Genomic DNA, 72,089 nt, shown 5'->3' on the forward strand with positions numbered 1-72,089 from the left:
CTACTGCAATTGCCCCTTGTGGGATAGCTACCGCAGGCAAATCTAGGGCCTTGGGCAGCATCCACGTCTTCCTGACCTTCATTAGGTACTGGATTTGCCCTAAACTTCGACATTGTTTGTCACTGTTGTGAAATTAAACCACTATTAAAACCCTCCAAGTAAGCTAGCCTGGCGTTGGCGTAAAATAACGTCATCATGCAAGGTTGGAAATGGCACCAAAATGAATACAAATTCCCCCAGAATTCAAGATATTTGCCCCTGCCTGTATGAGTTCTTGTTTTATGTAAATAAATGTTTTATGTACATATTGTTTATAAAATAATATAGTTAAGCAATATTACACAAGAAAGTGCTGTTTTTCGAAAAGTGCTCGAATATTAGATATAATATAATATTTTTATAATATTAATACAGTGTATTTTTTTTCTTGATATACCACGAAAGAATAAAAAGTGAAATGTGACAACATGCCCCATAGGTGGGTACATTGTAACATGTGAGGGGCACATTGTAACATGACCATATGACAGCTTAAAATGTTATCTGATCTAATAAAAAATATATATACAAGACAAACTAAAATATTTTCTTAATATAAAATAATGGCATTTTTTAATAATTAAATATAAACGAATTTTTGAGTTTTGACTACGAACACAGGAAAACACAGCTATACAACATAGTTCAAAACAATGAACAATCATTTCTGAACATTGGCTCTCAGTCTTTATTCACCTTTTTCTCATGTTTTCTCAATAGAATGAATAAAAGTATAGAATATAATAGCATATTTATAATAGGGGCACATTGTAACGCACTGTGACAACATGCCCCACCTGCACAACTGGGATTTAAACCCGGCTAGTGTATTCTGCTAGTTAGCGAATCATTAAAGAACTATCTCAACTGTTAAATAACATATTGGAGATTAAAATAATATCAGATGTGTCTAATTTTAAATAAACACAAAAAACAGAGATGAAAAATTAACTTAAGAAACTTACTTTTGCTATGGTTTAATAAATGTCTATGGATATCTTCCAAAAAAAATTTAATTTAGCACCATTTTTTCTCTATATAGTGTTGATATGGCAACTTGTAAATACACCAAGTTTCATCATGCTAGCATGTGTGGAAGTATTTAAAACAAGTGTGTTACAACTAGCCCCGCGTTACGTTGTGCCCCGCGCTCCCCTAGGTTAAGAATCCTAAATCAACTTAAAATTTGCTTCTGTAATACGAATTTGTGAAAAATCCTTAATTAACTTGTCAGATTTTAACTTAAGACTTAAGATAGAAAGTTTCTGTAATGTTATATTTGACAGCAACTTTATTTGACTACAAAGTATCGCTACTGACCTATAAGGCCCTAAATGGTTTAGCTCCTGAATATTTAACCGATCTTCTATCGCCCTACAATCCATCACGCTCTTTAAAGTCACAAAACTCTGGACTTGTCTTTAGGTTGTATCTAGAATATCTAAGTCCATTACAGGAGAGAGAACGTTTTCATATTTGGCTCCTAAACTCTGGAATAGCCTTCTTGATAATGTTCCTTCTTGATAATGATAAAATATAGAAATTTTTTGCCATAGTGGCACAGTACGTAGGCTAAATGTTCTGTCCACCCCTGGATCTAAAATATTTATCTAAGTTTACACAAATGCTGTGTTAAAAATCACCTCCTATACCCTCATTCACTCATTCACTATTCCCTACATTACTCCACTAATATAGTCCAGTTGAAGGAGTGAATGAAAACGAGTGAGTTGAATTCGGACACTGAGTGCACCGGAAGGGCTGCCGCTTTTGCATAGTTTGTGCTTATTGTAGTGGTGGAGAGGAGCCTACGTACTGTGCCACTATGACAACATTTCTATATTGTATCCTTTCCATAATGCACTACTACATGTGTCAGTTTCACACATAAATATTGTGGCTCTTGTGCGGTTGTGGAATGTTGACTTTTGTGAATGACAGGAATATGCAGCCAATAGGAATACAGCACCTCAGACCACTTGTCTACTTGTAAGTCTACTTGTAATCCGATTGACCAAAACGCATCTTAATGACGTTTTAAGTAACAAAGTTCGGGAGAAGCACATTCAGGTAATCAACCAATCAGCACAAGATAAAGCCGGTATAAATATAGCCTTCCCTCACCTCTGTCCCATGACAGTTTCACAGCTTCCCTCCACCACCACATCGCCTCACTCTGGACTGGTTTTCTTTCCCAGTCAAGGAGGGGAGTACTCTGGGTTCGGGCCAAATGTCTGAGCTCGAAACCCTCCCCCGGACAGAATGCCAAAATAATCATAACTTAAAATATCAGATTTTTTTTATGTAATCTGAACTCGTGAAATACCAGGTGTGAAGAAGGCTTCACTCTGTGCCAGCTGTCCTGTACTAGCTTGGACGTCCTGTGATTTAGCTAAATTTAAGAACACCCTGGTCCTGTATCAAAATCTAAGTCATGTCACAACCACACACACACCCCTTTCCCCACAGCCAGGGCCATATTTAAGAGGCAAAGCGACTGAGGGATCCCAAACAGGAAAACTTGTTCCTATACAGAAGAGCTCACATTTGCAGTTGACTATGGCTGGCAGACAGGCAGTGAAAGCGTACTTAGATCTCGTGTCTCAGGCCTCCAGGGCTGTGCTAATATTCCTCAAAGACAACTAAATCCCACATACGGTGGAAAACATTGCGATACGAAAAGGTAAGCAGCATTATTGTGAGTGTGTTGTTCAGTAGAGGAGTTAGAGTTGTCTTGGATGCATTTGTCGACTTCAGATGGAATGAATCCAAACCTGTACAAATGTTTTGCTGCATATACAGTAATCTATTCATATTCAAACTTAATTTCATTAAGTTTTACCTTCACAACTTTGATGTCCTTGAACTTGAACCTCTAGGACAGCATAAGACACCTGAGTTCACAAAACTCAACCCCATGCAGAAACTGCCAGTGCTGGAGGACAATGGATTTGTTCTCACTGAGAGGTAAAGAGATAGTGAAGCTAGAAAAACAGATGAAACCTTTGGTTAAAAGAGCAAATGAAAGTCAGGAGAGAAAGCTGCAGAGATTAGGCATTTACAACCATGAGGACAAGTGAACTCCTGTACAGCTGTATTATCAGTAGTATTTCCTAAATGTTTTATTATTGGTATTCGCTATTATTACTAGTAGTATTTTTTTACTCTTATTAAAATTTGTATTATTATTATTATTAGGGTTGTAACGATACCCTCATGTCACGATTCGATACATATCACGATACGATGTTATTGCGATATTCCAAGACATGGTAAAAGGTTAACAAAAAAAATTACTGTTAATTAAAATGCTAAATTTGGTATTACATAGGGGATGGAAATGAAGAGGCTTGGACTTGGTGCTGGTAATCCAATGCACAGGACAATGGTGACACCAGAATAAAAATATTCATGATTCTGAAGCTGAAAACAGAATTATTTTAGACGATTATGCTTGCACTCTGTCACTGACTATACTAAAAATAATACTTTTTACTGGTAACATAAGACATTTGGCATTAACAGGACCCACAAATATTCCCCCATTTCATTATTATACATTATATTTAACATTATATATAGTAGTTGAATGTATACTGTCACTAAAACTCTGAAAACTTGAATTTGTATTCGCACAATAATTTTTATTTTGGGTGAACTATCCATGATACATTGTCACCATCCACGATACATATTGATGCATTTTTGTATTGCGATATTGTGACACGATATATTGTTAACTTACACCCCTAATTATTATTAATTTCTCCCTTCTGTCACTGGCACTGCTGGGAAGTGTGGTAAGAGCTGGTGAAGTCTGTTTTGCATGTTATTTATTTGTATATGCATTTGTTCTGTTCGGTCTGTTTAACAAAAACAATCATCATTTACTCAGAGTCAGAATGACACAAGGCTCAATAAATGATGACAAAATTGTAATAATTTGGTGAAATATTCCTCCAAGGCAAGCTCTTGTTTTCTGTCACAGTGACGCCATATTGAAGTATCTGGCGACAGCCTATAATGTCCCTGATCACTGGTACCCCAAACTGCCAGAGAAGAGAGCGCGGGTGGATGAATACACAGCCTGGAATCATGCGAACACACACACGCACATTTCCTCAGTCTTCTTGCATGAGGTGTAGGGTTTGATATGTGGCTAGTTGACATGATATCAAAGCGGTGACACTATTCTTCATCTAAAACTATTTGAAACAACGTTTACCTGTTTCATTCTGGCAGACTTCATAGGTTTTGTATTACTGCACAGGTTTTACTGCCACGCATGGGGCTACCAAATCCAGAGATGCTTGAAAAGGCGCTGTCAGACCTGGACGGCACGCTAGACAAGCTGGAAAACATGTTTCTGAAGAGACAGGCCTTCCTGTGCGGTGATGACATCTCATTGGCTGACTTGTTAGCAGTTTGTTAGCTCATGCAGGTAAATAGCGTTGCTAAACATACTGTGAATGTTCACAAGGACCTTTTTAATAAATTACTACCTTAGTTCACATGGTGTTGAAATGTTTGGCTATAGGGCTAAAGATCTTTAAAATACGTTCACTTGTCTCTTTCAGCCCCTGTGCGGCGGCGGGAGGGACATTCTGAAGAACAGACCCAAACTGCTGAGCTGGAGGAGTCGAGTCCAGTCCTCTCTCTCTGACTCCTTTGATGAAGCTCACGACATTGTCTACCGTATGAAATTCTAAACACCCATAAACTGTCTCCCTATTTAAAATAATACAATCTGTAAAGATATTTTTCACAGCTATTAATAATTAACATGGCAAAGTGTTTACCTTATGGGATCAATTATGTATTTTTGCCTTTTGAAAAATGTAGGCTACACAAGTCATTTTGTTAGGAAGGTTTTCTAAATGAATAAGTGCTATGCTTTGCAATGATACATTTTCTCTCAAAACCAAAGTATAACATGTAAATATACTAATGTTGGCAAAAAAAAATACAAATATTTATAAAGTGGTACAGTGTCAGACATTCTGGATGAAAATGCATTGTAAGATTTTCCCTCTTTGGTCTGTATATCCTATAAATAGTATACTAGACGAGTTATACTAGTTTCACCTTTATACCTTATGATATAAATAGCAAAAAAAGTCTAATGTTAGAGTTGCCAAAGTTTTGCAACGTTATTTTAAAATGATCACCATGACAACTGTATCGGCATACAGTACTTAATTGCTCATAAAACATATTTAAAACACACACACACAAGTAATGCGGTACAATATTGCATTACTCCTTAAAAAAATTATTAATTACTGTACATTACTTAGTTACTTTTAATGGAAAGTAATGTTAAATTACTTGTGCGTTGCTTTTTCTCACCAGAGATTTGTTGTTTTTTAATAATAATAAAAACTGGCAAACGTAAAAGCCCTTTCACACTAAAAGTGAAATGAATAATCCTCAGACTGAAGAAAAAGCAAATTCATGCCTTACTATAGTGGGAGCAGCTCAAACAAACCTTTCAGCTGTGCTGCCATTCTGGTTTGCAGAAGAATAGGACGAAGGAGAAGAAAGTTCAACACTCTTACTTCAGCAATAAAATGAATGTTTATCTAAAGTCATTTTTGCTTATGGGTTTGGTTGAATTGGATCATCAAAGGTCAGCAGCAAAGACGATGGTAAATAATGTGACATTTATTCTAGAACTACAATCCCCATCAAGTTCACACAGCACACACAACACCTCTGCATTTACTCCCGATTTCTCTCAACATGGGAACAGGTGAGCTGTCAGTCAATAAATGGGAAAACAAAGTCTTGCGTTACTTATTTGAAAAAGTAAATCAGATTCACAGAATTTAACATTTTAAAAGTAATGCATTACTTCACTAGTTACTTGAAAAAAGTAATCTGATTACATTACTTGTGTTACTTGTAATGCGTTACCCCAACACTGTGTATATATATATATATATATATATATATATATATATATATATATATATAGGATATACTACATGATACAACCATATTTGACCACTTTTAAAGTTTTAAAACATTTTAAATCCACACTGAATCGTCCCAACCTGCACAGAATGGTGGAGCCAAAGCACAATGTGTCTTCATGTCAGTGTCTGAAATCAAAAACCTATTCTACTGTATTAAAAAAGAAAATTAAAACATACTAAACCGGTTCAAGATTTTTGAGGGATGTTGTTCATCCATTTTTATTGATGGCAAAAGTAACATTTTATTTTTTTGTTTCTTTGGAAAAAAATATTTCAGCTATTCCATTTAAAAGTCATTGCTTATAATTCAAGAAACATTACAAAGTTTTGTAGATGCTGCTTTCATTCCATGTTGTAACTGCCACAAATAAATCTCTGTATGCTTTCTAATCGCTCTCGCTGTACTTTGATGCCATACAATGATCGTTCTGCACAGCGTTGCTTCAAGTCAAACACACCTTAAATCTGCAGTGGTCAGGTGGTACAGCGGACATCATGTGGTACAAGTCAGCTCTCGGAAAATTACAAGTTTACACGTAAGTTCAACAAGCACACAAATGCTTTTTACAGTTCAGAATCGTTACAGAAATTACGACACGGCGTGAACGCACCTACAGTTTGTGTAGGTTTATTAACTGATACAGTTTTAATTAGACATTTTCATTACAGAAAGGTAAGGCACAAGAGTGAGAAGAAAACTCATCATTCAAGAGCAAACCTGGGTCCTGATGTTCACAAACATTCATTCTTGTAAATACATATTTGTACCATTTCCCGTCAACAATAAAATGTTTTTACAATTTCTTCTCCTTAGATGATTCTCCTTAAAATTTATTTAAATCATCACAAACCATTACATTTATTAATTTAGCAAATCAGGCTACCATTTTGTTATATCCAAGCTTGTGGATAATATATTCCTCACTTCAAACCCTTTATTAATCAAACATAATATTGAGCAAACTGCATATCCATGTCCTTAATCCCATTAAGCATATGGCAGAAAGTTGAAACACCTTGCCATGCTAGTCATACTGAATTAATAGTATGTGAAACATCAACTGTATAGAATTAATTGCTGTGAATAGAAAGACTTGATTTTTCACAGTTTAGCTGTGAACTTATCTCTTAAACGGTAGACAACGGCATGAGCTTCATCAAAAGAGTCAGAGAGCGCTGACTGGACTCGACTCCTCCAGCTCAGCAGATTGGGTCTGTTCTTCAGGACGTCCCTCCCGCTACCGAGGGGCTGAAAGAGACAATCAAATGATATCAAAGATGCAAAGGCTTTGTAGGCACATGGTCTATTTATGTTTTTACATGTACAATTGTGGATGAATATTAAATTTCGCCTTAATGAATGCCACATTACTATGGAGGACCACAAGCGTCTCGGAAATAGTAAATATTGAGTATTTTATTTTGTTTTTGTTTTTAATTTGAACTGTTTATTGATGGATGTATACATTTTTTATAACCCATTAAAATATCAAATAATAAATTTAAAGAAAATGTAGTTTTCATTTATTTATTTATTTATAAATTAATACATTCATTTGGAACACATTTATTATGGCTATATTGTACTTTATTGTACAATTAGTTATTAATTAATGCTTTATTACTTATTAACTAATGCTTTATTTAAATGCTTTATTACTATATCAGAGACACTTGTGGTCCATACATAAAGTCACCATGAAATCAAAATTGGCAATTCTTGTTTTTTTTATGGAATATAGCAGTATTTATTATAAATAATTTATCTGTGCACATCTTTTTCTTTTTATTCATGTGCCTTCATAATCTGTAATCAAAATATTTTCCTTTCCATCTTGCATCTCTTCTCTGATGGCAACCGGTCACTCACATGAGATCAACCAATAGTAAACTACAACCATCAAACAATCCAATAAATTCCCAATGGGTAAAATCAAGTTGAATGAATTCACGTAGTGTAAGCACTTCTGTGTTGTACTTTACCACGTAGGCTCACTATTGGCCGACGCTGGTCATGTGTGTGATGCGTGTGACGTACAACCCAGAAGCGCTGCACTGTTACACTTCGTGAATTCACTCAGGCCCACACAGACGAAAATGAATATTTGAGTAAAGTCGTTATTTTTGTTGTTTTTTGCGCACAAAAAGTATTCTCGTCGCTTGATAAACTTGTGGTTGAGCCACTGGAGTCACTTGGACTATTTTAACGATGTCTTTAATAACTTTTCTAGGCCGGCAAGTTTCGATCCCTTAGAAGCCTGTGGAGGAGTGAGCCAGCTCTCAGATTTCATCAAAAATATCTTAATTTGTGTTCCGAAGAACGAAAAGCCTTACGGGGTTGGAACAACATGAGGGTGAGTGATTACTGACAGAATTTTTGGGTGAACTAACCCTTTAAGTATTTACCTGCATGAGCTCACAAACTGCAAACAAGTCGGCCAATGAGATGTCATCACTGCACAGGAAGGGCTTTCTCTTCAGAAACATGTTTTCCAGCTTGTCTAGCGTGCCGTCCAGGTCTGACAGCGCCTTTTCGAGCTTTGCAGGATTTGTTGGCTGCCCCGTCATGAGAGGCAGTAAAACCTGTACAGGAATACAAAACCTATGAAGTCTGCCAGAATTAAATGTTTTAAAGTTTAAAATGTTAAAATATTAAATGTATTTTCTCACGGAGAATTTCTGTCATGACAACTCTTGGAGTGTTTGGCATGGTAATGGTGGATATGTCAGTGTTGATATGTTTGCTCTAGGTGGAATAGATCTGCTACGCTGCTGCTGTTGATTATTGCTGCTGCTGCAAAGCAAGTACGGTACTTGCTACTGCCGAAACATTCATGACACGCTGCTGTGAGCAAGCAAGACATGCTGCTACTATACAATATAGAGTACATGAATTACCCGTAGCAGATCTATACAGGTGGAGCTGGGGAAGGTGGAGGGTTTCTGAAAGTGTGCTGCGACTGCTACAGCAAATAGCGAGCTCATTGGCTACTGATACAGCAGGAACCAATCAGCTGTGCCCTATAGAGAATGATGTGATTGCAAGTAGATTGAGTTAAGGACCTAAGGATCAACCTGCGCCATCCAGTTTCATGACAGAAACTTGTATGTATAATAATGTTGTTTTTGATGACATATAGCATGTCACATGGCTGTCGCTGCTTTAAATATCATGTCAACTAGCCATATATCCAACCCCATACCTCAAGCCAGAAGACTGTGGCAGAATGTAAACGTGTGTTTGCATGATGCCAGGCTGTGTATTCATCCACCCGCGCTCTCTTCTCTGGCAGTTTGGGGTACCAGTGATCAGGGACATTATAGGTTGTCGCCAGATACTTCAATATGGCGTCACTTTGACAAAAGACGGTAAATATTAGAATAGGTTAACAATAGAAACAATAATTCAAACTACAGCAACTAATAATAATTTTAATTTTAAACTTCTAAATGCTCTTTTTTTTTTTCTAACTACACTTTACCTCTCAGTAAGAACAAATCCATTGTCCTCCAGCACTGGAACTTTCTGCATGGGGTTGAGTTTGGTGAACTCAGGTGTCTTCTGCTGCCCTACAGTTGCATGTTTAAGGGTATTAAAGTTGTGAATGGTTGATGTAGAATAAAGTTCAGTAAATTAAGTTTTAGTATACAAAGTTTTGAAATAAATACAGGACTATATAAATCGGCAGGATGACCTTTGTACTGGCTTGGATTCAAGCCAGCTGGACTTTACAAATGCATTGCGCAGCCTCCACTGAACAAATACAACACAATAATGCTGCTCACCTTTTCGTAACGCAATGTGTTCCACCGTATGTGGGATTTTGTTGTCTTTGAGGAATATTAGCACAGCCCTGCATGGCTGCGACATGAGATCTAAATAGACTTTCAATGCCTGTCTTCCAGCCATAGTCAACTGCAAGTGTCTCCCGCTGTATTGACAGAAATAACATGTATTCCTGCTTTGTCCAGCGTCACTGGTCGATAGTCCAATCACCAGCTTAAAAAATATATGCTGTCTTCCTGCAAGGGGCTGATGGTGGCTACCAAACAGAGAACGTTCTCTTATTTGAGACATTTATACATTAAATAGTACATTGTTTTAAATATATTAAGTTCAATGATTAAAATTGGCATTCTCCTCCTGTAATCTCTATACAATTATATTTTTTAAAAACTCAAGTAATTGTAAACGACAGTGATTGGTCGATTCTTATCAGTGTTGAGAAAAGTAACAGATACCACGTGTTTCCACGTGGTGTAACACTGCGAGACTAAAGGAAATTATTATTGTAAAAATAAAAAACGTTACATAATTTAAGACTAAAACATCCCTGATTCTGAAAAATGCAAACCTTTTTGCACACGTGAAAACATTTTGTTTAATGTCAGTTTTCTATCAATTTTTTTTGTTGACATTAAAATGAAGTAAATTCAAGTATGATTCATGCAGTGATTTTTAAAGTTTGTAAAATATCTGAAACCTTTTAAGAATGTTGAGAATAAAAGATAACTGACTGTGAAAAAAATACAGAGCATTATGTGTTGTGAAAAAAAAAAAATCCTTTATTTTCAAAATGTTTGTTGACATTAAAATAATTTCAAGCATGTTTAATGCAGTGATTTCATGACTTGTATCTTTCTCGCTTAAGGTCACAATATGAATCCATTTTACAGAATTAGACCAGAAACCTGTATTAAGTACACAGATTCTAAAAAGTATTGCTCCATAGAGTTTTATTCATTTCTTTAAAACACATCCGAGATGTAATACTAGTATTGAAGGTCCCTCATTGTGTGACTCTCTTTGATATAAAAGACAGTATTCATTTTGAAGGCACATGATTTTGTGCAGTCTGTATGTGAATAACTGATCACACGCTTACAAATCACTATATAGTACACTATTGTTCAACATAAGTATCTTTAATTCAGATATTTGCTGATCTCACATTTCCATGTATTTTTGGCATATTTTATGCATGCCCTTTCAAATATTAAAATACAGTACTTTGTGAATGTATTATGTGTTTTACAATGGTGTGGACAGTAGAGGGCCCTCAGTACCATTGGCAGCGGTGAGCTTCTTTCTAGAGCGAAACTCACTCTGAATCTCCAGAAATGTCTTGTTCTTGGTCTCTGGGACCACAAAGAAGATGTACGTGGCCACCAAGCAACAGATAACGAGAAAAACAAGGAAGCAGTACTGCTTTAGGCCATTCTGGGAGAGATAAAGAAAAAATGTACATTGTTAAAAACAAAGCCTTTAAATTCATGTTTTTAAATAACTAGCATTAAAAAGTCATTAACTCTCATTTTACAAAATATGCATGATAAATAATATTGTCCAGTGTCTTGGACAAACACAGTTGCTTTGTGAAATTGTTAATAATACAAATTTTGGATAACCCATTCTGTACATAATACACAGTGTAGCACCAAATGTTTGTGTAAACCAGCCCCACTCATCAAAATGCAGTTCTCTAAAAAGAGGGGAAAAGGCATTTGTATATACCACAATAAATGGGAAGATCATGCCGATTAGGAAGAAAGAGGTCCAATTGATAGAGCCAGAAAGCATGTATGCAGCAGGCCGATCGGTTTGGGTAAACATCTCTGTTGTTAAAATGTTTGTCACACCACCTGCAACACAAAGCACAATAATATCACTGATCAAACTAGTGTGTGTTTACACCAGTGTGTGCCAATGCACACAACAATAGTGTGGACAGAATACAGTTTGTGTTATTGTTAAAAGATTACTGAGTTATGTAATTTTCTGTCTTTGCTTTCTTTCTTTTTTGCTCATTCATTCACCTGGTCCAAGGCCAAAACTGAGGATGAAGGCAAAAACACAGGTCATACTAAGGTAAGGAACCCAAGTGCTGGACTCCTGTGAGGGAGAAACAACAAACACATCAATAAATTGCAAGAAATCAATAACTCTGTACAATAAACTTGAATTGAATTGAAAACATTAAATTAAATCTGCATACATATAAATGTTTGAAACAAATATTAAGATCACAAACGTTATGCCATTTTTCAATGTATCATACAGTATGACTGCAGTTTATTGAGACAATTGACACTCTTAAAAATAAAGGTTCCTATTGGAATTGGTTCCACATTATAGATTGTAGTATTGGGCAGCAAATAAAATATATAGCTAAAATTGATAGTTCACCCAAAACAAATGTTGCTCACCCTCATGTCGTTAAAAAAACCTGTAAGACTTTCATTCATCTTCGAAACAAATGAAGATCTTTCTGATATAATATGAGAGCTTTCTGTCCTAATCCATATGAATTGAGCGGTTTAATCCCAATTTACTGAAGAGACTCGATTGCTTTATATGATGAACAGATTTAATTTAAGCTTTTATTCACATTTAAACATTGATCAGCGAACATAAACAGAAGCTCAACCGAACCTGCTTGACGCGCGACAACAAACCTCATTGGTTCCTGCTGAAGCTCAAACGTGTTGCGTAACACGAGCATGAACCTCATTGGTTCTTGCTGAAGCTCAAACGTGTTGCGTAACACAAGAATGAACCTCATTGGTTCTTGCAGAAGCTCAAGTGTGCTGCGTAACACAACGATGAACCTCATTGGTTCTCACACGTCAAGTAAACATGCTTGAGCTTCCGTTTACCACAACTGATGTGTGAGTTTATGAATGTTTATATGTGAATAAAAGACTAAATTCAATCTGTTCATTATATAAAGTGATTTTGTCTCTTCAGAATATTTGGACTAAACCGCTCAATTCATATGAATTAGTTCCACAATCTGAACAACTTTTTAAAGCATCAAAGTGGTAGTTGCGTAGCTGTCAATGGAGGGACAGAAAGCTCTCAGATTTCATCAAAAATATATTCATTTGTGTTCCGAAGATGAACAAAAGTCTTGCAGGTTTGGAACGACATGAGGGTGAGTAATGATGGCAGAATAAAAAATTTTGGGTGAACTGACCCTTTAACATCCATGGAACCTTTGTACTACACAAACGGTTCCTTATGGGAAAAGGTTCTGTATGTAACAGAGACCAGATAGTAAGAGCTGTGCAAGTAAACCTCACTCCCCTGGCCTCAAGAGTATCACACTGATGCTAAAGGTTGCGATCTTTACACTCTCAAAATAAATCTACAAAAATTGTACCTTTAGGTGTATAACAGCTTGTCACTGGGGTAGTACCCTTAAAAGGGTCATCTTTGTGCTTATTTACCCCCTAAAATGTTCACAGTAGTACCTTAAGGGTACATATTACTAATATGAACCCCTAGGGGATAGATATGGTACAGATTTGTCCTTTTATGGGTACTGCCCTATTGACAAACTGTTTTGCATGTTTTTTTCTGACAGTGTAGTGTCCTTGTTAGTGCTCCCGCCTCCTCTGCCGGTAACACTGAATCCCACTCGTCGTGTTACATTTAGATTATTAAAATGTTCTTTACACTGAGAACAAAAAATAGGTCTTTTAGAACTTTTCTCTGAAAGGTTCTTTGGGGAACCTAAAATTGTTCTTCTATGGCATTGCAGCAAAATCCCCTTTTAGAGCCTTTATTTTTAAGAGTGTAATAACATATTGACACGGTGCACAAAATAAATGTATTGAGATAAACAGCAAATATACAGTAGTATAGTATAGTATTAGCATATAGAATTTCTTATAGGTCTCTGTTAACCTGAAAAGTCAGTGCGACGGTGAAACAGACACAACACAGGCTCATGAGAGAGTATCCACCGATAATCAGAGCCCTTCTTCCCAAAGACTCGATCAGAAGACCCTGAAACACACACACACACAACCTTTCAACGTCGGGTTTATAAAGTATAATTTTCTAAAATCTCCATGCAACTACTACTAAAAGCTGAAGCACAAAGCACGAAGCACCATTTGTCAGATCAGCACTGTGTGATTTGTGGGACATGTCTCTGGATCAACAGGAACATGCCAAACGATTTTATGCCAAAAATGCTTTCTGAGATTAACGACTTTGAGCTGGTACACAAATCCCAGACTTACACACGTCAGTGCAGTGATGCACTCGCAAGCTCCGGTTCCCACTGTAGCGTAAGGAATCTTGTCAGCTGGAATCCCAGCCTGGGTGAACACGTAGTCTGCATAAAAATAAATCTGAAGGGAGAGAAATCTCAGTCAACTGGGGTCACAAAGACACATGTACATTAGATGTAAAATTGTGTGACAGTTGCTTTGAAAAATGACAATAAAAATGTAAAGGGAAAAATCCAGTAGGGAATTAGGAAAAAGTTCCTCACGTTCCCCCCTGATTTTTCTTTAAATTAAAGAATGTGTCTTATATTGTCTACTTTTAAAAGGTCACGTAAACAGCATACATTTTCATGTAGATATAGTCTTAATTTTGAACAGTATATCTAATTTTGAACACTTAAACCTAACAAAACCGTGTCTGAAATGTGTGTTTGTGCCCTCTCTCTTGGTTTGATGTTTTATCCAATGCAGTGACATTCATATATTTACTTTTCAATAGTGCTTAAATTGTCTATATAATGTTTGGGCCTACAGTACATGGTTCAGCATTGGCTTTGCTTCACTTTCACTTTTCACTTTACTTTTTATATGAGCTGAGATAAATGTCACAAAGATACTTTTTTTCCCCCTCTTTTATAATCATTTGCCTTGAGAAAAGATCACGGTTTAATTCACAGCATGCCGGTCACATGCCATTTTGGAGGGAGGGTGTGTTTTTTGGGGTTTTAATAGTGCACATGTCAGCAGTCAAGGCTAATCATTTTATATTCCAAGCCATTAATGTGAAGTTATTGTCTCCGGGTGTCTGAGCGAGATACACACCGCATTGATGCCGTTGAGTTGCTGGGACATGTGAATCACGAAGAGGGTCAGAAGCTGCCAGCGAAGACTGCTGTCTTTAAAAAGCTCCCAGGGCTTCTTGGGTTTAATGCCGATCGCACAGTCCCTCTCTCTCTCTATGTCCTCCTTCTCTCCATGGTACTTATCCGGGCCATGGAACCACGTTAGAGCTGAAAGAAAGTGGCAAAGGGCATAACATTCCTTTACTCACGAGATGCTCTTCTCCTCGCTTCAGTTGTTGGTTACGGCTCAACTGATTTATCTTCCTTGCAGACAGTGTTCACATCACGACAGCCATTCATGGCAATGAGATTTTTCGCTTCAGTATTTAAATGTTTTGATTTTCTGGTTATACACAGCTGAGATGAGAACATCATCTTCACATCAATGGAATCATGAGTTTAAATGTGTCTTATGACCTTACTTGCCAGCAAAACATGAAAAACAGATCAAAATAAGCAGGAACCAGATACAGTTTTTTTTTGACCAGTCATTTCCTGACCTGAAAACTTACATGCTGATTTTGTGGTTTGTTTTACTGGTTATTGATTTAACTGCTAATATTAATCTTACCTGGCAGTATTTTTTAATTCTCACATGAAGCACATTGGTAAAGATTGTAGAAATATGTGCAGAACTTTTACATGGACAGTTGATATTTCATTCATATAAACAGTATTTCCGTAAACTGCTTAATTTGCCATATCACTCCTTATTTAGTGAGATTTATTGCAGAAACTGGTACATTGGTTCAGCTCGGATGCATTTAATTGATCAAGAGCGACAGTAAAGACATGAATAAAGTTACAAAAGATTCAAGTAAATGTTATTATTTTGAACTTTCTATTCATCACAAAATCTGATTAAGAGAAAGTTCCACAAAATTATTAAGCTGGCGATTTCAACATTGATAGTAATAAGATCAAATCAGCATATTAGAATGATTTCTGAAGGAACATGTGACACTGAAGACTGGAGTAATAAATTACATTTTACAATATATTCAAATAGAAAATAGTTATTTTAAATTGTAATAATTTATCACAATGTTACTGCTTTTACTTGAGTTTTTATCAAATAAATGCAGTCTTGGTGAGAATAAGAGACTTCTTTTTTTTTTAAACCAGACTTTTCCATCAACTGATTCCACAAAAAGTATAAATAATTTGAACAGCAGAGTACAGATCTGAGCTTTATCACTACCTTTAACAACAAGTCAAAATTGATATTAACGGGTATATATAAATTGGCACTAGCACCGTCTTTATTTAAACAATATTGTGCACAGTTATTGAACCAGTCCATACCTTTTGTGCAGGCAACATCATCTCCACGGTCGATGAGCAGGTAGCGAGGGCTCTCGGGGAACCAGGGCAGAATCAGCAGCTGCAGTATGGCTGGAATACAGGTGGTGGACAAGAGTATGGGCCAGTACTCCTCCTTACCTAACAACTCTCTGACAGAGAGAGAGAGAGAGAGACAGAGAGAGAGAGAGAGAGAGAGAGAGAGAGAGAGAGAGAGAGAGAGAGAGAGAGAGCCCTTTACTGGCATGTTGATTTAGTAAATTTAATTTAGTTGGTTACAATAAGAGGAATCTTTTGTATGCTACACTACCGGTTAAAGATTTGTTAATTTAATCAAAAATGCCGTAAAAGCAGCAATATTGTGTAATATTAGGCTATTTACAGTATATAACTGTTTTGGAAAAGCTGAATTTTCCTCCAGTCTTCAGTGTACATAAGGCTGTTTTTCTGTAACTCTGCCATTATCAGACATTTTGAGTTGAGGAATAAATAAATAAAAATTGGTAATTTTTCTAATAAATAGGGTATTTTCTGTAAATGAAAACTTCATCCACTTTGACTTGTGACAGTATAAAGTCAAAGATTGTTGTATGGGTCAGCAAATAAATAAATCATTTCTGAATGAACTACCCCTTTAAAGTGAGTAAATTGCAGGGGGGGAAATCAACAGGAGACATATTTAAGACCAATTTTGACCTTCCTCTTATGCTTTCTGTGGTGTTAATGCCTTTGTTTCGTACTTGAGGCCAATCACTTGTCCTGTTAAGATCCCCCCGGTGATGAAGATGGAGGTTCCCATGGACATGGCTCCACGCAGAGCCCTAGGTGCGATCTCACCAATATACAGAGGCTGCGCACAGATTGCGATACCTGTCATTCAAATGAGATGTCAGTTATGGGACCATAAACAAATGCTCATATAATGTTGTGCAACTTATTTAATTAAATAAGCTTCTCATTCATGTTTAGTCATTTAACAGATTTATCATAAAGACAACAACAAATTCTATCCAGCAAATCACTTACAGAAATTCAAAAACATGCAATGAATGCATTTTAACCACTTGCATTTATTTTGGGATTGCTTTGTCTCAGGTAGGCCTACAGCTTTTTCACTGGGAAAACATACTTTTTAGCTTTGCTGATTATTCAAAAGAAGATATTCTGACTAAATGTCATATTCATGAATGCAAATGTACTAATTAAAAAAAACTATTTATGATTTTATGGAGTAAAGCAAGGCTGTACATTTGATAATATTAGAAACTCTCTGAATGAAAAAATCTATTAAGACTTTGAATATTTGTGAACCTTATAAGGAATGTATTTAAATTTAAAAAAAATGTATTTTGTTTTATATATTTTGACCTTCCCCTTATACTTTTATAGATTGCTGTATAATGTTTAATATTTGTATTCATTAAAAAAAATACACTACCAGTCAGAAGTTTAGGATCAGTAATTTTTAAAAATGTTTATTCTCCAAGACGGCATTTATTTATTTAACAAACAACAATATTGTGAAACATAACAATTTAAAATAACTATTTTCTATTTGAATATATTTTAAAATGTAATTTATTCCTGTGATCAAAGCTGAATTTTCAGCATCATTACTCCAGTCTTCAGTGTCACATGATCCTTCAGAAATCATTCTAATATGCTGATTTGCTGCTTATGACACAATTCCAATTATTATCTATGTTGAAAACAGTTGTGCTGCTTAACATTTTAAACCATTACATGTTTTTTTTTTTTTCAGGATTCTTTGATCTTTTTTCAGGATTCTAGAAAAATCAAAAGAACAACATTTATTTGAAATAGAAATTTTTTGTAACATAAATGTCATGACTGTCAAATTTGATCAATTTAATGCTATATGTATACATTTATAGTATATATATTTCTATTATATATTTCTTCAAAAAAAAAGTTTTAACTATAGTGTATAATGTTAATGTTGATTGAATAAAAAAAAAAGATCAACCTTCACTAATTTTAGCTATGTGCTTTAAACCTTGAGATGTGTACCTGCGTTTACTCCTGTCAGGAAGCGTCCAATGATTAAAAGCTCAAAAGTGCCAGAAGGATAACTCAAGCCCATGAAGAAAGCAGCCAACAGAGCAAATGTGTTGTTAAACAACAGTGTCCCTTTCCTGGAAAAAAGATGGGAAAATTAATCTCAAGACTGTAACATCCCTAAAAACTTAACTGCATTCTTCAAACACAGTATTTTGTCTTCTGTTCACCTTCCAAATCTAATGGCCAGAGTTCCCCCAACGGACGCTCCCACAAGTCCACCAAGAGTGAATATGGACACTATGGTGGACCAGAGGAGAGTGAGCATCTGTGTGGAGATTTCCGTGTTGTAGCGCTCTGTCCATGTCTGATTAATGAAGTTCTGCACAGACTGATAGAAAACACACAAGCAAATGGAATAAATACTGTCAAAGGAAATAGTTCATTTAAAGTTGCAGTAAGCGATTTCTGAGATAGTATATAATAGTAATAATGCATTACAATATTGCTTCACCCCCTAAAAAGTAAGGCGCGTTTCCTTTACAGATTTGCGCAAAACTTTTGCGATTTTTCCTAAATGTTGACAAAAAAACTATTGCGAAATGACGGCGTTTCCATTAACCGGTGTTATGCGACTAAAACTTTATTTTTTCCTCTCGCGATAAGTAAAGTCATTCAAAAAACCATGGCAACAGACATTGGTAGGTTTATGCATAGATATCATATAATAAAGGCTAGATGTCTCGCGCTGGCCAATGGAGGTCAACGTCCGCACACGGCGGCCATCTTACCACAGGGTGCTCGCTCACTCGTAACATGGTGCATGTACTTTTAAATAACCATAACGTGCTCAATTTTCTACCGATTTTCAAACGGTTTGGTTTGTTATAAACGTCAGAGATGTAGTTATGACACTGCATACATATGAATAATTATAACAATGGACTTCCATATGAAAGAATTATAGCCACGTTAATAACGTTTGTAAGAAACCAACCAGCTTGTAAATCCGTCAAGATTTCAGCGAGATAAGAGGATTTGTGTGCGTGCTGATAACTCACCTTAATTCACAGCTTCCCTGTGGCAAGATGGCTGCCGGTGATGCCGGAAGTGACTCCGTCTTAAGACAAGACATCTAGCCTTTATATGGATATCTATGGGTTTATGTCCCAGCCACTGCACTAGCCATTATTATTAATCGAAGGAGATGTATGTGTGTTTTCCAAGCATTAATGGTTGGTTGAAACTCTTCAACCAACCAGCAGAAATGAGGGAGAAACACCCAGAAACACCTCATATGTGCCGCTCACAAGTTTAATAAGGGTCGTTCCTTAATGGTAAGGAACGACCCTTATTAAACTTGTGAGCGGCACATATGAGGTGTTTCTGGGTGTTTCTCCCTCATTTCTGCTTCGAGGTCTTGACTGTGGCATTTATTTGAGGTTTAGAATCCATTATTCCTGTAATTCTTTTGTCTTATATGAATTTAATAAAGAACTCTGTCTCGTATTCTTTCCAAACATACCGCGTCGTCTACGTCTGGTGACCTGTAAATGCGCAAAAACTGTTTCCATTGCAGTTTTGCGAAATATTTATTTTTCAAATTGCCTGAAAAACCACCTCATGCAAGCTTAAAAACTTTTTTGCAATAAATGGGAGTTTTTGCGAAATTGACGTGTTTCTATTGGCCGTATTTTCAATTCGCAATTTCAATTTGCACAATTTGAAGGGTAATGGAAACGCGGCTACTGCTGATTTTTTATATCGACAACCAAAACAGGTCCCTCCCTTCGTTGCTCCGCCCAAAAAATGACAAACAGGATATGCATTCAGGCAAGAAAAGTTGCCATTTCAGACAGCTCACAGCAGCGTTAGTTTTGTGAAACAGCAAATCCAATGTTACTCACATATCGAGAAAAAACAAAGCAACCTCAGCGTCCGTTTTCAGGCCTTCCCGCTCTCTAACGTCCCTCCAGTGCTGGGAGGCTTTTCTAATACTTAATGTATAGGGTAGGCAATCGTTTTTTAAACACTTTTTGTTATATTGGTTGAAACTCTTCACATCCTGAAAGCCATCAATAATAGAAGTGGTATATATCTTCAGTGGAAGTCTCAGGACCAAAAAATTTTCATCCAATCATTGCATGCAGTTCGAATGCAATGATAAGATGTCCCACCTGCCTCGTAGTCGTAATTACCTTCTACCCCGAGCTGTTCCTGAATTTCTGCGTTTCTATGTCAACACTATCAACACCGAAATGAATCTGCAGCAGTCAGGTGGTACAACTAGAGCTCTGTAAGTTGTTTATGTTTATTTATATTGTAATTTTATGTGCTTTCAGACATGTAGCAATTTAATGCCTTCTCTCGTGACTCTGCAGACTCTGCTGTGTGCGCTCATGTGTTTTGAAGGAGGCGTGGCTTTGGAGACGCTATGAAGGGAGGGTGGGATCTCATGCTTTCAAAGCTAGCTTGCTATTGCTAGCCTGTTCGAATGCCTACGCCTACCTTACCTTTAACGTGGGTCCTAAAATAGCTCTTGCTTCATCTGACCTTTTCCTCTTTGATAATATCTCAGCCATCTCTCTTTCTACGGTCTTTCAAATGTCCCGGCTGCTCACTCGTCATCATCATGAGTGTATGGTGATCGCTCTGATCCACTTTGTTTTTTCTCCTATGCAAGGACTATGTAACAAACATATATTTTTTTCAGCACACACAGATATCTAGCAAATATTCACAAATTTGTTTGTTTGGGTGTTGATTTCAATTTTCGTTCGCTTTTCTCAGAAACCACCAACTGCACCTTTAACTTGTAATAATAGTATTGTAAACATGAACAATATTTTGTCAAACAGAACATCTTAGAATATCATTGCTAATCTAGGGCAATGTGTGGACATTGTGAAACATGGTTAAAATTGACCCCGAGTTAACAATTAATTAAAGTGCAAAAAGCCCAAATGTGGGTTTTGGATTCAGTAGACTATACATTTAGTCAAATTTTTAGCAAAAATGTGACAGGGACCAAAATTCTCATTACATATTAACTAACTACAGATTTCATGTGACTTTTAATCTGATGAGCGACTGCAATAATAACTTATACATCACACACACATACACATAACCTAAGTAAAGTATTTTGACTTAACTCCTCTTAATATGACTGTATAATGCATATTATACAAAGTATGCTTTATATGTAAACACAAACAGGCTTAAGTAAAGTGATGAATAATCGGGTAAAGGCTTGATGATGCACATTTCTTACCTTGGTCGGTGCATTTATGATAGAAATATTGTACCCATACTGAAAGGTTCCACCAATGCCAGCGGCCCAGACAGCCAGAAGAAGAGACTTACTGGGAACCTGTAGTTAACACAGTACAAAAGGCATGTTCAGACGTGATCTAAACTTGCTGTTAACAGCTAATATTTATACTGGTTAGGAGTAGAGTAGAGTAGAGTAGAGTAAAGTGAGGAAAACTGAAGTATTGCACGCAACAGCAGCTGAAGAGCAACAAAAATATACAATAAATATGGTAACACTTTACAATAAGGTCTCATTTGTTAACATTAAAGAGCAATATTTTGAAAGCATTAATTAATCTTTGTTAAAATTGTCCATTGTTTGTTCATGTTAGTTCACAGTGCATGATGTTAACATATATGAATTAGTAAATGTTGAAATGAACATTAAGATTAATAAATGCTTTAGAAGTATTGTTTATTGTTAGTTCATGTAGACTGTTAATTAATCTACATGTAGTTCATGTAGACTGTTGATTAATCTTAACAAATTGAACCTAGTTGCAAAGTGTTACCAAATATATGCATATGCAAAAATACAACAAATATACAATAATCTAAAAAGAATGAATGTAATATGCAAGACACATAAACATAGCAAGTGCTTTTACAGCTTCACGTCCTGTCCATCACAACTAGTGCAGCTAACAATTTTTGGTTCCCTTAACGTTAGTTTTTGGTACCCAGAACATTCTCAGAATGTTAGTTTATGGTTCCCAGAACGTTATTTTTTATGGTAACCACCCAGCAACGTTCTGGGAACGTTATTTTATTGTTACATAAAAATAAAACCAAAAAAGAACGTTCCCCTAACGTAAGTATTTGGTTCCCAAAAAAATAACCAAAAAATAACATTAGGGGAACGTTCTGTGTTAACTGGGCGAGTAGTATACTAGTTATAACCTGCTAGTGCTGAGTATTTTTAATTATAATACATTTGTTATATGTATTTCAAAAATAATATAACAAGAATAATTTCAAGCATACCTTTATTTGTCGAACGGGTTCTTTGAAGTCTTTAAGTAAAGGCTGATATTCCTTTAGCTCTCCATTGTCTTTGCCCATTTTTGTAACTCGTCCAAAATATTTTAACATTTCACTTAATATTCCAAACGTCTCTTAATCACGGATTCAGAGTGTCTCTGAATATGAACTCATCCTAGGACAGAACTGCTCTTAGAGCTCTAGATGAGGTGGATAACAGATATACTAGCAGAAATACAATCATGCTGTTGTTCAGAGCATGAACAGTGAAAAATGCATTGGTTCAGAGTTGATTCGGAATGAATTTCCCTTTAAAGCCACAGAGAAGCTCTGTAGGACGTCTTTGGGATATTTTTGTCCTTCAACACATGCATATCAATTGCTTTTCCACACTCAGTCCTGTGGATAATGCACGGAGAGCCTTGTGGTGAACCATGAATTCAAAATTCAAATGAAAGCTTACCTTTCTTCTTAAAGTCGTAGACTCTTCCGGGTCGTTCATTTTGAGTTCATTCATTTTTAGCAACTTTAGAATGCTAAAGAAAGGAGTTTATTCCATCATGCCGTATTGCTCTCACAGGAAAGATTAACTTTGAAGGGGCGGTAGGTCTGTGTGCAGTCATTAGTGTAATCATAAGCTCAGATGACCACCACTGGACCAACCTGAGGAGCAAATTCTGAATTCTGCATGTGAGATTACAGCTGGATTGTCCTCTAATGGTTATTTAATGATGACTAATAAATACTTCATGCTAGCTGTCTCTTAAATGTGAGAAGAAACACTTATTGACCTATATTAAGCATTGTGTTGTTTGCATTGATTACAAAGAACACATTGTTGCTGTTTCAGTCAAGTGACCGTAGAGCCCATAAGCCTCTTTCTGATTCATAAAACTCAAGCAGTTTGGAAGGCTCTGATCACACCAGTATCATCATTTGCGTTTAAAGTCTAGGCCTGTATTTCATATAAAAAAGCATTGTTATAAATGATTATCTAAAATGCTTGTGACAGAAGGAAATGTTGTGTTGCCTCACCAAACTCAAATCTTCGGTACAAGCTCCTAATGCATAACCGCTCGCCTGGTGTAGACTAGTCTAAACTGTTCAGTGAAAGTAGCCATATCTAATACTTGCTTCAAAGTTTCAAATAAAATCGTTGTTAAATACCACATAATTGGCATAATACCAAAATACCAACATATTGCACACTGCCGTTATGGAATATAACATTTAAAAAATATATATTCTTGCTGAATTCCCTATTCATGATGAGGCAAAATTAGTCTGATTTACATTTTACGTGACATTTACAGATATTATGTGCCTAAACATTTTTTTTGCCCATTCAGAGCATAATATTTTGAGCTTAATTTGAATTAATTACAATTTTTCTCAGTTGCTGAAACCTTGCTCCATTTTCTGAAAACATTAAACACAAAACCTCATCTTCAAGCACTATTCACAAAACCTCTGACTCCTCTTGCAAAATGAAACTTTCGCCTCAAAACAGTTGTACCTGTGTTCAAAATCAAACAAAGTGATCAAAATGATACACTATCAAGCAGTCAGTAAGCAATACACCAAAAAATAGAAAACACGTTGTTCAAAACATATAGTACTCAGGGAGAAGTACATTTTTACAGTTTTTCTCGATTGCTTAAACACATTTCTTGAAACTATGCCTCGTATTCTCAAAACAGTAAACACAAATCCATAAAGTCTCCCCCAATTCCTCAAACATCCTATTTTCAGATCAAAATGAAGCTCTACACTCAAAACCATTCACTCTTGCTGAAAAACCAAACTTTGTCCTCAGGCATCACACACTAGCCATCACAAACACACACACTACAACACAAACTGGTGCAATAAATTCAAAACAACATTTCCAAAACTGGTAAGTTATGTTGCTTGTGCCCCCACCCACCACCCCCCCCCCTCCCCCCCCTCCCCCCCTCCTTAATGTACTGTACAGTACAATACAATACACCAAACAAACAAACAAAAAATAATCTGCCCCAGCATCCCCTCTTTTGTCTGGGTCAGGCCAGAGAATCTCGTCCACATCACAGGCTAAAATCCTCGGGGGTAAAAGCAGCGGGGGTAAAATCCTCTTGCGTGCCTGTTCCCCGCTGGCACGCATCAACTGAAATATTTGGCAGTCTTCTTCTATTTCAGCGTCTCTGTGTCCTAGAAAAATAGAAGTACTGATTACTGTAAGTGTAACACATCCTTTTTACAAAATGAAAGCATTCAGAAAACTATCTGTATGTGAGGCAATTTGATGCATTTCTTTTTATTACAGTAGTATAGGGCAACAGCTACAGTAGGCTACATGTATGTGTTGTAACAGCACGCTGTACTGCACTCAAAAGTTACAGTAGAGAGCAGTCTGAAGTACATCTAGTGTACCTGTTTTTCTCCCTGTAGGTTCTTATGATCGAAGCGACCTCATTGTTATACCAGCCTCCCTCATTGTTATACCATGGACAAAGACATACTAGAGTGGCAATGCTTGTCTCTTTGGCCTTGCCCTTCCCCTTCATCTTCCTCATCCTCTTCCTCCACTCCCTACTGCTCTTCCTCCACCTCCACCTCCTACTTTTCCTCTTCCTTCACCTCCACTCCAGTGTCCTCCTCAACCTCCTCCTTCATGTCTTCCTGGATCAATTGTTCAAAAACCCACTGAACTGACTCTGGCCCTTTCATCTATCTATTGAAGGATCTGATTGGTGTGTGATCAATTTTGACTCCACCTGGGTAATTGTGTGCTAACTGAGCTGAAGCTGTGCTGACTTTAGTGAATGATATTGAATGCTAGTGTTTTCTAAATGACAACATGGTGTAGGCAATGAGAAATGAAGGGATTTGTCTGTAGAGTTTTGCAGTGACAGTTCAACAAATCTGATTTATGTGTGAAAACAGGGGAATAGTGTTTATAGTTTAGGGAAATGGGTGTGCATTTTGATAAATGGCGTTATGGTTTTGAAATTTTTGTTCAAAAGCCTGGTAATAGTGTTTAAGCAATCAAGAAAAACTGTAATCTCAAAACAAATTGCATATTTTTCCGTCATTGTCTTTTGACGAACGAAAACATGTTCTATCATAGTAGCTCAAAATTGATCAGAAATTACTACTCTGCTTTGCTCTTTGCAATTTTTTTTTTTTGTTCTTCCTCCTCCTTGTACCCCTATTTTTACAGTACTGTACCCTGCATCTCACAAACTTATCCTTTGTCTCTGTGATACTGTAATTCTTGTTCTTTGTTGATATGAACCTGCAACCAGTCAAATTGAGCAGTCAGTACTGTTAACAAATGGAAAGCACAATGTTCAGGGCCATACAATTTGTTCATTGTAGAGCATACAGCCTACAATGCACTGTACTACAGTATACAATACTAACAGGGACAAAATCCAAAGGAGAAAACATGTGATCAATGTGCTTCTTCTTGTCTTTAGGCTGGGTCAGGCCAGGCCAGAGCACTTCGTCCACATCACAAGCAATATTGTCCCTCCTCCTTTGTTACCCTCCTCCCCCTCTTCCTCTTTCTTTGGTAACAGCCCTATTGTGTCTTATTATTATAATTAAATTTTATTAAGTGTATAAAATTGACACAAAAGATGATGCATGCATATAATTAGGTTTAAAAATACATTTATAAAAGTAAAAATGCCAATGAAGGTAAAAATCTACAAATTGTAACTGTTTCCCGTGTTGAAAAATGTAATATAATAATAACAATTTGGAATAATATAATGTAATTTTTTTTAGTTTCGTTTTCTGTTTATTTTATTGCTTGTTTTGTTGTATATAAATGAATAGTAGTAATTCTTTTATCCAGACAGTCCATGTGACCTGAAGCCCCGTCCCCTGTGTGCTCACGTGATCTCGTGCGCCTGGTAACAGCGAAAGCGTCGCTCACGCTATGGAGATAGAGAAGCTGAAGTCGAGGAGCCGCGGAAGATTTACTGCCGAAACGGATCACGATGCGCGATAAATCCTTCGTTCACGTAATTTCAAATATCTCCGACATCACACACACACACGCACATGCGAGGCATTCACAATAACACCGGCACACTGATTGGGAAACCCGGATAATCGTCTTACGGCACGGGACGGTAAGTTTAGTTTTGTCCTCGCGAACTTCACTGAATTTAAATTGCGTCTTCGTGTGTCTAATGTAGTTTAATAGTAGATGCATGGGTTAAAAGGCAGCGATGTTGCATGTATGTCATGCAGTGCTTGCTGGTTTGCCTTCAAATGAGCAATGCATTGTGCACTGGCACCGATATAATATAGATATATACCTATATGTAAATATTTGCATATTGCTGTTTAATTTCATATGAAGGTTTATTGCAGAAGATGTCTACTGGGGATATTGGTTTGTCCAAATATTGCCATATTGCATCTTTCTTGTTACCTAATGCGATGAGGAACTAATGCACTTAATAGGATTCAGGTCGCCCTCCCTGTCTTCCTGTAGCTCTCACATGCAAGCTGTGCCCATACATAACTGAGTCCAATACATAACTGATTACCAGCTTATGCTAGAGACAACATCAGCATCTGTTCTTGGCAGCTAATAGCTCCCTTGTGAGGTTGCCAGGGACTGATGTCTTCATCAACATGTAAAAAACTGCAATTCTCTCAGATCCCCAAAGAGTCTGTAGATGGCTTGCGACGTGGGGAGATGAGAGAGTCCTCCTGATATCAGGCGATCGGACACCCATACAAACATGGGGAAACTACAGAGCAAGTTCCGGCGGCGCTCAGACCTTTACAAGTGAGATATGATGAGCTATAATGATTTGACAGATGCTTGTGATGAGTTTGTGGTCATTGAGGCTCTGTTGTTGTTATCACCTTGACAGGGTCAAAGAGGGGGAGACTGCACTTGTCCCACAGGTAGTGCAGTATGAACCCGCTCACACAGATGCCATCAACTGTGTCGTCAGCCTGACCTCTGACCTCTGCGCGTCAGGGGGTCATGACCAGGTGAGCTGGAGAAGCATTGAATAGGAGGGAGGGTTTGAGATTAACGAGTGTAGCGGTGTTGGATGTCAAAGGTGAAGTTATTGCTTCATATCCCGTTGGAAATGCAAAAACAATTGACCTTTCACTGCTTTGCCATGTTGGTTTTACTGTTGCTGACTGATAATAAAGCAGTTACAACTGAATGAAATTCATTTCAAAGCATTTTATCTTTTAGTGTTATAAAACTGCGGCAAAGTGAACCATTAGTGTAATTAAAATTAATATATAAAAAAAAACTTGTATTTGTACAAAGTATTTGTTAGCTGAAATAAAATATTAGATGACAATTTAAAACAAACTAGGTTGAATTACTTAAAACTGAAATAAAAATTATAATAGAAGAGAATAATATAAATATTTACAAAAGTGCATAGTGAAATCACTAAACCTTACACTGAAAATGAATGAAATAATAATAATGTATGATTAATAATAAAATAACACTGGTGTAAATGAACTAACCCTTACTAATGTACTGTAAACTCTTTAGTTACTATCAAAACATAAATTAAATGACGTAAAAAAATGTAAGTTCTCAATGTATGTTTGTAAAGCATCATTAGTGGTGCTTTATTGCTCATAGTAACTTGAACAAACCTTTAAATCTTGATAATTACAGCTCTGTGGAATACGTGATTCTGATTGGTCAAAGGCAGCATGCATGGTCTGTGGTCAGATGTATTTGTATATTGACATTGTGACTGTCATCATAACTATTTTTGACTGTTGTTCCTGACGTTTAAGTTTCCTACACTGTGCTATAGCTTCATGTCTCCCATGACTCCACATTCTTTGTTCTCACATAATAAAAGAATGTGTCAAATCAATCTTTCATTGAAATACACTACTAATAAAAAAGGGTGGGTTCAGTAAGATTTTTTTTTTTGAACACATTAAATTGATCAAAAGTGACAGTAAAGGCATTTATAATGTTACAATAGATTTCTGTTTTTAAAATGCTGTTCTTTTGAACTTTCTATTCATCAAAGAATCATAAAAAAATGCTACTGTATCCACACAGAAAAAAAAATTAAGTAGCACAAGTTGCACAACTGTTTTAAACATTGATAATAATCAGAAATGTTGATCGAGGAGCAAATCATCATATTAGAATGATTTCAAAAATTCAGTTTTACATCACAGGAATAAATTACATTTTAAATTATATACAATTTTCAGAAAATACACCTCTTTGGGTTTATACATGATCTGTATCATCCTGTCTTATTACCTAGCAATCACCTGGAACGCCATAGCAACATGCTTAAACCACTCTGAACATCATAGCAACGTCAGAACACATTAAGCTTGTAAAAATGTAGCTACATTTGCAGTTCAGGTTGGTGCCACTAGGAATTACACGCTCCACATTTAAGGCTTTACACAAACTGGCAATAATCGTCATAATATTTTGTTCAAAGTTTGATTGAAATATGCATTTTAATATGATTTGTGTTGTTGTTTTTTGGTCAGGCTGTTGTTGTCTATGACTGGAAGGCTGGAAAACTGTGTAAATCGTTCCCGGGCCATAGCAGAGAGATTACAAAGGTAATAAAACTACAGTAAATCTTTCTAATTAGATTCAGTGAGCAATGTCGGGTCCTGCTTTTGCTTGTTTTGGAACCATTTTCAATGGTGGAATAAGAATAAACAAAACAGATTTTGTTTAAAGGTACACTATGTAACTTTTGGCCCTCTAGCGGTTAAAAAAGAAAACCGCATGCATTTGGCAGAAGAACATTGTTTTGGTTGTGCTTCGGCTCTGCCTGACTGTGCAGATAAACATTACATAAAACATTCAGAGATTTAACCAGTTTAGATGGAAATGATCTCAAGCTGACTAGCTGAAGACATTACTGTAGCTTTACCCGTTAATAGACACGTTACTTCCTTGAGAATAAATTCCAGCACAGTGCTACAACAACCATAATGAAATGAACCTTCACAATAGATAGGCTAATGCTTTACAATAAACTCTGTTAGAGAGCTACATATGGCCATTTATCTGTAAATACATTACCTGTTGAGTAATTAAAATGGCATCTCCGAAAAGCCAAGCCAGTGTTGGTTCTTGTTTTATTACGAGCTCTGTCATGTTCTCTTTTTGCCAGCAGACTCTCCTCTGTTCTGCACTTTTCGGCAACCTTTTTTGTGTGTTGTGAAACTGATGCCACTACCACACCATACACACGTCAAAGTAGGAGTAACTTTTCTTTATTTACAGATATGACGAGACACACATGAGTGACGTATGTACGCAATTTCCCACAAAAACCATCCGACAGGTCTAAAATAAACACTTATAATTGGCTTACCAAAGTGAATAATGGTAAGACAAAAACACATTTTGGAAGAAGGATTGTTGATGTATTGACTCATTATGTTTTATTAAATAATAATGTATGATTAAAATTTTGTTAATTTTGAACAAAAAAAGTTACATAGTGTACCTTTATATATTTTGCACACATAGAGATGAAGCAATGAATAAGTGTGTTTTTTATATATTAACAGTATAAATCTCTCTGTTTTCCTTTAGTTGTGTTGTCTCAAAGGAAGTTCCTTAATCTTCAGTGCGTCCCGGGATAAGATGGTGCTGATGTGGGATTTGGGTCGAGATACAGAACCCATCCAGGAGTTTTGTGGCCATGAACTCGTAGTTAACGGTGTAGCGGTCAGCCCAGGTGAACAAATGCTCAAATGATAACATGCAACGTGCACAAATTAAACACGATCCTGTAATGTGTGTTTTTTTTTTTTCTTGTAGATGGCACAAAGCTATGCACGGGCTCTCGTGATAACTCCATGTGCCTCTGGGACATTGAGTCGGGAGAATGTCTGCAGAGAAACACCATCTCACGCAACCTGGTTAGAAAAGCCAGTCTTCAAAAATTGACTAATATCTATTTTCTAATATTCTTGTGCATGTATTATCAATTAGTTACACTATGGGACTGTTGAATGCTTAATTCTGATTGGTTGACGAACGTTCTAAGGTGTGCATTTATTTGTTAGTAAACGCACAGCTAAAGTAGTTCCAGGCAGGTTTGATCACATAACAGTTCCATATCACTTCGCCAAATGATTTCAGCATTTTAAAAGGTCCTTACAGCCTATAAAAGCAAATTAATCAAAACCCACAAAGACCACTGACCAAGCAAATAAATATAACAAACAATAGGATATAAAAATGAAAAACTATTTCTCATGTTTTTTCCAACAGAATTATGTTTCATTATCTATGGACACGCTCTCTTTCTCACGCTCTCTCCAATACAAATGCTCACATTCAGCACAGACGGAAACATTCACGCACACAAAAACTTGTTGTTAGCGCTGCCCTGCAACTTAATCAGTAAAATAGATCAGCATCTGCAAAACTACATGAGATTTCTCAGTAGCAAGGTAGTAACGTCGCTGTTTTTGAAGCAGTTAAACTTACAGCTTCGCTATTAGTAGAGACGCTGCTGCCGAATACCATTGAGAGACACACAGATGTCTCTCTCCAATAACTGCATTAGTCAGCATATCAATGGCTCAAGCCTCTGTTACTAGCTCTAAAATTACATTTTGGTATTAGCAATGGAGGTTTGGGATGAGATGTGTAAGAAATTAGTCCTGCACACAAGAGCATTTTTAGGACAAAACTCTGACAAATGTCTTGAAATAAAACTTCTGAACAAGTCTTGAGACATGGTAACCACTTCGCGAACGCATTACCACATGTGCATTGTTTGTCTAATAATTGTTAGCCACTGAATATGAATGTGTGTTGCCCTCTGTTCAGGTGACACATGTGTGCTGGGTACCAGGAAGCACATCTATTGTCCAAACCTCAGAAGACAAAACTATCAGGTCAGAAGATCATGATATGTCATATGATCCAATTCAACAGTCATTGTTTGCAGAGATGTGTTTCTCTGGAAATATTTGCTAAAAAATTAACAAGCTGTGTGATTCTTTTATATCATCACAAAATGTAAACTATACAATCACAAAGCTCTAAATATAAAGCTGGACGTATAGTATATCAGTAACACTTTACAAAAAGTTTCCTTTAGTTAACATAAAATTAACTAATAATGAGCAATTCATTTGTTACAGCATTTTTTAATCTTTAGTTAATGTTAATTATTAAAATTGAATTGTTCATTACAAAATACATCTGTTCAATTACAATAAGGTTCCATTAGTTAACTTTAGGTAATGCATTAACTAAAATGTACTAACAATGAGTAATTCATTAGAGACAGTATTTTTAATCTTTGTTAATTAGTAAATTAGTTCATGTCCATTAAATATCAACAGATACGTTTGATTTGACATGAATCGTGTATTAGCAAATGTTGAAATTAACATTAAAAAATAAAATAAATGCTTTAGAATTATTTTCATTATACTCATGTAAAGTGATATATACACTCACCTAAAGGATTATTAGGAACACTTGTTCAATTTCTCATTAATGCAATTATCTAATCAACCAATCACATGGCTAGTTGCTTCAATGCATTTAGGGGTGTGGTCCTGGTCAAGACAATCTCCTGAACTCCAAACTGAATGTCAGAATGGGAAAGAAAGGTGATTTAAGCAATTTTGAGCGTGGCATGGTTGTTGGTGCCAGACGGGCCGGTCTGAGTATTTCACAATCTGCTCAGTTACTGGGATTTTCACACACAACCATTTCTAGGGTTTACAAAGAATGGTGTGAAAAGGGAAAAACATCCAGTATGCGGCAGTCCTGTGGGCGAAAATGCCTTGTTTGATGCTAGAGGTCAGAGGAGAATGGGCCGACTGATTCAAGCTGATAGAAGAGCAACTTTGACTGAAATAACCACTCGTTACAACCGAGGTATGCAGCAAAGCATTTGTGAAGCCACAACACGCACGAACCTTGAGGCGGATGGGCTACAACAGCAGAAGACCCCACCGGGTACCACTCATCTCCACTACAAATAGGAAAAAGAGGCTACAATTTGCACGAGCTCACCAAAATTGGACAGTTGAAGACTGGAAAAATGTTGCCTGGTCTGATGAGTCTCGATTTCTATTGAGACATTCAGATGGTAGAGTCAGAATTTGGCGTAAACAGAATGAGAACATGGATCCATCATGCCTTGTTACCACTGTGCAGGCTGGTGGTGGTGGTGTAATGGTGTGGGGGATGTTTTCTTGGCACACTTTAGGCCCCTTAGTGCCAATTGGGCATCGTTTAAATGCCACGGCCTACCTGAGCATTGTTTCTGACCATGTCCATCCCTTTATGACCACCATGTACCCATCCTCTGATGGCTACTTCCAGCAGGATAATGCACCATGTCACAAAGCTCGAATCATTTCAAATTGGTTTCTTGAACATGACAATGAGTTCACTGTACTAAAATGGCCCCCACAGTCACCAGATCTCAACCCAATAGAGCATCTTTGGGATGTGGTGAAACGGGAGCTTCGTGCCCTGGATGTGCATCCCACAAATCTCCATCAACTGCAAGATGCTATCCTATCAATATGGGCCAACATTTCTAAAGAATGCTTTCAGCACCTTGTTGAATCAATGCCACGTAGAATTAAGGCAGTTCTGAAGGCAAAAGGGGGTCAAACACAATATTAGTATGGTGTTCCTAATAATCCTTTAGGTGAGTGTATTTACTATATAGCAAATCTCAGCTTGATTTCTTGTATCATCGCAAAATGTAAACTGTATTGGGTAACACATTATTTCAATGATCCACTTTAGACATTCTTCTAACTATAAGTAACTTTTTTCAACTACATATCATCTGACTCTCGTTAGAGTATTAGTAGACTGTCTGCTTTAAATCTGCTAACTTTATTTTAATGCTCCCTTAACAGACTATAAATAACTTTGCAACTACATGTCAACTTATCCTTCTAATCCTAACTCTAACCTAACAGTCTGCTTATACTCTAATGAGAGTTAGTTGACATGAAGTCGCAAAGTTACTTATAGTTAGTAGAATGTCTAAAGTGGACCATCGAAATAAAGTGTAACCATATATTGTTGCACAGCTCTAATCTCCTAAAGATTAGATCTCCTAAACGACTGTAATTACAAACATCATGATTTTGATGTAAAGCTTCTTTGAAAAAATGTGTGTGTGAAAATATATGCTATATGACTCAAATTGACTTGAGTTTGTTCGTGTGTTGATGTGTGTTGTCCGTCTCAGGGTGTGGGATAGTCGTACCTGGCATGTGACTAACACGTTTCCAGCAAAGCAGTACATTCAGACACACTGTGACATCAGCTCCAACTGTTACCACCTGCTGTCGTCCAGCAACGGCTTCGGTGGGCAGGGTTGCGAGGCCACGGTGAGTGTGTGTGCGGATACTGCCAGGGAACAGCTGTGCATGTTCTTAAGTTTATCTGTTATTGTGTTTATGCTTGTGTGTAGCTGTGGGACCTCAGACAGCCCGGCTGTAAGGTGGCCGAATACAGAGGACACCTGCAGACCACAGCGTGCTGCGTGTTTGTGCCTCCCCGTCCCGGGTGTCCTGCCCTCGTGGCGTCCTCATCGTATGACAGCTCAGTCAAAATATGGGATCAGAACACTGCAGGTAACACACACACACACACACACACACACACACACACACACATGCTCTATTCTGTTTTTTAAACAAACAAGAGGATTAGCCAGTGGGTTAAGCCAGCTTCCTGTTTTTGGAAGTCAAGTCAAAAAACTGTGTAAGATGTTTAGGTAAATGAAAAAGAAACTGTACGAGGAAACAAACTCAGCTGGGGAAGCCCGTCACCTTTGGCTGGCATATATTTAAATGAATATAAATATTTTAATAAATTCCACAGATTAGTAATCAAAATAAAAATAATGCATTGATGTTCCCTGGTAATTCTATTCTATTTGTATATGTACACGTCATGTACATACAAATTTGTCTTTTTTGGTTTTGTATATATATATATATATACACATTTGTTTATCTAATTCACATATTTCATTATTTTTTATTTTACTATTTGTGTACTGTTATTGTCTCTGTGTACAGGAAGCTTCTTCTGTCACCAAAACAAGCATACTTGGCAATAAAGTTCTTTCTAAGTATAAAGTCTTAGAATAATTAAATTTATTTATATATTTTTAAAGAAATTCACAGTTTTATTCAGAAAGGATGCATTAAATTGATCAAAAGTTACAGTAAAGATATTTAAAATATGTATCTATTTCAAATAAATGCTGTTTTGAACTTTTTGAACTTCAGGTTTTTCATGACTTTAATGAAATGCAAATGGTTCCCTGTTTCCCATATATACTTTTTTTTTAAAACAACACTAGCTATGTTTCCATCTGTAGTTGCGAATGTAACTTATGCATAGAATTGGAATAACATATAAATCGTTTGCGAATAAAGCAGCGTTTCAAAATCATCACTTTCAGGGAAACTGGTGCAAAATATCTGTAATAAAATGTGAGTTGCTGCAATCGGGGAAACCACTGTGGCTCTTTTTTTGCGTCTCACAGAGAGCGCAGACGAAACGCAATAAACGCTGTCGTGTTATCTTGCGTTCGGATGCTTATGTTTGGGAACGCAACCATGTGAGACGCTTCTGGAAGGGGATTAAAAAAATAATTTTGATGACAGACTTTGGCTCAGGCATTTCAGAATGACCAAACCAATGTTAGACATGCTGTGTGATGAAATCGGTCCACTGGTTGGTCCGCTGTTGAGGCAAAATCACACTAGTCTTTTGTTGAGCTTTGAGGGATTTCAGTAAATGTGGTTCCATCATAGTCTATTCTTATAAAATAAAACATTTATCCGCCTCACTTGAGTGCATACGTTTTTTTAATGTACATTTTTAGAGTTTATGCGCATCTTTGCATTGCCATTTTTATTTTTTTATATATATATATATCCCAAATGTGCGCACAAACAGGTGGTTGGTAACATAGCTACTGTCAAAGGCAACAGTTAACACATTACATTTAGTGTATGTCATGCTTTTTTCGGCAACAAATAGCTTTTACTAAAAATGTCTGCTGGAATAATCACAAAAAAATGCCACATGGTTTGATTCTTGTCTCCTCCATACTCTCTCCTCAGCATGTTTGTACACATTAACGCTGGACGGTTCAGGGCCGTTGGTGTCTCTGGCTCCGTGTGACTCCAGCAGTCTCCTGTGTGCCAGTTTTAACACAGGACTGCACCAGCTGCATCTGGATCAGGCAACAGTGCCCAGCCTCGCTGAAGTGGCTCGCTTCTGACTTCCATCTGGACCTCCTGGAAGATAAAACCAACAACTTTAATAACTGGAACTCCTGGAAATCAAAATGTACACTGCGTTGACAAAAGTATGTGGACACCCTATTCTAAACAGCTTGGACATTTCAGCCACATCTGTTACTAACAGGAGCATAAAATCAATCTGCAATCTGCTCGTGTCTAAATGGGAGCAAATCCCTGCATCCATGTTCAAACATTGTCCGCATGTTTTTGGCCATGTAGTGTATGATCACTTGACTGCATGAACCATTAAAGGATATAAAAAAGTAATCAGCTTCCCTAAAGGAAAGAGACTGGGTCGCTGTAAAACACCCTACCGGCAGGGATGATTTACCGTATGGGAATTTTTCTCCATTTCCAAATACAACTATGAGATAAGATAGGTGCTGTTTTGTCTGTTTTGTGTGTGTGTGTGTGTGTGTGTGTGTGTGTGTGTGTGTGTGTGAGTGATTGTGTAAACAAATATAGGCAATGAAATGCCACTCCACTTCTGCTTGGTTGCTGAATATGCTTGAATATGTTATTGGAGTCCTGGGGTGTAAATTACCGGAGTAATTGTACTTCATTATATGCTAAAGTGTTATTTAGAGTTTGGCTTATATCACAATCTCAAACCTCGCAATCTAGGTAGCACAGTTCTATACTTATTAATTACAATAACTGGGTACTAACCCGAAACCTAACCTTAACCCATGTAGTTACCTTATATTACCCAGTACTTTCTTAGGTAAGTACACTATAAGTACACATACTGTGCAACCGTGATCTTATATAGACGCTGGGCCAGACCTTGAGTACAATTTCTCTGTACTTTTACACCCCTGTTGGAGACCTTTTATTTGCACTAGGTAATGGCTCAAAATGGTTCACTGCTAAAGTCATGCAGAAAGTAGCATATAAGGATATAAAATCTCATGCTCTCTCTCTTTCTCATACACACATATTCACAGTTACATATACACAGACTCAGGGTTTGGCATGAGCCAGAAACTGAGCCATTTTTCACAGAGAAGCTACTAGAGTTTACATACACACACATTTAAACATTTCTGTAAACATTCAGCTCTTGTATTTCCTGAAGCCGGTTATGAGATGATGTGACCATTTAGAGAATTAAATACAAAAACGGCAGATCTCAATATTCTTCCAGAGACAAGTGGCCAGACAATGGAGAATGTGAAGTCAATGAAAATCAGTGATTTTTTTTGTTGTTGTTGTTGTTGTTTTTAATATTTTTCCTTTAATATTACTATTATAGTTCTAGAATAAAAATACTATTGCAGCTTCTTCCAGCGAATACTGTCTTGCCAACACCGGCAGTGTTGATTCCATCTGGATTTAAAAATGTCCTTGTTTTGAAGTTTTTTTTTACAAACATGTCAACCAAAGAGTTTTTGTTTTATGTATTCTTTTATTTCTATGCACAGTGGTCCCAGAGTATTTTTACACTTAAATCACACTTAAAACTGCCTGAATGTCATTGCCTTAGATGCAAAATATGTTGCTACACTCTTAAAAATAAAGGTTCTTTATTGGCAAATATGGTTCCATAAAGAACCTTTGGCATCCATGAAAATTGCAAAAAAGGTTCAGATTTTCAAACGAAAATATGGTCTGTATATCTTTTATTGTAAAAAAAATTATTCTGTGGTAAAGTAAATACTACAGAAAAAAACAAATGTTATAAGTTAATATGCGTGTATAAGTTAGTTCCGGCAAGATTTTACCCCCCAAAAAAATTCATTCTATATTAGTACACAATTTAAGCTTATATTATATTTTTATATTATAAAACTAAGTGAAACCTACTCAACTTTCTGACATGAATAATAATGTTGCATTTTTCTCTGTTTTCCAGCTGTATTTACACTGTTTTATCGTTGCTTTTGTTAGGCAACTTGCTGTTTTGTGACATCTGAAGTAAATTTTCCACTCAATCATATATTCATACTCAAAAATTATCCAACGAATGTTACCGTTATTGTGTTGTGTAGCCTACTAAGTAAGCATTGCGATCTCTGCGTTCGGGTGGGTTCCACATTACTTCTAATATGTAGATATGTTGTCATATCTACTGTATTGTTTACTTTGATGTTCTAAGTAAATAATACACTTCAAAAGCATGTCTTAATTCAGTGTGATAATGCTTGAATAAAATGTACTAAACTTCAACAAAGTAGAAATTACTCAATTAAAACAAAATGTAACTGGCCAAGTTAAAGTAACTTATTTTCTTTGTTGATTTTACTTAACTTAGTTAAGTACAGTAGATTTTTCTTAATTCCATAATGTGAAATTTACTTAAAAGATACCCGTGCAAAATCTTAAATGAAGTAAATTTTACTCATTGTTTTCTCAGTGCTAAAAGGTTCTTTGAGGAACCCAGAATGGTTCTTCTGTGGCATTGCTGTGAAAACCCTTTATTTTTAAGAGTAGAGCTTTTCTCAAAACAAACTGCATTTCTGAGGCTTTTTTTAGCTGGTATTTTATTTATGTAGTGTAAAATAACAGGTTGTAGCTCATCACATTATCGTTTGTTGTCTAATGAAATTTCAAGACATTCATGCATTTTAAAGTGTCCAAATACTTTTTTCAACCACTATATAACATTAGCAGTATACCGATGAGCAAACAGCGGAAAGGACTGTCCATACTGTGTCATGTTGTTTTAATGATACAGAAGGATGTGGATGTGAAGGTTACACTGATGTGTTTATTTGACTATTATGTAAATTCTGTGGTGTCGAGATATCAATTTGAAGGAAATGTTAATGTATTTGCACGTTATGTGATAAATTATTTCAGCTCAATGAGAAGAGTCCTTTTTTTGGCTCTTTGTTTGCATACAGACACAACAGGACATGGAATATGTGTAGCTTGATCTTTGCTGTTGATAAAATATGTAATACGAAAATTTTTACATTTACAAAACCATATCAAAAGATAGTAGCCTACCATGATATATTAACAGCTCTTATTACATGGCTTGGTTGAATTCCAATGTAGAATGCGGCCGGTCTGTTATGTAAGGGTTAATGCCCGACGAGGTGTCCATTGTCAGGTATTAATGGACGACGGCGAGGCGTGCGCGTCGGACGGTTGCCTCCGCCGAAGTCCATTAATACCTGACAACACCTCGAAGGGCATTAACCCGCTTATGCCATTGTCACTTGCTATTAAATAACACTTTTAAAAAACATTAGTTTATATTTTAATTAGTTTTACAATCGAAATCTAAAGTTTTTACAAACAATAACTTGGTTTCCCTGGCTACGCCTGTTTATTTACTAGGTGTCCTCTATCACTTTTTAATGGACACCCTGCAGCCAATCAGAATCGAGTATTCACCCAGACCATGGTATAATTCTTGATAACAGACCGCTGCAAAGTATAACACACCATTGCCACGAAAAACAGAGCATTGCTATGGACGCAGGATTCTAACCGTAGAGGCGGAACGGACTATTTTCTTTGGCGGAAGCAATAAAATCGTTTTTAAATCAATAAACTCCTTTTTAAATCAATATTTTGTGTCAAATTATTGATTTATTTGGTAGGTAGCCATGTAATAAGCGGGATAATGTAGAGCGAGGCGGTTGTTATAGCGAATACAACCCCTTCAGGCTGATTCAAGACCCGGGTTTTATTCGCTATAACAACCGCCTCGCTCTACATGATCCCTTACATAATATATTTTATTTGATCATAATTAGTCGGTTATATACAACCCCAAATCCAGAAAAGTTGGGGCATTTGGTAAAATGCAATAAAATGTAAGAACATGTGATTTGTTCATTTTCTTTCAACTTAATTTAACTGACAACATTACAAAGAAAAGATTTCAAATGGTTTCACTAAGCAACTTAATTGTGTTTTGTAAAAGTAAATTAATTTTGATTTTGATGGCTGCTTCACACTCCAAAGAGGTTCGGACAGAGGCAAAATAAAAGTGAAAAGCTTATAGAATATCCAAGTTAAACTCTTTTGAAACTGTCCACAATAAGTAGGTGAATTGGTAATAGGGGAGGGTATTGTGATTGAGAGTAAAGGAGGTACTCGCGGCGTACACTGTACTCTATTCATGCTACTGTACTGCCAAAAAAATGATGCACCTGGCTATTTATGTAAATAACATCACAACATTTATTTCCATCAAGAGGTGCATCAGTTTTTGCTCAAGATCTTATATTGACAATGCAAGAGTCCAGCACTCTGTAAAGTCTCCTCCAGCACATCCCAAAGACTTTCAATGAATTTAAGCTCTGGACTCAGAGATTCATGTGTGAAAATGATTCTTCATGCTCCCTCCCACCCATTCTTTCACAATGTGAGCCTGGTGAATATTTACATTGTCATCCTGGAAAATGGCCATGATGTGTTCTCATACATGGTTGTTTTAGTAATGAAAAGCTACACACTCCATCAATTAGTGTTAGAAGAACTGTTTCCAAACATATCACATGCTAGAAACATAATAATCACTGCAATAATAATCCAATCATAAACTCCCTTGCCTATTTAAATCCAAACAGCGACTTTTTCTTTTTTCTTCTTTTTTTTTTATACTTTTATAAACATGTACCAACATGTTATTTTGAAAAACCATTGTCACCAGTCATACTGTCACAGTCCTTTAAAAAAAAAAAAAAAAAGGTTATTTTATAAATATGCTCTTCCGTGAAGTAAAGATGGAAGGCTTTTCTTCACTTCATTCTTCAGATAAGGTATGTATTCTCTAATCCCTCTTTGTTTCTCTGTCTTTCAGGTCATGGTTGTAGAGTTTACTCTGACGGCTGTATTTGACTACAGACTGTGTATTTCCTCCTGCTGCTGCTCCAGTATTCAAATGCTGCCATTCTTTACAGCACAGTGGTAGAGAGAGACTAAAAAAGAGAGCTGAGCGAAAATAAAAAAAAGTGGTAGTGACTCTTGGTGTTTTATTTTTCTATGTAAAACATGTCAGGAGATCTGTGGCAGATGTCCAAAGAGAGAAAGAGAGACACCGACACATCTCATTCTTTCTGAAAGGCAACAAAGACGCAAAGTACAGCCTCGACATCCAGAACAAAACAAAAAAAGAAGAGACGTCTTTACAGAAGATGAGTGAGTAGTTGTGAATCTACATTTCGTGTAATATATTTGTGTATGTGGTTTCACTTTATTTTGATGGTCGCTTCAGCACATTCTGTTGACTATAAGTAATGTAGCACCTACATGTCTACTAACTCTAATTAGAGCGTTAGTATTATTAGTAGGGTTAGGGTTAGAATAAGTTGATTTGTACTTGCAAAGTTACTTATTGTCAGTAGAATGTCTGTTGGAGGACCATCACAATAAAGGGACATTCAGATAGTAAGCAGACAGTCTACTGATACTTTAATGAGAGTCATTTTACATGTAGTTGCAAAGTTACTTCTAGTCAACAGAGTATTCTAAAGGGACCATCAAAATAAAGTGTTGCATTGTATTTTTTATGTCTACTGTCTTTATACCAAGTAGAACTGGTGATATTAACACATAAGAGGGGCTCTAACGTTTTCATTGACTTGACAATAGTCAAGCAAAATATATGGCTCAAAGCCAGTAGTTTATTAATCAACCATTGAAATGCAATGTCTGTGACGATTAAAACTTGTTGACGGTCATGCCGTCAAACTTGTAGACCAACAAGGACGTTTGAGGTTTTTGAAATGTACAAATGTGTTATGCATCTTATGCCTTCAGTCATAACTTTCATGTAAGTTATCTGAAATCAGATATTCAACATTTGATGATTGAAGATGTAGATAATGGAAACTGTCTTACCCCTGGTTTCAAAGATAAGGCTTAAAGGGATACTCCACTTATATTTGGAAAAAGGGTCATTTTACAACTCCCCCAGAGTTAAACAGTTGAGTTTTACCGTTTTCGAATCCATTCAGCCGATCTCCGGGTCTGGCGGTACCACTTTTAGCATAGCTTAGCATAGATCATTGAATCGGACAAGACCATTAGCATCTCTCTCAAAAAAATGACCAAAGAGTTTCGATATTTTTCCTATTTAAAACTTGACTCTGGGGACTATTTTCAGGCACTGCGTCATATCATTACGCCTGCTGGACTCATGGTACGGCAGCAAAGTTTCTTGATTATTACGCAGGAATGAGAGTATAGCTCCTAGCCATATCAGCCTTTTCATTTTCCGTCGGTCTTAGTACACGATGTAACTACAGAAGAGTCAAGTTTTAAATAGGAAAAATATCGAAACTCTTTGGTCATTTTTTTGAGAGAGATCCTAATGGTCCTGTCCGATTCAATGATCTATGCTAAGCTATGCTAAAAGTGGTACCGCCAGACCCGGAGTTCAGCTGAACGGATTCTAAAACGGTAAAACTCAACTGTTTAACTCTGGGGGAGTTGTAAAATGAGCCTGTTTCCAAAAAAAGTGGAGTATCCCTTTAAGCCTAGTCCCAGACTAAAATGCATGTTTGAGCACGAAATGTGTCAGTGCCATTGTTTTGTCTGAAGTACCAAATAACACCAGTAATGTTTTTTTAAGGCCCTTCTTAAATGCCCTAATTGAACTAAGGCCTAATCCTGGATTAATCTAAGCCTTGTCAATGGAACCAGGACTAACTCTATTTGCCAAGTCTATGTGCACACCAAACTAAGGCAATAGATTATCTGCTTTTTATTTGCATTTTACACTATGCAGCAATCCTCTCAAATCTATTAGAAACCGACTGAATTATATATGTCTGTAGAGTAAGAAACAAATTGTAGGTAAACGCTGAAACATTCAGCTACATTTAAATACACCATACAGTATTTGACTATACTGGCATCATAAATGTAAACTATATGATCAGTTGAGGCTAAGTGGACCTCTAATGAAGTAACCCAATCCTTTCTACCTGCATTATGGGTGTCAGTAATGGGACACCCTTCTGCTGCTTTGCATATTTTGAGCTGTTCTTTGATGGAGACCTATAATCATTTCCAAGGCAAATCTGTTATTGAGAACAGGTCAGCGTGGGTAGAACAACAAACAAGTCTGTCAACCAATCGTACTACGTTCTCTGCAAAAGTTGTAGATGGCGGACGAGAACAAATCTGCACCTTGGTCAACCAGTACATGTTATTTCCACTGAAGCTGTTTGAGTATGAAAGCCTTGCTAGCCAGGCCTAAAAAGCCTGATGTGGAATACACTGACATCCAAAACACGTGATGACCATATGCAGGGCTCATAAATCTCAAAAATGTAAATGTGATTATTTTAACATTTACATTTATGCATTTAGCAGATGTTTTTTATCTAAAGCAACTTACAGCAGAGGAACATAAGCAATTCACCACAGATTTTATTTTTATTTTTTATTTTGCAGACACTTTTTCCAAAGCAACTTCCAATAGAAGGACATAAGCAATGTGTCAGAGTCAACAGTATTCATAGTGTACATTGCCTAGTTTTATTTATTTATTTTACATTTATGCATTTGACCGGTGCTTGTATCCAAAGAAAATGTTTGTAGTGTACAATGCCAGGTTTTTTATTTAATAAAAAAAATATATTATTAATTTTTTCTATTTTATTTTATTTATTTTATTTTATTTTATTTTATTTTATTTTATTTTATTTTATTTTATTTTATTTTATTTTATTTTATTTTATTTTATTTTATTTTATTCATTTAGCAGGCGCAGACGCTTTTATCCAAAGCAACTTTCAACAAAAGAAAATAAGTAATAATGTGTCAAAGAGCCAACAATATTCATAGTGTACAATGCCAGCTTTTGTTTTATTTTAATTAATTTTCTTTTACAGACTTTTTTATCCAAAGCATCTTCCAATAGAAGGCCATAAGAAATGAGTCGTCAATATGCATAGTGTACAATGGGAGTCTTATTTATTATTATTTTACATTTATGCATTCGACAGGCGCTTTTATGCAAAGGATATATTCGTTGTGTATATGGCAGGTTTTTTTTTTTTTTTTTTTGCAGGAGCTTTTATCCAAAGCAACTTCAATAGAAGAACATAAGCGATGTGTCAAATAGCAGACAATATGCATAGTGTACAATGCCAGGTTTTTTGTTTTGTTTTTACATTCATGCATTTGCCTGCCGCTTTTATCCAAAGTCACTGACAAAAGAGGAACATAAGCAATTAGTCACAGAGCCAACAATATTCATAGTGTATAATGCCAGGTTTCTTTGTTTTTATTTTATTTTTCCTATGGGTGGTGGTAGAAAATACAAGAAAAATCCATAAAACAAAACTTTTCTTGTTCTTCTCCAGACTTGGACCTTGAAGATGCCCTTTGACTTCCCTCTCTCTCACCTCCCCCCTCTGTCATGGAGCCTGACCCGAACGACCTCCGTGACCCCTACAAACCAGACGCGGATGAGGGCGAGCTGCCCGATCTGGAGTGCGCCATCTGTTTCTGCCAGTTCAACAACATCTTCAACACCCCTAAGGTACTGGAATGCAAGCACACCTTCTGCCTGGAGTGCCTAGCGCGGATGAACGTGAAGTCCGCCCAACCCAACACCATCCAGTGCCCGCTGTGCCGTGCCTACACCCCGTTACCAGACTTGGGTCTTCCCAAGCTTGCGAATGACTCCACGGTGCTGTCCTACCTCCCGTCTGCCATGCAGCACGTCTACAGCATCCGTTTTAATCGCAACAAAGGCAAACTGCAGGTGAAGAGAGTGCCCAGCTCTGCCCCGACTCTAACACACACCATCAACCAGAGTCTGGACGTGGTGAACCCAGCAGGAGAGGAGCGCCCCTCGGCCAGAGAGAGGTCTGTGCTGATCACCATACTGCGCTCGCCACTGTGCAAAGCTTTTCTCATGAGTGCGGTGGCCATTATGATGGTCATTATCATCATTGTGATCATCCTCTTCAAATTTAGTGCAAAATGACGAGCATATTTTTGAATGTTTCCATATGCAAATCAAACTGTCCCTCTCATCATGGAAGTCTACTGCTATATTTGACAGCTGAGAAGGACAGTGGATGTGAAAAAAGTACTGTGAAGCTACCATGGTATTTAGATGGTATAGGCCCTACTACCATGGTACATGTGCAAAACACTATGGCACCTTGTATCTTTTTATTCATGTCCCTTAAAAATACTGCGGTAGACTACTTTACAGTATGTGTGTGTATGTGAAAATTCAGTTTTTTAGAAGGCACTCATAACTGCACCTTACAGAATATCATATGGGAGGGTCATGCACACTGATAATGGTACTGACTGTGGTACTACATGGTTTTTGATAATGTATGGTTTAAATGTATATTATATTTTAAAATGTATGTTATATTATAACTGTGTTTTTTTTTTATTCACATTCATTTCTCTCTCTCTCTCTGCCGCTATTTGCACTACCATTTGGTAAAAAAACAAACAAAAAAACTGTAATATTGTTAAATATTATGACAATTTAAAATAACTGTTTTCTATTTGAATATATTTTCAAATGTAATTTATTCCTGTGATCAAAGCTGAATTTTCAGCATCATTACTCCAGTCTTCAGTGTCACATGATCCTTCAGAAATCATTCTAATATTCTAATATCTAATATTTTTCAGGATTCTTTGATGAATAGAAAATTCAAAAGAACAGCATTTATTTGAAATAGAATCTTTTGTAACATTATAAACGTCTTTGCTGTACATTTTGATCAATTTAATTCATCCTTGATGAATAAAAGTACTGATTTCTTTCATTTCTTTCCCCCAAAAAATAAAATAAAAACTCTCACTGACCCCAACGGTAGTGTTTAACGTTACAAAAGCTTTCGATTTCAGATAAATGCTGTTCTTTTGAACTTTATATTCAGCAAAGAATCCTGAAATAAAAATGTGAATAACTGTTTTCAACATTGATAATAATCATAAATGTTTCTTGAGCATCAAATCATCATTTTAGAATGATTTCTGAATGATCATGTGACACCGAAGACTGGAGTAATGATGCTGAAAAGTCAGCTTTGATCACAGGAAAAATTACACTTTACTATATATTCTCATAGAAAACAGCTGATTAAAATTGTAATCAATTTTTTTGTATCAAATAAATGCAGCCTTGGTGATCAGAAAAGACTGTGAAAAAACATTTTAAAAAACATTAAAAATCTTACTGTGAAAAAACTTTTGACTGGTAGTGTAAGTTTTAAAACTATACTTTTTATCGACGATCATCCCAGCTAACAAAACGGTTTGCTAACGTTCCCATTAAGGAAAACGTTATTTCTGAATGTTCTATAGAGGTCTTTTCTTGCTTTATTGACTTTTTTTCTGAACTCCTTATGTATTGAATTAGATTTAGCTTTATTGCCATGATGAAAGACTTTGCATTGCCAAAGTATTGATAACATTAAATTATAGCCACACACATTTCCACACAATAAAAAATAATAATAAGAAGAAGAAAAAGTAAAAGGCAAAAACTGTACACAATTAGGTGAGTCCCAATTCATATACTTATGCACCATTCTATGACGTTTTGTTTTATAGTGCGAGTAGTGTTTTCACACTGAAAATCCCACATAGAAAAAGTACATTTTAAAAATACCCGGATGACACACTTGTTGGACACTTCGTGGGCTGCGTTTAACTCCACTTTTAGACATAGCCTACACTTGTGAACTTCCCTAAGCACTTACCCTCGGGGAAATGGGAATCCCCACCGCCATTTTGAAGTTCATTCAACTTCGTCAAGTGGACGAGGCAAGTTTATTTGGACAGACCCTCGACTCCTCGATTATGACAGAGGGAGTGAGTCAACTCAACATGTAGCCTACACTTCAGGCAGATCCATAGACCACAATGCACCATCACAGATCATGCTTAATTTACCCACACCCCACACAACTCTAGTGTATGATATTGGAGTTATTTAACTAAATGTAATACTTGTGGCTACCTTAAAGGGGACATATCATGCCAAATGCACTTTTTTAGCCCTTAAATGCATTTTGTTGTATATTTGGAGTGTTTAGAAGTACAGAAAATATGAAATTATTCTCTTCAGGTGCTTCGTTGATATCTTTATATTCTGTTTTAGTCATATTTTTCAACCTGTTCCGATTTTTCTGTTATCTATGACGTTTTTTGAACTATTACGTCACAGTACTTGCAACAGAACTGCCAAATAAAGACATTGACTTCCGGCCCAACACTTCGAGCAATCCGCCATCTTTATTTCTCGCTGCAATTTTGTAGTCCAAGCTAAAGGATGCAGAAGTTACGAGAGGGTAAGTTAAAATGTTCGGTTGTTGGATGTAGTAACCCACACGCTTCATTACACCGTCTAATGTAGATAAACTGCCGCGCTTGTGACAAGGGCGCATGTTTAACTGAAAGAACGAGCAGAGAGAGAGACCCGGTCGCGCGCGCGCTCTCTCTCTCTATCTCTTCGGAGCCAGGCGAAAGTGTAAACAAGACTTCACCGTCTCCAAACTAGACGCTGTCTTGCTCTCTCTCCCTCGCACATATTAATCAAAATAAATCGACACGGTGGTAAAAGGTCGGAAGACCAAAGTTTCATGTTTAAATACATTACACACCAGTGCGATACATCCATGAAGACGTTGTTCTACAGGTTCGTCGTCTTCATTTCGTCTTCGCTCCCGCTCCGACTCTGGCTCGAACATGTAAGGCTGGCTGGACAAGTCTTCCGTTGTTGACATTTTGTTAATAACGTGTGAATAAAAAGTTTCTGTGCCGCTATATAATCGTATCTCTGCTATCAAACTACAAAAATGGCCGAACGGGGTGGAGTTGAACCTCTGCAACCTGGAGAGGGGGCGGGGTATGAAGTGTCTCAATTGTATTTAAAGAGACCGCACCAAAACGAGTTGCTCTCAGACGCACATCAGAAAAGGGGTAGAAAAGGGGCCTGTGGAGCTATAATAATGAAGAATTCAGACCTAAGCATTGCAGTTCCGCTTTATATAGACTACAAATGTATGATTTATATGTAAAAAGGAACTATTTAAAAGCATGATATGTCTCCTTTAAGCTGACTGTTAAAGTTTATTGTTTTGTTATTATTTTCATTTGTGTAGTTTTTTATATTTTCTCCAACAGCCCAAGCATACATACAGACCTATAGAATGTTGCGTAAAAGAAATTTAATAAAGAAAAAACTGTAAATAATAAAGATCCATTGCAGATTCCAAGGGCTCAGTGCGTTCCATTTAAACATTTCAAGGGTTTCGCCACTAGTAGGCACTCGTGCAACGTAAGCAATGACGTACATCTGAGTGAACGAGACAGAGAGAAGTTAGCGAGGGAAGGGCATAAAAATTGGACTTAAGGAAAAATAGATATATGGAATTAAGCACTGCCAAGGGCTGCGTCTTAAATCGCATACTCTCTTGAATAGGTACTTATTTTGAATAAGTAATTACTTCACAACAGCTAAAAAAAGTATGTTCTATATAGTATGAATGTGTGTAGAATGAATATGTGTAGTATGAATGTAATTTGGATGTACTACATCCGCCATGTTGTCATTGTCATGTGATCCCTCTCCCGTGGCCTCATGGGATACATGCTGGAAGTAGTAGGTCATCCGGATAGCTTGTGAATTCTGACATAGGCTACTTCTTTTGCCGCATACTGTTTTTCACCAACTATAGTAGGGAATTGTGCGATTTTGGACTGCACTCAACTGTCGCCATTTTAATTACATGAGGGTGAGGGGTTGAATGACAAAATAACTTTTGCTGCATCCCAATTCACATAGGCTACTATACGTGCTAAATAGTATTCGAAATTAGAATTAGTGTGTCCCAAATTGTAGTAAGTTGAAATGAGTATTCCAAGATACCCAGATGGTCTACTTTTCCGATGTGCAAATCCTTGCCCACTCTAACGGGTAATATTGCCCACAACCCATTGCGCGTTGGACTAGGGTTCGATTAGAACTACAAACACGAATAAAAGGAGTTTAAAAACTACAAACACGGCGGATGTGCGTTTCCGACGTTAAGTTCAAAGGTTTAGATAAAGGTGTTTGAGTGATTAATAATCACTCTAACCTGACGAAAATATATTTATTCAATGTTATCCACATTATGTTTAATCTGCAACAGCATTGTGAACTTTTGTAAAGATACGTTTGTTCATTAACTTGTAAATGCATCATTATGCATATTGAAAACACATGACGTATGGCTACCCAGTGCTGGCAGATCAACGTGCTATATATTTCTCTCCGAAACGGTAGGAAATTAAATTAAATTAAATTAAATGGGGAGGATTCGAGATTGTTCTGTGACAAGATTATTGAGAGGGCAGTTTAAACGGTGACAGAATGCACTAGTTAAGCAACATAACTGTATGACATATAGTAGGCCAGTATTTTCTATGCTACTCACTCAAAACTGTATTTTTCTTCTCTCTCTCTCACACACACACACACACACACACACACACACACACACACACACACACACACACACACAAAACCTAGGCTACACACTTTTAAGGGATAGTAGCCTACAGTAGGCTATAAGTAGCCTAAGCTAGGAATTGGGACGCAGCGCTTACAAAATTAATACACTACACATAGCGGCGCATAAGTATACATAGTGAGTGTATAAGTGTATATTGCGTCATTTTGGACACATTTTGTCATATTAGGCCTATTTTTTTTATTTTACATAGCGTTTACAATGTTGATTAATTATTTCTGTTTCTCATATTACCAACACAGCTATTAAAGTCATATTGTCTCATTGTCCAAATCGATTACATAGCGATTGAATTATCAAAGTTTTTCAGAGTCATGTAGAAATGGAAAACTGAAAGTCTGGTATCGAGTCGCCACTGCCCCGCACATCCACCAGATGGCGCCTTCTCGCCAGAGTTCATTCACTAATCTGGCCCGAACTTCACCGTGCTTCATTAATGAGCGGTTTTACGCAATGGAAAAGTACCAGAGCACGTCAAGCTGCCCCCCTCTGGCTCTCTAGCCTTGTATGGCTGACAAAACCAAACAAACCAGTGAAAACATGAGTGCACTGTGCCATCCACCTCTTGAAACCTCAGAAATGGGGAAATACATTTCTATGTAACTTTAGTGACTTCAGCTCAAGGATGTGATGAAAAATTGTAGAAGGAAGTAAAGTGAAACTTGCACTACTGAAAGATCCGGACTTTTTCTGAATGTTGAAATCAATACATCAGTAGCCTATGCTATGCAAAGATCTAAAAATAGCACTCTGCATGATCACAATGTCTTGATAAGGTCTCTTTTGTTAACATTAGTGAATGCATTAGCTTACATAAACTAACAATGAGTAACATTTACAGAGTTTCTATTATTAGCCATCTTTGTTAAAGTTGGTTAATGAAAAATAAAAAAAGGCTATAACGTGGTGCATTAATGTTTGATTTTAGAATAAAATGATTTCACAGAATAAAACATTTTATCTCACAGTTCTGACTTTTCCTCTCACAATTGCAAGTTTATATCTTGCAGTTCTGACTTTATTTCTCACAATTGCAAGATATAAGCTCACAATTGTAGGGGAAATAAAGTCACAATTACTTTTTTATTCTGTGGTGGAAACAAGCTTCGCTATTTAAATAAGATCTAATACATGCTATAGAAGTATTGTTCATTGTTCAGGTTAAATGATGCAGTTAACTATTGTTAAAAAAACTAGACCTTGATGTAAAGTGTTACAGACAAATCTGTTCTTAAAATAAATGTTACAGCCTGGACTGATTATAAGGTGTGCCGGTTGTTTCTGTGTGGATTTGGATCAGACATTACCAGTTCTGCTCTAGAGACGGTTTGATTGTACAGTGAGATGATTTTTAATGTACCGTATTAAGGTAAATGTTGGGTTAGATTGATTCACCACTGATTCTTCCAGACAGTTTGGGCGATTGATGTCATAATGCATTGTGACGCTGATGTGACACATCTCTGCCTATGTATTGTCGCAGCTAGTGCTAATATATACGCCAGATGATGTTTAAACTGGCACAAGGACTGCACCCAGACCGGATTACAGTGTGAGACTATTCTTGTGCTTTTGTTCAGCATGTGAACAATGCACAATTGTGCTTTTGCTTTGAACATGTTACATGTTGGTGTAGAAAGAGATTTTGACAAAAGAGTGTGTGAGTGTGTGTGTGTGTGTGTGTGTGTGTCCTTCATCCTTCGTGGGAACTGGCAAGAGTTTTGTCTGCTCCTTATCTTTGTTTTTGTGAAGGTCGTGTTGAGTGCACGTGTGAATTTCTGTATTGTGTGGGTATGAGGGTCGCTGTAATCATCTGTGGCGCACCAAACATAAAGAGTTTATTGATATCCAAGTGCTATAATATTTACCACAGCCAGTACCTTTATATTTACCTTTATAGTGTTTTTAGTTTTTTTCTTACAACTGAGCGGTTTCCGTGTAATAAAAAAAAGCCTTTATTTTCTCTATTGAGAAATTGATTACAGGGTACACTATGTGACTTTTATTGTTCAACATTAATACAGTTTAAATAATCAGTCAATACATTACCAATCCTTCTTCAAAAATGTGTTTTTGTCATAATTCACTATGGTAAGTTTATATTTTAGACCTGTCGGTGTGGTTTTCGCAGGAAATTTGGGCTACTTTGACGTGTGTGGTGTGGGAGTGGCGTATGTTAGCTGTCACAACGAGTGAGAAAGACTAACACGGAGCTTCTAAATGTATCCTGGAAATCCAGAGTTCTCGCGAGAGCACAAGTTGAATTTGCTCAGCGAATTTACTCTAGCATCGAGTGATGGTGCTCATTAACTATGCCCTTGCTGCACCAATCACATCGAGTTATCTGATATAGGCGGGCCAGAGGCGAGTTAAACAGATGACGACAGCGCTGTGACGTCGAAGTCATAAGTAAACATTGCAAGATGGCTATGGATGAACGCCAGTTGCTTGAAACGGCTTTGGCCGCTACAATGAACGAGTTAGACTTGGCTTTTTATCTAAAAGAGGAACAGAAGACGGCGCTCGAAACGTTCCTTTGCAAGAAGGGCGTTTTTGCTGTTTTGCCGACCGGATACGGCAAGAGTCTAATCTACCAGTTAGCTCCGCTGGTAGCTAGGCTTGTTGTGATTGGTCGTAGTGTTATCCAATTACGTGCAGTGAGATTTTCAAATGCATGCTTGGTGCCGCCCCTCGAGCTGGCCGATTTTCATTAGTCGATGCCAGACCATTAATCTTTCAGTAGTTGCAAGTAGGCTAATAATAATGTGGATAGATGCCGTAATGGAAACCGTCCAGAGAAACGTATGGGTCCGAGAACGTTGCCAGCTGTGGTGGGAAAAATGCACATTCTTTACAGAAAATGAATGGTTCTGCAACTTTCGGGTGCGAACTGCGAAGGCAAACATTTCAGTATATTTGCGATGTAGCCTACATGTACTTCGCACTCGACTGTTTCGCAAAACCACACCACTCTCAGTTCCGGAGAGAGGATGGGGAATGATGACAGTGAGTGGGGTTTTGTGTGACGTCCACCTGTGAATGCAGATACGATGGCTGGATTGCGTTTACATTACACTGAGATCCGATCACAATGCGTCCTCGACTACCTCCGAACCTGGACACGCTGATCGGATAACATTCCCATCAGAAGCGCGTTTACACTAGTCTTTTCAATGTGTATGTGGACAACATCCGGATACAGGTCGCATGTTAATGCCAAGTGTAAACGCAGCCAGTGTCTCTGGCAAAAAGAGAACGCGACTGAGCTCGTAATAAAACAAGAATCAACAATGGCTTGGCTTTTCAGAGATGGCGAGAACAGAGGGAATTGAAATGTAAAAGCAACACAGAGATTTTTTTTTTTTTTTTACCTTTATTTAACCAGGAAAAGTCCCATTGAGTTACAGTAGTAACTCAATAACTCAGTAACTCAGTAACTCCCCTCTCCCAGGGAGTCCTGGCCAAGACAGGCGGCCAAAAAGTAAAAAATATATATATACATACATAAAAGACAGGACAAAGATTACACACTACACCACAATTCTCTATACACTATACATACACAAACTAGACATTATACTTAACGTAGTAAAAAGATGTGTTTTTATTACTCAACAGGTGAGTATGGTATTTTATTGAACGGATAAATTTCCACATAGCTCTCTAATAGAGTTCACTGTAAAGCATTATCTATTGTGAAGATCATTGGTTGTTGTAGCCATGCTGGAATTTATTTTCAAGGAAGTACTGTTTCTATTAATAGGTAAAGATAAAGTAACGTCTTTAGATAATCAGTTTGAGATCCTTTCCATCTAAACTGATTATATCTCTAAGTATAAGCCTAATAGTGAATGTTTTAGGAGCAGTATGATAATCATATTCATCTGCACAGTCATGCAGAGCCGAAGCACAACCAAAACAATGTTCTTCTGCCAAATGCATGCAGGTGGAAATGTATCTGTTCAATAAAATACCTAACTCACCTGTTGAGTAATAAAAACACATCTCTGTGTTGCTTTTACAACATTTCGAATCACTTTTTTTTTCTTTCTTTTTTTATCCTTAGAGGGCCAAAAGTTACATAGTGTCCCTTTAAACCTTTCAGATAACATACAAATGTATAAAAGACAAACCTACAATGAGCTCTCAGATTGCAATAATACATGGCAAAAGTCACTGTGAGATCAGAAAGATTTTTGTATGTTTCTGAAAGAAGTGTTTTATGCTCAGGTGCCATCAAAAATACAGTGAAAACAGTAATATTGATATTTGCAAGTTGAGCTAATTGTTTTCTGTTTGGATATCATTTTAAATAATTTGGTAACACTTTATTTTGATGGTCCCTTTTGAATATTCTGTTGACTAAGTTACTTTGCAACTTCATGTTAACTGACTCTCATTAGAGTATTAGTAGACTGTCTGTTTAATATCTAATAACTCTTTATTTTGATGGTCCCTTTTGAATATTCTGTTGACTAAGTAACTTTGCAACTACATGTCAACTTATTCTAACACTAACCCGACTAATACTCTACTAACACTCTAATGAGAGTTAGTAGGCATGTAGGTGCAACGTTACTTATAGTCAACAGAAAGTGTTAAAGGGACCATCAAAATAAAGTGAAGCCATATCATTTATTCCTGTGCTGTTATTCCCATTGCTCCAGCCGTCAGTCAAAGTTTGCAGTGTTCCACTTAACTCAGCACTGCTTAGTTTGATTATTGTTTTTTGAAGACTTTATTGAAGACTTTTGGAAAAAGAAATTAAATCCCTGAATCTTCTGAAAAAGTGGGCTGTTATTGTGCTCTATTGAACCGCAGGAGGAACAAAGAGATATTCAAGTGTATGGAAATGGCATAGAAGTAAGCTTCCTCATATATATCACCACCACTCTTTCAGGCAGATAAAAGAGTCACTCTTGTCTCTCTGAGGTCAAGGTCAATACCATTAACCAAACAAACAAGCAGTGTTACTCACCAGCCCTCCCACATACAGTGAGCTTTCCTGATGGCTCCTCCACACAGGTGAGTAATCAGTCCCTTTCCTTTATCAAATACGAACAGGAAACACTCTCTAGTAAACATACAGTAAACAGTACGATAACTTATGATTTAATGATATATTTGCTTATATTTTTCTGCTTAATATTATATATTAATTAAATGTATTGTTAATTATAATAATTATATAATAAAAATCTATTTACTAACAATAATTTAATTATAATTAAATATATATTGTTTAAATATTATTATTATTATTTTATAAATATTAATAGTGCATGTTATGTTTTAATTGTTGTCTAATAATTATTTATATAAAAAAGCATTAGAATTTGGTTTATAGTTAAAGTTTTGCCCCTACACTATGACCTAAAATACACTCACCTAAAGGATTATTAGGAACACCTGTTCAATTTCTCATTAATGCAATTATCTAATCAACCAATCACATGGCAGTTGCTTCAATGCATTTAGGGGTGTGGTCCTGGTCAAGACAATCTCCTGAACTCCAAACTGAATGTCAGAATGGGAAAGAAAGGTGATTTAAGCAATTTTGAGCGTGGCATGGTTGTTGGTGCCAGACGGGCCGATCTGAGTATTTCACAATCTGCTCAGTTACTGGGATTTTCACGCACAACCATTTCTAGGGTTTACAAAGAATGGTGTGAAAAGGGAAAAACATCCAGTATGCGGCAGTCCTGTGGGCGAAAATGCCTTGTTGATGCTAGAGGTCAGAGGAGAATGGGCCGACTGATTCAAGCTGATAGAAGAGCAACTTTGACTGAAATAACCACTCGTTACAACCGAGGTATGCAGCAAAGCATTTGTGAAGCCACAACACGCACAACCTTGAGGCGGATGGGCTACAACAGCAGAAGACCCCACCGGGTACCACTCATCTCCACTACAAATAGGAAAAAGAGGCTACAATTTGCACGAGCTCACCAAAATTGGACAGTTGAAGACTGGAAAAATGTTGCCTGGTCTGATGAGTCTCGATTTCTGTTGAGACATTCAGATGGTAGAGTCAGAATTTGGCGTAAACAGAATGAGAACATGGATCCATCATGCCTTGTTACCACTGTGCAGGCTGGTGGTGGTGGTGTAATGGTGTGGGGGATGTTTTCTTGGCACACTTTAGGCCCCTTAGTGCCAATTGGGCATCGTTTAAATGCCACGGCCTACCTGAGCACCTACCTGTTTCTGACCATGTCCATCCCTTTATGACCACCATGTACCCATCCTCTGATGGCTACTTCCATCAGGATAATGCACCATGTCACAAAGCTTGAATCATTTCAAATTGGTTTCTTGAACATGACAATGAGTTCACTGTACTAAAATGGCCCCCACAGTCACCAGATCTCAACCCAATAGAGCATCTTTGGGATGTGGTGGAACGGGAGCTTCGTGCCCTGGATGTGCATCCCACAAATCTCCATCAACTGCAAGATGCTATCCTATCAATATGGGCCAACATTTCTAAAGAATGCTTTCAGCACCTTGTTGAATCAGTGCCACGTAGAATTAAGGCAGTTCTGAAGGCGAAAGGGGGTCAAACACAGTATTAGTATGGTGTTCCTAATAATCCTTTAGGTGAGTGTATATATGGTTTGCAATTAATTCAGAACTGCAAATCACAAAAGTGCAAGTTTTTAATGTTTCTATGGAAATAGAAACTTAACGTCCACTCAAGATTGTGACGCAATTGGTCATTTTGTTTTGTGTACAAGCAGACACACAGATGACGAACTTTGTGACAAACATTCCCTGGTGAAAAAAAATATGCTAAGTATACTTGCAGCCAGACTAATTATTACTAAGTACACTTCAAGTGCTTTAATGATTAGTTAACTTGAAGTGTGCTATTTTGAAACAACTAATTTTGTACTAGGTATATTTTACATACAAGTATATTTGGAGTTGTCATTAAATTGTAGTAAAGCATAACTTTAAGTGCATTTAGTGTACTTTTGTGTACTAAATTGGACCAACTTTCAAGTATACTTAGTATACTTTAAGTATATGCCTGTGTAGGGACTAATTACATGCTTGATTAGTGATATTAAAGTGTACTTTATTTGTGTTACATTACGAGTGTCTTTCGAAACATACAAGCAATATACCTATATAGGAGGGACGGGACCAGGAAAGGTCCACGAGCTGGGACTCGAACTCGGGTCTCCTGAAGCACATATCAGCGCACTTGCCCAGAAGGTTATCATGTTGTGATATACTGTATTTGAGTAAAAAGTACAGGCTCATTAATACCTTTGGCTTATTCCAAATACTACAAATTGCATACTTTGTCTTCAATAACAAATGTACATTATTAGACAAATAAAACTTAGCTATAATTTGTACAAAATACTATTGTGTACTATAATGTATTTTGAAAGTATAATTTCAATGCATTGTTACAATGATCATTTCCAGCACACAGTTAAAATATACCTAGAAATATATATTTTAATAAAGTGCAAATAAATACACTTTCAATCGAAAAATTTCACTTCAAGTATATTTTTCTAAAACATATTTTTAGAAAATATACTAAAGTACAATTATTTTAAAGTGTGTTAAAAGTTGTATGGTGAAAATAGGTGATATATATATATATATACTTTTGAATATACTTTTAATATATTTAAAGATAGTATAATTTTTGTTAGTATATTTGCAATGTACTATTGAAAAGGGAATATATTTCAAATACAATAAAGTATACTTTTTTTCACTAGGGTCGCTCAGGTGAAATATCGAGGTTAAATGTGTGGTCTGTTTCTGTCTGGATGCTTGGACTTGGAATAATTACTGTCCATTATTTATTTTGTTAGGAAAGTTGCTCCTCCAGCAAACCTAATTGAATAATTAGTGAATCAGACCTCAAATAATCTCAAATAATACCGCTTTCTGTTCCACCCACAGATCAGTTATGTAAATGTTATGTAGATAATTTGTGAACAATGTAGAAACATGCCAGATGGGTCATTCCTTAAGCATGGTGGCATCTCGTTTATTTATTGATCTGTCCATCCATCCATTCAAAATTGAAGCTCATCTCATGGATAAATAGCGCAATATTCGTCTATTGCGGCTCGAGCGAAACTGGAAGAAAGACAGGCTTCATATTTTTCAGTCTGGTTTTAAACCCCTTCACAGCACTGAGTCTGCTCTTTTAAAAATTCTTGATGACATTTTAAAACCACAGATGCTGGCGATACCATGGCTTTAGTTCTTGAGTTCAGCTTTTGACTTTGTAGATCATAAGATTCTCCTATCTCGGCTAGAACGTTCGATCGGTATCTCAGGTATGGTACTCAAATGGTTCCAGTCTTTCCTACCAAACAGAAGTTTTTCTGTTAGATTAGGTACTCATCTATCTTCTGCGACTCACCTCAATTGTGGGGTACCCCAGGGATCGATTCTGGCACCCCTACTATTCTCATTGTACATGCTTCCTTTGGGATCAATTATGAGTAGATTTGGTGTGTCGTACCATTGTTATGCGGACGACACCCAACTCTACATACCTATAAAACATAATGAAAACACTACATGTAAAAGACTACAAGAACTCAAGCTGTGGCTCACTAACAACTTCAAAACCCAAATCATCCAATTTGGTCCAAATGAGCTCTCTGACAGAAATTGTACCGATCTTGGCACCCTCACACCACACCTCACTTCCAAAGTTAAAAACTTAGGATTTTATCCTGACAGTAGTCTTAAACTGAACAAACAAATTAATGCCACAGCTTTTACCACTTATGCCGGTTAGCCAAAGTCTACAGGCCTTCTGTCGTATGATTGGTAGTTTATACTTTTTATCAAGTAAAAGGCCTTTTAGTGTAATTGAGAATAACTTTTATATTGAAACAACTTAGGTTTACATCATTATCTATACATCTTTTCTTTTTTAAATCATGTTAAACGTGAGTATCAAATCCATCAGGGTTTTGAGGAACGTTTATTTGTTCATCACTCAATCATCATTGCATTATATATTTTGATCATAAAACTAAGCATTTAAATATCATCTTACTGAGACATTATTTAGAGATACAGAGACAACTGGTGTTTATATGCATTTTATGTAGGTATCCACCATAATGTAATAAAGATCTCATTGATTTACATTACAAGCTATGAGAATTTCATCATAGGTTTTGGTCATATAAATATCAGCAACTGCACCATATTACATATGTGTGCAAGTTTTTTTCCCCCTCCTCAAATATGAGCTCCATATTCTCACTATATGAGCCATAAAAGCCTGATGTATCAAATATAATGCACTCAACATTTTGTCTAAAGGTTTCGGACTATTATTTCATATGGCAGGCTTTACAACAGTCATAAATGGCATAGCATCAACGACTGCAAACCAACTTTTGAGAATACAGTGTAACGTTCCTTATATAATAAGTGGAATTAAAAAAAAAAAGTCTTATTTTGGGGGCCTGCGGTCAGAGAGCGGTTATCCATTTTAATTAATTTTGCTCTTTTAAATAGGAAAAGTTGGCCAGTGCAATTGTACAATCACACTGATATAGGCTATTGTATGTGGTTTATGGGACAAGGAAAGGAAATTGTAAAGAGAGATGTGAAGTGACAGTGGGACAAGAGGGTGGAGCTCAAACACAGAGATGGTGCGATGGAAATAGGAGTGAGCAGGTAGTCGAAAGGTGTGCATGTGTGTTTCGAACATCGTCTACTTCATATCAATCATCATCGTCAAAATCGGCATCTTTGAGGACAAGAACCAACGCTCAAGGAGAAGGAAGCAAGCAGACGCCTCATGCAGCTTTGAAGGTCTGTTTTCTGTTTTCTACGATTTTTATTTATTTTTGGTTTAACCTTGTCTGCCGATCATAGACTGTTTTGTTTTTCTCTTTATCACAGTGGTATCGTTGCAGGTGATATCAGACTCATCCATGAAAGGTAAAGGCCCATATTGTGTTTCATATCCATACAATCAGGCAAGTTTAGGCATCTGCTGTTGACAAACAACAAGAACCATAACATGTTTTTGTAATCTCCTCCATTTCTAGATCATTTTTTGTCTCCATATTCATTTTTTACATTAGTGCTTCTATGCAACAGAACCATTTGCATGGTGAAGTTTGCATAACTGCCCTCACAGAGCTGTGTGCAAACAAACACCATTCTCCAGCCATCCCTTGAAAGATGGAAATATACAGTTATGTTTTCATATATGCATCTATAATGGCTTCAGAGTATTTGAACTCTCAAGTCGGACTTAAAGGGTTAGTTCACCCAAAAGTGAAAATTCTGTCATCATTTACTCACCCTCATGTTGTACCAAACCTGTATGACTTTCTTTCTTCTGTTGAACACAAAATAAGATGTTTTGTATAATGTTGGTATTCAAACAGTTGACGGTGGCATTGACTTCCATAGTAGGGGAAGAAAATACCATGGAAGTCAATGGGTTTCGTCAACTGTTTGATTACCAACATTTTTCAGAATATCTTCTTTTGTGTTCAACAGAAGAAATAAACAGATACGGGTTTGGAACAACATGAGTAAATGATGACAGAATTTTCATTTTTGGGAGAACTATCCCTTTAAAAATGTCTGAATGCCATTGCATTAGATAACAAAATATCAGGTGGCATTTATATTTACGGCAGACATCCCAGGTGAATAGGGTAAAACAAAATATACAGCATACTTCCTCATTGATTTCATTAAGAAAAAAAAAAAAAAAGGTGTATGAAGTATACAAACGAGGCAGTGTCTAATCAAATATGCTCTAATTTGCATACATTTCCAGAAAAGAAATCTAAACCTTGAATGAAGTTCAAGTTTCATTGTGCCAACTTCCTTGAGTCAAAGGCTTTTGCAGAAGTGTAGATTTAGATGTGCTATGCTTGTAGATATCTTATTTGATCGGTTTGTTTGTGTTTGAGTTTCTGCTTCTGTAACACCATAATTTACTTTTGGGGTTTAATAAAGTAGTATCATATTGTATTGTATTGTATTATAGAAGGGATTACTGGTATCTCTTTTTATCACTCCATATATCAGAAAACCCTGTCAACAACCAGAAAGAAAAAATATATCACCATGTTTTTAGGAATAAAATGTGTAAAACCAGGAAAATTATATACATGTATGAACAAACCCTTCGGTAAAAACCTTCAGAATGAGTAAATCTGTCATTATGCCTTTTTTTTATATTACCTTTCATGTGTAATATTTGAAAGGTCTGCAAAGTTTGAAAGATCAAAGTTTACAATAAAATAAAGGCCTGGTTTCACAGACTAAGCCAGGATTAGGTTCAATTAGGACATTTAGTTTTTATAAACGTGCCTTAGAAAAAAACATTACTAGTGTGAATCTTGAGACAAAACAATGGCACTGACATTTAATATATGTCAGTGCAAGTTGCTTTCAGTTAAAACAGCTCAAACATGCATTTTAGTCTGGGACCCAAACTTGGGGAAAGTTATTGTCTCCCAAAAGAAAGAATGGACTCTGAACAGCATAAAACAAGTCATCAGTAATCCCAGTCTTACTTCCTGCTCAAATCTATGTAGGTTTTTAACAAATTTGCATAATGCCAGCCTATGGTCTTCATTGGCTGCCCGCGAACATCGTCTACTTTGACCCGCCCTCAATCACTGTAGATGTAGCTGAGGCCTGGAAGAGTTTGGTTCTTGTTGTCGACATATTGAGAAAATGCTGTTTTCCGCTCTACGAAAGCTAATCCACTTTGCTTCACTTCCAAAGGACGAGGACTTGCGCTCGAATTGATCTGGTAAAACCGACGCCATATTTACTGTTCGTTTCACTGTGTATCAAGGGCTGATGAAGCTCCGGACCTGAAATTCAGATATGCTAATGAGCGATTTGTTTCTGAAACACGTTGTAAGCGGTAAACCAATCACAACAGACTGGGACATCTGACCAATCAGTGCAATCCTTTATCGAACTGTTTTAGACACTGTGATAAAAAGGTGATGCTGAAATGTATATTATCAGAACAAGTTTTTTTACCTTAGATGCATGTAAACCTATTTTAGGAGACCTACAAAACTAAATTAGGAACCTTTAAAATAGCACAATAAGCTTACTTTAATTGAGCAGTGCATGAAAAAACAATGTTTTTGCCTATATGGATAGCACATGCATCTGAGCGTAGATCTAGACACTTATCGCAATGACATTCAATGAGCCAGAAATCTCCACTTCAGTAGCGCTTACACCTTTTACGGTTTTAAGTAAGCGTTCTAATACATTTTGAGACCATTATTTAACACACAATTACACACATATACAATGGCATATTGTTATACAGACAGAACCAAAGGCTCTGTCTCTAATTTCAATGCTAGTGTGTTATACATCAACTTCCTGTTTGTGCGTTTTTTTGTAAAACAGACCGGCAGTGTGAGTGTAGACAGTTATGCAAAATCGTAAAAATGTGTCATCTCACACACATCCCTTTCTCTTTCTCTGCCCGGACATGTGGAGCTTAGGATGATGAGCCCAGGATAATACATATGAGAGCACTATGACTAAAACTTTAGAGAGAAATGGATGTGGACTTCCCCTGAATGCATGTATATAGAAACTATCTAGATTGTTTCATTTTCTGAAGAAAATGTGATTACATTTTCTTTTTATTACAAAATGTGAGTGGTGTTGCTCATGCAAAAGATGTCACCATTACATTATGTGTTGTAGGTGATTTCCAGTGCTTTGATGTGCAATTGCCAAGAGGTTCTGAGTAGATTTAGGCCATTGCTACGCTGAAAAAGAACAAATGCCGATATCAGGAAGTAGGAACCTGAGCAGGGCGACATCAAAGAAAATAATAAAACAAAACCCACACTTCAGCTACATCCCATTCCCAATAAACTACCTAACGCAACAAGACAAAGAAAGAAAGAAAAAAGTCTCCAGCATTCAACACGCCCTAATCTACACTAACTGAAAACCCAAAACATACAAGGATGGCACCCGCTCCTTACCTAGTGTGATAACAAGCTTTTTTTTTTTTTTTTTCATTAAAATTCTTAAGTACATCAGTACTTTTTAAGTACCTTCAGGGCATGGTGCCGATGACATTAACCGAATTTTGTAACAATGCGCCAATGCGTTTATAAAATATAGCATTTTACAAAATTCAAAATGGCCATTGTCTAAAATGGCCGATATAGAAAAATTGGGAATCAAATCTTAAGAGACCAGATTCGCGTTCAAAATTTATGAGCACAAATAACCGTTTTTCATATCTCCTGACCACTAGATGGCACTACGCCAAAACTGTGCAGGTACAATCAGGTCATAGTTATAGATAGACACAGTATATATACACATAGATGCCTCAGTAGCGGCTGTTTCTATGGGCCGCTATACGTGAGCTGTCCGCCATATTGGAACGGTCAAAGCCGGTCCGTGAACATTCATAATTAGACGCATGTATGAATATCTATAGCTATATGAAATAGACTTCAGCAGATGATTTTGCTAAAGTAACACAATACAACAAGATGAAGCGGAAGGTGTCAGCTAACACGACAATAAAAAGTTACCATAGTCCATGGAAAAAACGTGTAATAGAGTTAATAGATACAAAAACACAAACCAACACATTCTCACCTGTAAAAGGTAATCCCATTTCTTCGAGAATTTAAATCTCAGCAGTTTTAAATTCCGCAATTTATTCATTCAAATAAATGTAATCTTACCACACTTTATCTCTGTGACTGATTTAAAGGGGACAGAATGCTAGATCTCCCGACCTATAACTGACAAAAATAACCATAATTTTTAGTCTTCCTGTCAAATATTGCTGTATTTCAATGCTGGCAAATGGCCATGGCTTCATGTTGGCCGGTTCTTTGCCTCCATGTCGTGCATTAAAATCGTTTAATGCACAGCTAGCTGTGGATTATCCCTTACTTATAGCCTGTATCAGAAATGTGCTTTTAAAATGAACATAATTTAATATCAGAACTTTCTGATATACTTTGAAAAGCCTCGAATTGTGAAATCCATTTTTGAGCTGCTATTAAAACTTTTAAAAAGCAGTTACTGTAGGTTGATTTGGGGTCGAATTCTCTTTAGAATCGATATGTCTTTAAATTTATGCTTTTCAATTTACATCCACTCTACACACACACATCTCTATTGCTGCCAAATCCAGCCTCTTATTTAGCCTCTCAATCTTAATTACCTCTAATTATCATGCGTTTGCCAAGATACAGCTAAATGTAAGACTGTTCAAAACCAGTCACGCTAACTATCTCGACCTGTAGCAGAACTGCATGAACTTGTGGCTATAAGAAACACGGTCTCTGTGATTCTGCCAAGTAAGTCATGTTCCTGCTTCAACATATTTTATTGATCCTGAAACAACACTCCTGTCTGAAAATGTAGTCCTATCCCTACCCCTAAACCTAACCCTACCCATAAGTTATCCCTAAAATCAGAGGGAAATGATAAGTGAATAACACGTACTCAGCACCTAACCCTGGTTGTAAGCCTAAACTTGGCATAAACTGTAAACGTGTCCCTCAAATCTGATTGGTTGATTGGAATGTTGTTCCAGGATCAACAAAGAAGGCACTGTAAGATTTGGATTAAAGCATTTACCAAGAGAATTAATACAAATATTTAACTATAACATGGTCTTATGTTTGTTTCTCTCAGTATTCCAGACTGGCGGTGGACTGTGAAGGGGTTTCCATGGATGTTCAAGTGGAAAAGGCGAGAGGAGATGAGGAGAAGGAAGTAGGGCAATGCGCGACTATGTTCTCCCCACAGCTGAAAGCCATGATGCGAATCAAGAAAAAGTACCTCAAGAGATCTAATTCAGTCAGGTCAACTAACTCAGTTGTCTCTGATGGGAGTTTGCATCCTAAGAGCCCCCAAACCAGAAAGTCCAAGCGAAGGAAGTCCCGCGTGATGTTCCCTAATGACACTCTGATGTTCAAGCCAAAGATAGAGCGCAGCCGAGCTAAACCTTTCCTAGTGCTCTTTAGCGTGATCGTCTTCGTCCAGGTAATTCTTCCTGTTCTTTTCCTTGGGTGCCATTTCTTTTGTGCCAGAATTGAAAAACACACACTCATTGGATTTGGCACAGGTTTTACGCAGCCCAGCACTGAGAGTGCTGAGAGTACTAATACTCTAATGAGAGTCAGTTGACAAGTAGTTGCAAAGTTACTCATAGTTAGTAGAATTTCCAAAGTGGATCGTCAAAATAAAGTATAACCAAAGCTTTATTAAAGGTGCCTTCCAATTCTTTTTTAAAAATTAGTTCCTGTTCTCCCAGGTCTACAACGCCATTGAGAATCTGGACGACCATGTTGTGAAGTACGATCTTGAGGGTTTGGAGAGGACGTTGCACAGGGAGGTGTTTGGCCAGTCGGAGGCGCTAGAGGAGCTAATGGACCATCTGAACGATTACCTGTCCACTTATGCCCACCAGCAGCCCCTCGTCCTGTCTTTGCACGGGGCGTCTGGCGTCGGGAAGAGCCACCTGGGTCGCCTACTGGTACGGCACTTCCGCTCCGTGGTGGAAGACAAGCTAGTGGTGCATTATTTATCCAAACACCACTGCCCCCAACAGGAAGCAGCGCAGACCTGCGCCTCCGCACTGGCTCGCCGTATAACTGAGGTAGTGACTCGAGCCGAGGAAGAGGAGCAGATTCCCTTCTTCATTCTGGATGAGGTAGAACTAATGCCGCCTCTGCTGCTGGACATCTTGCAGACGTTTCTTCAGTCAGATCAGACGAATGAGTTTCTCAACGTGGTTTACGTTTTCCTCAGCAGTCTGGGGGAAAGAGAGATCTCAGCTCACGTTCTTCAAAACGCCTCCACCGCCGGAGCCCATAAACCGCTCCGACAGGCCTTGTCTCTTGTCCATCCTCTATGGACGGAGTCAGTAGTCGAGCTTATACCTTTTTCCCTGCTGGAGCGGGAACACATCATACAATGCTTTCTAGAGGAAATGACCCTGGAAGGGTTTTACCCCGAACTCAGTCATGTAGATAGGCTGGCGGATGAACTGGCCTATCACAAAGCGGCTGGAAGACAGTATGCAAAAACTGGATGCAAACAAGTAGTGGGAAAAGTTAACCTGCTTTAAGAGATCTGAGTGAGTTCTGTTTGAAAATGTGCACTATTCAGCTAGTTTCAGTTACGCAAATACAGCTCCTATCTAAAGAAAGACCGGACTCTCAAGAACAACTTGCCAAACTTACATTTCAAATACACTACCATTCAAAAGTTTAAGGACAATAAAGAAATTAATATTTTTTTATTCAGCAAGGATGCATTAAAAAAAAGTGACAGTAAAGATATTTATAATGTTACAAAAGACTTCTATATCAAATAAATGCTGTTCTTTTGGACTTTCTATTCTTCAAATTATTTTGGGGGAAAAAAGCTGTAGTGACAAATAAACTTTTTTTTTTTTTTCAAATTATGTGTCTCTGTGAAGTATTTCTCCAAAAAAAGTAACAGAAATATGTAAGGAATTTTTCTGGCTGCTTGGTTGAATAAAAGTATCTTAAAAGAATGTTCAATAATATATTTGTGTCAGAATGTTGATTGCCATAGAAAATAATTTTGATGACCCTCAAGAGCATATGAACAGAGAAATGATTAACAACATAGTTTGTTTTTCTTGTGAAAACATTAAATTGAGATGATGTTGAGATTACAACAAAAGTAAATGGGTGGTATAATGCCCTTTTCACAAGATGTAAAATAAGTCTAAGTTGTCCCCTGAGTGTGTATGTGAAGTTTTAGCTCAAAATACCCCACAGATATTTTTATATAGCATGTTCAAATTGTCACTTTTTGAGGGTGAGCAAAAATGCACCGTTTTTGTGTCTGTCCCTTTAAATGCAAATGAGCTGCTGCTCCCAGCACAGGGGGCGGAGCTTCAACAGCTTGTGTCCTTTTACCTCAAACAGTCATGCACTGAAAATTTCTAAAACTTTTAGCCTTTTATGTTCAAACCAGAGTCAGACAATGATGGAGAGACTAAAGAAGAAGTGACAACATGTAGAATGCAACAGGACATTTCTGAATGGTTAGTTGATGAAATTATGTAGCTTATGCGTAGTTGTCTTCTAGTCATTGATTAGCATATTTTAGGGTTAGTGATGTCACTAACCCGGGAGGAATGTCGTGCAGTCTCTACCAGCCATTTGTTGTAGTCCTTAAAAAGCAAATTCTTTAAAAGATAATATCTCCCTTTGCTTTGAACTTTGAGCGTTGTAACTTTGAGCGTTGTAACTTTGCAGATGTTGTTTATGTTCAAACAGCAACATTACACACTAACTGAAGTTAGAAAAGTGAAATCATAATCAACCACCCCTTTAAGAAAAAAATCCTAGTGCATTGGCCTTTGGGGCTTTCGTATAAATCCTTGTGAGGTGGCACTACTTTTCTCGGCGGATGAACTTGTGAACGAATGTTACTGGTGTGGGTGCAGTTTGTTCAGTGTAAACAGTGCTTTACATTGCTTTCAGGTAAACTTGTGCATATTTTTTTGCTAAAAGTTTAGCAATTTAGCAGCTGTAGCATTACGTCGCCAAGTTGAAAGATTGGATATAACTTCACATAGAACAGGTAAGTGTTTCTATCACACTATGTCTTATGTTAAGTCTTAGGACAACAGGACAACAAACTTACTGTCTGTATGCTTCGCTAAAAACCTTAAGGGAGGAGTGTTTTACCTCATATATACTTCATAGGCTATATATATTTATCTCTTTGTGTTTGAATATATATATATATATATATATACATGCATGCATATAAATGCTATAAATGCATCGATTGCCTCTGTTAATTGTCTTGTGGTCAAAATTGTGATATATGTGTTTGATGGTTTGCACTGCTGTTTTCACTTGATTGATGTTTGGGTTTGTTTCCTTTGCTGTGATTGGCAGGTTGATCTTGATTTCACCCTTGTGTGTTTATGTGTGTGAGACAGAAGCCTGGTTACCACCACAAATAATTTTGGATCCCAATTACACACCCCATACCTGCCTACAGCCTTCTGTCTGAGAATGCTGAACATAACAAATTTCACTTTTAATCACATCAAGACACGGCCGAAAAGTGTCACGCGATCACCTCACATGCACACGCTTTCCATGTGAAATGCCTTCCATTTGGAGAAAATGCCATGAAATATGAGTACCGTTGACTGTAGTAGCAAAGGATTTGCGATATATTAAAAGTTTATATTTAAACATTCACGCTGCAAAACAAGATTATTTTGCTGACCCCACTGACAGTTGTTTTTTCTTGCTTTAAGCAAAAGCTCACTTCATTTTGATACATTTTATGTAGAAAACAAGACCTAATTTTGCTTCTCAAGTACACGTATCTTGATTTAAAATGTTTAGATATTTGCTCTAGAAAAGGAAGAGGAAGAACGTCATCTTTTCCACTTAAAATGATCATTTTAATGCAATCATGGCTTGTTCCATATTTCACACTGTTCATACTTGATCCTGTTTTTTAAGCCTGTTTTTTAGACATGGTTCACTATCTATACCTTTGGCACCGCAATACAGGGTTAGACTTAACCCAGGGTTAAAATCTGTGCAAAACTAACAAGGTTTTTTTTTTTAAGTGCTATAGCAGTTTTAAACACATCTACAGTTCGTTGCATGATTCTGTCAGTTCAGTCTGTTTGACTCAATAAATTGGTTCCTAACTCTTCGAAAGATTCATTTGTGCCAAGTCTCCACGTGGCTTCTTCTTCTTTTTTTTTTCTTTTTTTATGTATTAAGATGATTTGTCAAATATTTAGTTCAATATTCTGGTGTATTGAAAAATCAGAAAAAATATTCAATATTTTATTTATATTTTCAACAGTATTGAAAAATAACTTGATAATTATTAACTTTATTTTTTACTGTACGTTAGTTTTTACATTAGCCATTTTGAATCTGCTTGACTGTTTGATTGAAATAATGGTTCCCCTTTAAAGCAACTTTAATGCTCTAATTCTGCTCCAATTACTTTCAAATTTTTTCACTCCACACTTTCTTTTTGAAAATAACGCACGTGCCATGGGGAAGTTTGATAATATCAGTTGAGACATGCATAATCTTGACAGCTTAATTTACAGACAGTTTAATTATGTGCTTTGAACTTTCTGGTAAATCAGTGTAATTCAAAATAGTTACAAGGGTGGAAAAGGGCACTGGAGATGCTGGAGGAGTCAAATTTACATGTCTCACACAAACTAACAATTCAGTAATGTGGTACAGCAGCGCCACAAACAATTTAGAGAAGTTAGAGTATGCTAAAAAAAAAACATTTTTGTCCTTTGTGTCAAGCATGGAGGTTTGATTTTGTGTCTGATCTCAGTGTTGCTTGCAGCCGTTGTGAACAAAGAGTTAATTTCCGAAGGAAGGTGGAGACCAAGGTCAGTACATTCCTCCGTGGTTCAGCCCAACGCCAGACTAACTTTGCATAGCTTCCAGCAGTTTTACTGCAACAGGATCTTTCAACGCACCAGAACTTTCCACTGCTCCTCTACGGTGGCCTTTATGTGCATTATACAACAGATTTGCACATTTACTGCTTTATTAAATTCATTTGAAATGCAAAGTCGTTTAAAATTGTAGATTGCATCACTGGAAACAGGAGAACGGAGTGAAGCAAGATAAGAACTGACAAAACTTCCTATTAAATCAGGACTGACAAAACTTCCTATTAAATCAGGAACCGAAAACACACTCCTCTGAAAAAAAAAAAAAAAAAAAAAAAACTTGAAATAGGACTCCTGATTTTTGAAGCCAGAGTTTCAGTCAGAGTGACATAAATCACAGGCTTTCTAACATAAATTTGACCTCCGGTGTAGAAATTCAATCAGTTTCCTGCCATACACTTAGAATGAACTCTATATCATTTTACTAAGGCTAGCGTCACTATTATAATTGGTTATACATGGGGTTAGTCACTAACCGTTAGTGATTTCAACAAAGTTTTCATTTTGTAACTCATCCTCCACTGTATGTGCTAGAAAAGTAAATGATTTGAGAATTGGATTTGATTTTCATCTGCCAGACTATAAAACAGTTTTTTTTTTAAAAAACACATTCAATCTTAAAAGCATTGATGGTTCCATGAAGGACCTTTAACATCGATGGAAACTTTCCATTCCACAAAAGGATCTTAATACCAAAAAAATGTTTCTCCTATAGCATCACTGCGAAAACCCCCTTTTGGAACTTTTGAGTGTACTAACACTTAAAGAGGGTCCCAAGCCATATTTAGCAACCTGAATATCATATAGAGACGCAGGGATGGGCTCTTTTAAGTTGGGCCATGAAGCAACCACAGGAACCGCTTCGCAACACACAAAAAAACACTAAGAACACCTTAGCAACTTTGAAGCAATGTCTTGACAACCACAAACAACCCCACAGCAGTGGGGTTTTGCCTGGGCTAGCACCACTTACTTGTTCAAAGAATATGTAAACATCTAGTATGTTTTGTGATTGATCATCTTGAACCAAGCTCATTCTGTTTATATACAGCAGGCTGTTTATAAGACCATGTAGCATAACCAGCTTCTTGACACGGCAGCAGGTACTGCACTTTGAGCTTAAGAAGTACAGTCTGAATATGTGTTTTAAATATATATACATATAATTAATTGGACGATGAAACTGAAACACTGGCCAGTGTAGTGTGAAGGTTTCACGTCTATATATGCGAGGCCTGGTGGCCAGTCATCACTGATTTTACATTCCATCAGTAAGAGTAGAGTGTGAAGGTTAACATCAGAGCAATAGCACAACATAATGGGAGATATATCAGTTCAGAAAAGGACAAATTGTTGGTGCTCGTCTCGCTGGCTCATCTGTGACCAGGACAGTGTAAGACTTGAGAAATTAGAAAATGCCGGACAGTCTGGTTAAGGAGCGACCAGACCCTGAGAAGACAGGATCTTGCTGGAAATTACCATTTGAACTCACCATTTGAGACAAAAGTCTCACCTACGAGTCATCCTAATCTACATTTCATTCCCTCATCCCTCACCCCCTCTGTCTCATACTCAGATCACCTGAATTCACCCAAGAAAATATATAGTTTAATGTGAATGATTATCTTATGACTTTATTTAGTATCATTTGAAATGTCTCAGTGCGACTGGTACAAATGTCTCATTTCCAAATAAGTAAAACAAAAGGTAATAAGGTTTTTAATAGATTTAGAGATAACTGGCACACAAAGGAAGGTGGTCTCCTGGCAAATGGTCTCATGCCCCCAAAAGGTGTAACCTCTGAATGCAAATTTCCATTGTTAGCACATGTTTCCATGTGAAAGAGGTCCTGACTATATAATGGAATTCAGCAAAGGGCTCTGGGCCTTTTTGTATTTCAGATTAGCCCGTGAGGCTGAGAGTAAGACTCTCAGCTTCATGTATAATGTTGGGTTCGCATCTCTTCTCTCTATTCCAGAGCATTTTATGTTTTGTATCGATTATCTTTGAATTGATTATGAAATTGGCATGATACATTTACCTGACATAATAAATTGTTACATTTGATTATTCTAACTGACTTTGACATTATTTTCATTAAAGAGTTAAAAAGAATAGTCAAACATTCGCTCATAATTAATGATCTACAGATATCATTAAAACCTTTTCATTTATGGAGTCAGATGAAATAACGAGAGAATACATATTCAAATGTATTGCATTTAATCAAAAAATTCTTTGCCTCGAGAGAAGACAGTAACACGTTAAGACCTTCCGCGCTGGTCGGATGCCGGACTTTGGGCCGATCGAGCGCGAGTTTACAACAGCAAGTCTTTGTGGTGTATCGAGAGCTCTGGTGTCCAGGGTAATGTCGGCATATCTCCACATAGGACGAGCCGCATCCAACAGGAGTAACTGTCGACGCATGAGGAAGCTGTCCTGTCTGAAAGGGGTGTCCAGGTACTAACCCGGATTGTATCCAAAAAAACCACAGCTGCTCAACTCCACAGAGTCCATATTCATGGTCAGGATGCTATAGCCAAACCTTTGGTTTCATTGGTGCCAATACATTTTGGGCTGTCGACAATGTTAAACATGCATCGTTCTCTGATGTATCCACGTTCACTGTCTTTCCCACATCCGTGGGAATTACGGTGTGGAGAATCCCCCAAAGAGTCTGAACACCCGGACTATTGATGTCCAGAGTGAAACACGACGGTGGATCAGTGATGTTTGAGCTGTAATATCATGACATTCCCGACTGTGCTTGATGGATTACCGAGCCATTCTGAAGGACCATGTGCTCCTAATGTTTTAAACATTGTACCCTGAAGGTGGTGCCGTGTATCAGCATGATAATGTACCAATACACACAGCAAGACTTGTGACAGAATGGTTTGATGAACATGAAAATGAAGTTGAACATCTCCCAAGGCCTGCACAGTCACCAAATCTAAAGATTTTTTAGCCACTTTGGGGTATTTTGGAGGGGAAAGTCAGAAAACGTTTTCCTCCACCAGCATCACATAGTGACCTGACCTCTGGCCACTGTGAAGGACTTGTATCTCTCAAAGACGAATTGAACATCTTGCGCACCCTTAATTTCATTCTGTTAGACCAAGATCATTAAATTAGCGCATAAAAATGAATCAGGTGTGAAAGTGACATGTGAAGGCCAAGTACGAAAACCCATCTCATAACTGTAGACTGTTTAATATCGATTTTGAGGTTGGCTAGTTTGGTATATCCATCTCTAAGGGACTTAAGAGTTTGTACATGACCTATGTGTAAGTTCATTTGAGAGTGA

General features: G+C 37.0%; 5 protein-coding genes and 1 pseudogene across 7 annotated transcripts; 4 read left to right on the plus strand and 2 right to left on the minus strand.

Annotated features, from left to right (window-relative positions):
* The first annotated feature begins 2,598 nt into the window (after positions 1-2,598).
* LOC311293771 (glutathione S-transferase theta-1-like) lies at positions 2,599-4,748 on the plus strand (annotated as a pseudogene). The gene is made up of 5 exons: positions 2,599-2,722; positions 2,919-3,006; positions 4,028-4,178; positions 4,310-4,480; positions 4,617-4,748. The product of its transcript is annotated as a glutathione S-transferase theta-1-like (transcript).
* Positions 4,749-6,309: 1,561 nt separating this feature from the next.
* Positions 6,310-10,032, minus strand: LOC311293959 (glutathione S-transferase theta-1-like). The gene is made up of 5 exons (XM_084414567.1): positions 9,804-10,032; positions 9,500-9,587; positions 9,221-9,371; positions 8,424-8,600; positions 6,310-7,266 (listed from the first exon to the last, which is right to left on the minus strand). Exons 1-5 carry the CDS (start codon positions 9,925-9,927, stop codon positions 7,120-7,122), a joined length of 687 nt encoding a protein of 228 aa, XP_084270693.1. The 5' UTR covers positions 9,928-10,032; the 3' UTR covers positions 6,310-7,119.
* Positions 10,033-10,564: 532 nt separating this feature from the next.
* On the minus strand, positions 10,565-23,273 carry slc2a11b (solute carrier family 2 member 11b). Of its 2 annotated transcripts, none has more exons than XM_084414563.1 (12): positions 22,959-23,273; positions 21,474-21,572; positions 18,430-18,590; positions 18,212-18,336; positions 16,921-17,050; positions 16,184-16,332; positions 14,859-15,046; positions 14,049-14,159; positions 13,708-13,809; positions 11,835-11,910; positions 11,533-11,660; positions 10,565-11,238 (listed from the first exon to the last, which is right to left on the minus strand). In XM_084414563.1, the coding sequence occupies exons 1-12, from the start codon at positions 23,010-23,012 to the stop codon at positions 11,050-11,052; spliced, it is 1,512 nt and encodes a 503-aa protein (XP_084270689.1). In that variant the 5' UTR covers positions 23,013-23,273; the 3' UTR covers positions 10,565-11,049. The 2 variants fall into 2 exon arrangements, with proteins under 2 accessions (XP_084270689.1, XP_084270688.1); XM_084414562.1 differs by lacking the exon at positions 22,959-23,273 and adding an exon at positions 22,499-22,772.
* A 3,132-nt stretch (positions 23,274-26,405) lies between these two features.
* wdr31 (WD repeat domain 31) lies at positions 26,406-38,739 on the plus strand. The gene is made up of 10 exons (XM_084414565.1): positions 26,406-26,619; positions 27,156-27,287; positions 27,376-27,499; positions 29,012-29,086; positions 30,078-30,222; positions 30,306-30,406; positions 31,326-31,393; positions 33,730-33,871; positions 33,955-34,117; positions 35,624-38,739. The coding sequence occupies exons 2-10, from the start codon at positions 27,241-27,243 to the stop codon at positions 35,782-35,784; spliced, it is 1,026 nt and encodes a 341-aa protein (XP_084270691.1). The 5' UTR covers positions 26,406-26,619; positions 27,156-27,240; the 3' UTR covers positions 35,785-38,739.
* A 1,953-nt stretch (positions 38,740-40,692) lies between these two features.
* LOC311293772 (RING finger protein 225) lies at positions 40,693-44,711 on the plus strand (the record flags this gene model as incomplete). The annotated part of the gene is made up of 2 exons (XM_084414258.1): positions 40,693-40,906; positions 44,083-44,711. Exon 2 carries the CDS (start codon positions 44,139-44,141, stop codon positions 44,709-44,711), a length of 573 nt encoding a protein of 190 aa, XP_084270384.1. The 5' UTR covers positions 40,693-40,906; positions 44,083-44,138.
* Positions 44,712-58,947: 14,236 nt separating this feature from the next.
* tor4ab (torsin family 4, member Ab) lies at positions 58,948-65,844 on the plus strand. Its single transcript, XM_084414564.1, has 4 exons — positions 58,948-59,097; positions 59,188-59,226; positions 63,970-64,320; positions 64,592-65,844. Exons 3-4 carry the CDS (start codon positions 64,006-64,008, stop codon positions 65,405-65,407), a joined length of 1,131 nt encoding a protein of 376 aa, XP_084270690.1. The 5' UTR covers positions 58,948-59,097; positions 59,188-59,226; positions 63,970-64,005; the 3' UTR covers positions 65,408-65,844.
* The last annotated feature ends 6,245 nt before the right edge of the window (positions 65,845-72,089 follow it).

Source organism: Rutilus rutilus (genome assembly GCF_951802725.1).
Source record: "Rutilus rutilus genome assembly, chromosome: 7".
NCBI lineage: Eukaryota > Metazoa > Chordata > Actinopteri > Cypriniformes > Leuciscidae > Rutilus > Rutilus rutilus.

Excerpts from the sequence above, each read along its gene's own strand:
- LOC311293959 (XM_084414567.1), bottom strand. The coding sequence starts at position 9,927 with ATGGCTGGAAGACAGGCATTGAAAGTCTATTTAGATCTCATGTCGCAG. Across the intron at positions 9,588-9,803 it reads ACACATTGCGTTACGAAAAG|GGCAGCAGAAGACACCTGAG; the intron begins GTGAGCAGCATT and ends ATGCAACTGTAG. Across the intron at positions 8,601-9,220 it reads CCACAGTCTTCTGGCTTGAG|GTTTTACTGCCTCTCATGAC; the intron begins GTATGGGGTTGG and ends ATTCCTGTACAG.
- slc2a11b (XM_084414562.1), bottom strand. The coding sequence starts at position 22,606 with ATGTTAAAATATTTTGGACGAGTTACAAAAATGGGCAAAGACAATGGA. Across the intron at positions 17,051-18,211 it reads CCTGACAGGAGTAAACGCAG|GTATCGCAATCTGTGCGCAG; the intron begins GTACACATCTCA and ends TTTGAATGACAG. Across the intron at positions 15,047-16,183 it reads TGATGTTGCCTGCACAAAAG|CTCTAACGTGGTTCCATGGC; the intron begins GTATGGACTGGT and ends ACTTTCTTTCAG.
- wdr31 (XM_084414565.1), top strand. The coding sequence starts at position 27,241 with ATGGGGAAACTACAGAGCAAGTTCCGGCGGCGCTCAGACCTTTACAA. Across the intron at positions 29,087-30,077 it reads ATAGCAGAGAGATTACAAAG|TTGTGTTGTCTCAAAGGAAG; the intron begins GTAATAAAACTA and ends GTTTTCCTTTAG. Across the intron at positions 31,394-33,729 it reads TCAGAAGACAAAACTATCAG|GGTGTGGGATAGTCGTACCT; the intron begins GTCAGAAGATCA and ends TGTCCGTCTCAG.
- tor4ab (XM_084414564.1), top strand. The coding sequence starts at position 64,006 with ATGGATGTTCAAGTGGAAAAGGCGAGAGGAGATGAGGAGAAGGAAGTA. Across the intron at positions 64,321-64,591 it reads GCGTGATCGTCTTCGTCCAG|GTCTACAACGCCATTGAGAA; the intron begins GTAATTCTTCCT and ends CTGTTCTCCCAG.